Below are 72089 nucleotides of genomic sequence, written 5' to 3' on the forward strand. Positions count from 1 at the left end.
ACCTTGAAGGGCTACTAGAGTAGATAAAAATAGGATAGGTTTCTAAGAATCGGATTTCTACGAATTTTCCATGTTTACTTTATGCATTTTTTAAGTGTCTATAACAACAAGAAACGTTTAATGTATAGAAGCCATAATCTCTCTAAGTTCTCTTCAAATTTTGGTCCTTAATTGATCCAGACGAATATTTTGCAATAAAGATTTTAAGTTAAGCACTTGTCTTGTTTATATAAAAGGAGTCGTGACAGTGGTACAGCCTCAGAACATAAATATCATTATATCGTTTTTGTGACAGAAGCCTTCTGCGTTTAGCGAAATGCGCCGTGTTATATCGTAAAATCAAAAACCTCCAGCAAGTGCGTTGTTCACTCGCTAACCTTGGAGCTATCAATCAAACATGTCATTCTCTACAACTTCACCTCATGAATCATGAAATACCACTTGGATTTTTAGCGGGACTCCTTATCACTTCGAGTATATGCAAAATGACGCAACGCTTAATCGAAATATAAAATATATATATTTCTAAACATGAAAATAACGTGACTAGGTCTAACAAAAAATAAAAGGTTGATTCGAAAAAAACTGGATGTAATTTTTGAGCTATTTCCCTGAATAGCGCCGTCCGAATTTTATTTTTTGTATCTCTACGATACCAAATGATTATTTTTGTATAATTTTTCAAATGTTATCGGCAATAGCCTGTTTTGAAACAAAATAATTCGTTACTGTTGTCGGGTGTCCGGTTGCTGTTCCGCGTTTTTAGTTCCACATCGAGAACTAAATTATTAGTATTATATTAATTATTAATTAATTTTTATTATTTTCAAGGAGACTCAAAAGTTCACGTACCTATCCTAGGGTTATTTTTCATTTTTAAATGAGGAGTGAAACGTTTGCGTACCTATCCTAGGGTAACTTTTTTTCCAAGGGAGGCAAAATTTCACATACCTATCCTAGGGTTATTATTTAATTTTTCAAGGGGAGTCATAAGTTTGCGAACCTATCCTAATGTGATTTATGTTCAGCGATACTTAGAAGACACGGAACTATACCCCGTGTTCCTATCTTGAGCTTATTGATTATATTATTTGTTTATCGGTACTTAGAGGACAGATAACTAAACTAGAGAACTATACTTTTCGGCTATATCGATAACTAATAGGACAGATAAATAAACTTTTAGGCTAATTGGTACTTAGAGGACCGATAAATAAACTTTAAAGTTATATTGATACTTAGAAGTCAGTAAATTGTTCTATATCATATGTACCAAGTGATTTATCTCCGCTATTACAAAATGAAACACGCTCGATTCTCTGATATTACTGTGTATTTTATACCAAACGAAGATCGGGTTTATCATGTTTTACGAAATAAACGTCATTTTGGTATGCTTATTAAATTAAAATTTGAACCATTATTATAATAATAATCAGCTAGGCTAATACCCAAGGCACCACCTTAGGCCTAAGTCATCATGCGACTTTTGAAGCCCTAATTCAGGTGGCCGGGTTACAATGCGTAGGAGGGTGGTGGCAAGCCCTGCATGCCACGAGATCGAGCCAACAGCTCCCTACACTAACTATTACCGTTAACCTAGACAAGTTTTTATTATAAGTCAAATTTTAAACGTTGGGCTGTCTCTTAACGAAACTTTATTGAGCGAACTTCTACAGAGCGAGGGGAGAGTGGATCATTAAGGAAGTGGCCCTTTGCGTATACGAATCGGGGGACTATCAAGCGTGGACATGCAGACCCGCATTTCCATTTTCGGATCATTTGCACGAGGATAAAAAACAGTGCAGATGGCTAAAGTAATTTGTAAACGAGTCGTGGAAAAATACGTGCACCATGAAAAGTATCGTGATTGCTTGCTCAACAGAAAGGTTACCATGGCACGTATGACGCGTATACAAAGTAAAAAACATGGACTCTTTACAGTACAACAATCAAAATTATGCTTAAATCCGTGCCATGACAAGCGCTTTATTTTAGAGGATGGGGTTACTACTTTAGCGCATGAGCATTTTAGAATTCCCAATGAAAGATTAAAATCCGCGTCCGCGCGCGATTTGTCGGACTGATGTTTCCGCGCCGCACCGCGATTGGCCAGTCTAATGTTTCCGCGTTCGCGCTGCTGGGGGCCAGCGGTTCTCCAAAACACTTTTGTAATAAATGTTCTGATGAAAACGAAAATAAAATTATTTGAAAAACTTTATTGAAAATTTTTTGTACATGAATTCTCCAATCATACGATCGTTTACATTTTTATTATTTTTAAACCTCGAAACAATATCATACATTTTAATACCCCTACATCTATTCATAGCGAAATACACGCAATAACCACCACAAGTTTTACTATTATTACTTTGATGTTGTTTGGAATTAAAAGTAACGGTTTTGCTATTTCTCTCAACGAAATCATTAAATTTAAAATAGTCCGGGGATTTCCGTAAGAGTCGTAGAATTCGGTATTACGATTCGACGAGAAATGTAACACCGTCCAGTGTTCACCGTTCGTATTCGATAATCCGGTATTAACAATGTAAAGAGACGGAAATATTTTTACATATTTAGGTACTTCATTGGCTGCAAAAACGCCGCGAAAAAATCTTTTGGTGTAAGGATCTTTTCGGAGGATTCTAGTCAATTGTAACGTGTCCATTAGCTGGTGTAATCAAAGACCACAGTTCTATTTTTATCAATTTCTATGAGATTTTGTTATTCAGCGTAATTGTTTTGGGTAAATCTTCCTCGAACTTTAATTCTAACCTCACGCTTCCGTTCCTGATTAAGTGAAAGTGATCCGATGTGTGAGAGAGATCCGCGATGAGGTCGTATACAAAAAGGCAATTTCCATGCGCGAATTCTTCTCGGTCAATTAGGTTTCCTTCGTCAATATTAAATTGTCCAGTTTGCAGAAATAGGTTAATGTAAGATCTCATACATAAATCGTTCTTGAAGTTGGGAGAAAGGGGTTTATGGGGGATACAGGTGCCGTCAACGTATAAAGCAATATGGTTTAAGCGAAAGTTTTGGAAATTAAAAGAGGATTTTGAATAATCTCCCAAATAAGCGCTTTGTTCTATTAATCCAATTACGACTTTCTTAGGAATTTGAGAATTAAATAAGTTGTCGCGTGTAGACATTTTCGATCCGACCGGAATAGAGTAGGTGTTGCACTCACTCCTAATAACTGGATACTTCATAGAGCCACGTTCCAGAGCTTTTGCGTGTGCCAGAATAATTTCCGGAATAAGTTTCACTATTTTGATATACAACTTTATATTTAACGTTGCCTGACGAATGTATGCAAAACTCGTTCGGATTTTTGATAAACCTGAATCTGAGATTAAGCATATTCGATAGAAAGCGTGATTGTTGACACATATCGATATGAACGGTTCCAATCATATCAATTGTACCCTTCTTCGAAAACGACATCCTTTTCTTAAACCCTTCGTTGCTTGCCAGCACGTCAAATTTTCCAGCCGTATCTTTGTAGAAGAGCGAACTAGTCAAAAAGCTTTCTTTTGCGGGTCCTCCGAACGTTAGTAGAGTTTAAATCATGCTTTTGTAAGCGTGATTTTGGGCAGATGCGGTGACGGATCTCTCATTCATAATTAAATGAACTTCGCTGAATAAACTGTGAAGGAACATGTTTACGGGACCAACGGTTTCTTTATCGTAGTCGGGATCAGCACCACCAGAGTTCACAATTTTTACTTGCACGTGGAGAAGTGTTTTGGACAAATCTAAATAAGTATCGGAGTTTCCGGGAATATCGAAATTAATGTTATAATTTTCATCCGCGTTGGAAACTGGATTGAATTCCACCCATTCTCCACTGACGATCCCCGTTTGCGTGAGAGGAACCTCGAAAAGGTCAAATTCCGAGTTGGTACAACTTCCGGACTGGTGATGAATTAGAGCCATTATTTTGAGAATATATCGGAATGTTAAGCTACGCGTCTCCCTCGCTTCTTAGCCGTGACTGAACTGACGAGTTGAATCTTTCTACGCTTTCTTTTTATACCATTGCCAGTCATTTCCTGTTTCACCATATCCTTTAACTCGGAAAACGTTTCCTTCCCGATAGCAGTGCCGTGATTTTTCAATGAACTTCTTATCGGTACACCACTAGCAACATCGTCAGCGACTTTAGCGCCGGTTTTCAGAAACTTTTTACCCAAGAATATAGCGCACCGTTTTAAAATTGGAACGTCTTTTCGAAAAGCAGACGCCAGTATATTTCCGAGTCCATAGCCGCGTTGCGTCGACGAACCCCGATAGATTTGGAATGAACCATTCCCAACTTGTGATCGGTAATAGTTGTCATAGTCGATGATATTATTCGAACCAAACCTAACTTGATTTAAATAATACTTTTCGTAATCGGACTCGCTTTCTCTGAACGCGGTTTTCATGGTGCGCACCGGTCAATATCTAACTGAGAAATGAGGGTGGGGTACTTGGGCTACCTTTTATAACGGTCGAAAATGTAGAGTAATGTGAACCTTTCCTCTCTCGAACTGAACCGGTACACCCATTTCGGATAAAATGTGTATTTCAATGGTTTGAAATCTATTAGTTGCCACCGGAATGTAATGCGGTTTGACAAAATCTCTATCTACGGTGTCACCGTCTTTACCCTGAACGCTCACAATTTTTAATAGTGGGGCGTTACAGTCGCCAACGGGACGATTTTCGACTATGTCGGAATAAACGAACAAGGAATGAAGATCCATATCGACGGTATAATTCGATAACGTTTCATTTTTGCTAATAGTGAAATCGTCTTCGGTATTTCTTGTAAATCCAAGTATAGTCACTAGGATCCCCGACATTTTTAAATATACCTGATTTTCCAATTTGACGTGAACCTTTCTCAAGTGTTTCATGTATTTAAACGAGACTGGTAACGCTCGCGACTCTGTGGCGCTAATAACAGTAGCGCGTTTATTATCAAATTCAAATTGTATTAGATCTAGAAGATCAGTAACGCATCCGTAATAGCCTTTAGGCACATCGATATGGGTCGGAAACTCACGTTCATTATTCTTCGAAAGAGTTACGATACAATCATCTCTTAGATTGTTCCACGTTCTTGGATAATTAATCTCGGCCAGACCAACCTCGTTAGGACCATCCAGTTGTACACATTCTGAGAGATATGTATGAAATTTGCTCATGGTATTACCCTCGAAGAACTTCGAAGATGAATCCGATGGTAATGTAATCTAGAAACTCATACTACTATAATTTCTTTGACCCAACTGTCGAATGAGGGAGGATATCCTTTCCAACGTACTAATTTCTCAACTTGTCCGTCGGGAGTCCGTCTGCTTCTCAAAATCTTTTCAATTAAAAATGGACAACTTTCTAGGTCTTTACCGACTCGCTGTATTTCCTCCTTGTAGAAAACACCCGAAAGGAGCTCGGAATTGAGATCACTTAGCTTATATACCGGTGGATTTCTTGAAACTCTTTCCACTACACGGAATAGTTCTTCCGTCCAATTTGCCAAATAACCTTTTTCAAATGTTTTTTTTTATTTATACTCATTCTAACAATATCTCCGATATCAAAAGGAAACGAAATTGGCGGGGAAAAATTAATCATCCCATATAAATTTTTCCAAACTTTATCCGAATTTTCCTGGGAAACGTCAACTGGTTTACATTTTATAGAGCTGTGATAATTGTGGTTGTATGATCTGACAAGTTCTTTCAAAACATCTATGTATTTATGCGTATAATTTTTAGTAAAGTAACGATACAATCGTTCTTTCAAAGTCATGTTGAAAGGTTCGACGACGGACGCCTTCACTTCAGAGTGTGTTGCGAAAAATTGAATGCCACTTTGTTTGAAATATTTTTGAACAGCGGAACACACAAATTCACTACCGTGGTCGCTCTGAACTCTTTTCGGTCGACGCCCCGACGATAGAATATTCTTAAAAGCCTCCACCATTGTCTGTCCCTTCTTATTTTTTACCGCCACTAAAATTTCGAACTTGCTGAAGACATCGATACAGCAAAGCAAATACCCTTACCCCCTATTCATACGGGATGAACTTTGCAGATCGGCCAAAATCAACTTGCCATTGGTCGTCTATACTGTATACAATAGTTCGATTCCTCTGAAATGCACGTCTAACTGGTTTGTGTAGCGTGTATGTATCTTGATGTTTCAGGAAGTTTTTAACCCCTTTCAACGTTACCTTTACACCTTTTGATTTAGCCGCTTGATATAGCGCTTTAACTCCTCCAAAGGAACCGGACTCACGAACATCAAAGTATATGTCCTTTAGTCTATTCGTTCCGCGTGCAGTTCGCACTACTATAGTAATGTATCACCAACTCGGATACTTCGAAGATAATAATAATGGCTATGATTAAGAAAGCGGTCAGTAATTTCGGATATTTAAAAAACGAATGAGTAAGACCAGCTATAACAGCAGCTTCCATCGTACTACCGTCCATTGTGGTGGATAAGTGTGAAATGAATATAAAGTACAATTGTTTTTCTTATTAACTCAAATTTTATTCAAAACGTTACAAGACAATCCAATTTTGGAATCCGTTACCATTCATATTACTAACAATAGTATCATTTTTTAAATCTATATACGTTTGTTTTTATTTTTACTAGCTAATATTTCCCTAAATAAGGATTTAGGTACGTTTTCCTTTACTAAACAATAGTAAAACTCATCAACTCCGGGAATGATTTTAATTTTTTTTAGAGTTTACCGCCCAATACGCCAAAACATCTATAATATGTGAACCGGAAATCGCATCTCCTTGATATATTAATTCACCATTTACGTTAAACTTAATATTTGTAGATTTCTCTATCCATTTGTACAACGCCAAACATTGGTCAATATAATATCCTGGAATAACGGAGGTGATTTGCGTTTCCCAGTTTTTAACTGAAGTTTTTTCTTTGCTTTAAACACCTTGTTGCTGTAATTTGTGATTAAAAATGTTTAGTTTTTCAGTTTTGTTCAATTTCCTACGTTCCATAACATTATTAGGGTCGGTGTGTATTTCGAGGAGAGTATCCACTTTCGGTATCTGCTCATGATTTTCCCTCACTTCGGAACTTCCAGTTTGGAGTCTTTTAAAAACGTCTTCCGAAACTAACATCATTTTCCGGCCCATCACTTGATTACCTTGCTTATAGCGGCACCTGCCACGGAGCTAAGAATTGAGAATCTTTTTCTCTTTGATGGTGATAATTTTCGATTTAATTTACGAAGAATACTACGATGTTTCTTCAATCGCTGCTTGCGCTCGTCTGATATTTTAACTGAACCGCGTAAAACATTTATACAACATTCGGCTAAAGCCTTTATCTCTTCATTGGTGGCGTTCTTAATGGCGTCTTTTCTCTGGCGCGCTTTCCCAGATGATAAATATTCCAAAAAGATTAAATTTTCTCGCACCCTATTCGGCGGAACCATGTCGCGATTTTATGAGCTTTAACGATGGCACAGTGATTAGGATCTCGATGGAACTTACAATGGTCCGGTGGATTTAAACAGTATATGGTCGAAAGACGGGGGCAACCCCGTTCAAAAATCGTGTATAGAATATCTATAGAAATATATAGAGGTTTATAGAAAGGCTATGGGACACCATAGGAATATCTTTTTCTATATAATTTTCGAAGAAAATACCACTAACTTTTTTTTGGGAAATGTTTATGGTTTTAAAAACTTCAAATGTCTATAGATATTCCCAAAGTACTCTATAGGTTTTCGAGCTATCCCATCAAGCCCTTACAAAAATATGTCTATTGAAAACCCGAGTTTTATCTTTATAGTTTTCCTTGGTTTTTAATACTTTTCCTAGGTTATTTTAATGGTTTATCTTTGGCTTTTTAGTAGATTTTATTTCGATACTTGAGTTAATTTCTGAACATTTTATTAAAGTTATTTATATAGATTTACCAAATGTTTTGAAAAAACTTCACTGGTAATTTTAGTCAATTTCTATATAATTTATTGTGTTTTTTGTTGTTAAAACACCAGTTTTTCACTGGTATATAGTGGAATTTCCGTAGAATTGGCCGTTTTTTTAAACAGCAATTATTCATTTGTAAATTTAGTGGAATTTCTACACGATTTACCAATTGTTTTTTTTTAGAAAACAGCATAAGTAACCGGGTAGCGGGTTACAGATTTGGCTTGTTGAAATATACATCGCATAAACTGTATGAGCATCATCCTTTAAACACATTATTCGCCTATTTACATGTATCACAACAAACGGAAGAAACGATAATTAATAGCAAAGACCTGGGACTTATTATGTTGCAGACAGTGTGATGCTTTTTAAGAAAATACCCTCAACTTTACGTAATTAAGCAGCTTGTCGTGTATCAGAAATAAGGTGCATTTAATTGACTATGCACAGTGTTACCGGTCATAGCGTATAAATAGCCTTTGAATACAAGTTTTCGGTCTCTACCGAAAGATATGATATCCAAGTCTCAAGGTCTCATTCGGAATATATGGTCTCAAGGTCTCCGTCGGAAAATTGGGTCACTTGGGTCTCCAAATCGCCGCTGGAAGAACTACTCTCCAGGTCTTTGCCGAAAGATCTTATCTCCGGGTATTCAGATCTCCGTCGGAAGGTCTGGCCACTAGGTCTACGTCGGTAGGTCTCGTCTCCAGGTCTCCGATGGAATTTCTGTTCTGCAGGTCTCTGCCGGAAAATCTGGTCGCCAGGAAGATCATCCTCTGACGGTTTCTGATATATATTTTCCACTTTGTTTTGGTAACAAGTCTCCGGTCTTTCGTCTTAACTGAAAGTCTTGGTTTCCGGTTTTTCAATAATTGTTTTTCTAAGTGAAATTTAATTTAATATTTGAAACCGTTCCGATTACTAATAGACTTTGGATCTTCTTAAAAATCAAGCCAGCGAAGGAGATTGTTCAGGCCTAGCATTTCGTATGAAATGTGGATGCTACGCTTCGCCACATCTGTCGTAATTTCTGATTTCTTTTGCATTTTACCGTTTGCATAAATTGAATCATTTGTTATGAATATTTATATTTCGAACTCAACGTTAGCTTCTCGGCCTTTTGGTTAAGACCAAAGTGTAGTATCAATGTTCTAAATACTCTTAATTAGGTTCACTTGGATGTTATATGTTGTGGCATCCTCTGACGGTTTCTGATTTATAATTTCCACTTTGTTTTGGTAACAAGTCTCCGGTCTTTCGTCTTAACTGAAAGTCTTGGTTTCCGGTTTTTCAATAATTGTTTTTCTAAGTGAAATTTAATTTAATATTTGAAACCGTTTCGATTACTAATAGACTTTGGATCTTCTTAAAAATCAAGCCAGCGAAGGAGATTGTTCAGGCCTAGCATTTCGTATGAAATGTGGATGCTACGCTTCGCCACATCTGTCGTAATTTCTGATTTCTTTTGCATTTTACCGTTTGCATAAATTGAATCATTTGTTATGAATCAGAATGATTTTCCTCAAAGATCTCCGTCGCTTTTATAGCAATCTCATATGGGTTAAAGTTCGCGTAAACATCGTAATAAGTAATATACTAGATTAATTACCCTCCATTAATCTAATCGGGTAGATTTTGAAACGGAATTTTTTCTACGCATTATTAAAAAATACGCCTGTGAACAACAGAATGACGTCATTCTGCTTTCAAATCACAGTCCACTGCTCCTCCAATTTTTAACACAAAATCTTTGGTTAATTTTTGCCCACAATGGTATCCATATTTATATTTATTTTCTTCACTACTCATTTAACATTAAAATTTTAAAATTTATTATTATTATTAGTTTATTTTTTGTTGCAGATTACTGCAATAAATAACTAATAAACTAATAATAATAAAGTTTAAAATTTGTGTGCAAAATTTGACCAAAGATTTTGTGTTAAAATTTGGAGGAGCAGTGGACTGTGATTTGAAAGCAGAATGACGTCATTCCGTTGTTCACAGGAATATTTTTTAATACTATTTCAATTAATTTGACAAATTAATCAACAATAAAAATAATATAAATACCTTTAAGGCCGCACCTCTAACTGTTTTATCAGTTTTAAGAACGGTCGTTGTTATTGTTAATATTGTTATAATTTATACAAACGGCGATGCCGTGACACGAACACAGATAGCTGCTGGACGCGTATTCTCTAAAAACCGACGGCCTTACCAACCAAGCTAAGCCGTCCTCTCCAAATTTTAAGCTTGAACTTTTACTATTGAACACTTTTTGTTTCGTGCCCGCCCTATAGGGGGGCGCATTTCTTCCAAAGGGCGGAACGAAATTTTGCGTTTACTCAATAGCGGTACAAGTAGATTGTTAGCTAGTAATGCCCGCAAAGGCGGGAGAGATAGATCCGTTCGACATTGCAACAGAGAGCAATTATATTATACTAGCCGAGAAGCCCGCCTTACAGGCGGGCCCTCAGCTAGTTGTGTGTTTCGAGGCACTCCAACCCAGTACGCCCCCCAACCCCTTTTACCCATGTGAAAATTACCGTGGCAGTCTTTCCCCCATAGTCGAACCACCGCAGTAAGGCCCCCTCCCTTTTTTCCATGCGATAATTTCCATGGTACCCTTAACCCCATAGTCTACCTCCCCCCTTTCACATGCGATAATTTCCATGGTACCCTTTTCCCCAAAGTAGAACCACCCCAGTAAGGCCATACCTCCCCTTTTTTCCCATTTGATAATTACCGTTCATCTCCTTTTTTCTCATGTTATAATTACCGTGGTACCCACCTCCCCCCTTTTCCCATGTGATAATTACCGTGGTACCCTTTTCCCCATAGTAGAAACACCCCAGTAAGGCCCTTCCTCCCCCTTTTTCCCATATGATAATTACCAGGGTACCCCTCCCCCTTTTGCGCATGTGATAATTACCGTGGTACCCCCTCTACGCTTTTCCCATCTGATAATTACCGTGGTACCCTTTTCCCCGCAAAAATAACTCAAACTCGCAGTCGTACCAAACCCACCTGTACCCCTTTAAACCTCCTGTATCCAATGGCTAATGTATAAAGGCCACGGGACTAACGTACGCCGAGAGCGCCACAGGACTTTTAAATCGGAACGACCCCGAAACCCCCCGGCCCTCCCCGTTTCCGAAACAAATAGGCCTTCTGAAACTACTCCATACGATCCCCCACTCCGAAATTCGCCGCGGAAACAGAGAGAAAAATTCGGGTGTATTGCGTGTTGGGACAAACACAGCCCAACTCTCAGGGACGACAGATTTTGAGAAAATAGATAGTCGAACCGCCTCAGTAACGAAGCCAAAGGCAGTCTCGGTTGCTTTATGTTCCGCGGGTTGTTTTTTCCTCGCCGGCCCGCCTTCGCCCTCCTTACTGACTAACCAAAAGCTCAAAATAGATAGTCGAACCACCTCAGTAGCGAAGCCAAAGGCAGTCTGGTTTCACTCTGTTCAGCGGGTCGCTTTTTCCTCGCCGGCCCGCCTGCGCCTTCCTTACTGACTAACCAAAAGCTCGAACGACGACGACGACGAAGTGGTTTTTACACACAATCCTAAGGATTTGTGTGTATTAGTCTCACGTACAGTGTAGCCGATGCCGATGCTGATGCCGATGCCGATGCCGCCGATGGCGCCGTGTCGCGCATACCTCTTCAACGGTTAGGGCTAGAAGAGTCAATGATATCTCGTTCGAATGTACAGACATCGCCATTGATAGCCTTTCATAAAGTTTTCAAATCGGAGCCCAAAAAGTTGGGCATTTGCCCAATTTACTATTTCCGGTGATTTCCTTTATGTGGTTGATATTTTGTTAAAAATTAAGTCCGGTAACGTTAAAATAAATATTATTGGATAGGTTAGGATTCATTTGAACTACAACTTCGGTTATATCAGTAAATATTAAATTTAAGTATAGTTTTCAGGGTTACTTACCGGACCCCAATGTTCATGATTTTATATTTCCGCCTGAAAGTCGCCATAACGTTCCTTAATTTAAGTCCGATTTTCATGAGAGTTATATTTTTGAATAGCTGGTTTACATATAACCTAGAATTGCAATTTCGTTGCTTAATTTTAATTCTTAGTAAGGTTTCTTTGGACAGCGTATAAGTACCCCCATCAACTCCAACATTGGAAATACGGGTGATTATAGAGACTTTACGCGAATTTCCCTCTGGCATTTTCCAAGGCCGTTCTAATATGACCAAAAGTATCAAATAAGTGTGACACTTCTGGGAGGCCGTTATAATATGACCAAAAGTAACAAATAAGTGTGACATTTATCGGAGTATTATGCTTACAATGTATCACCCGAAGTAACAATTAAGTGTGACACTTATAGGAGGCCGTTATAATATGACCAAAAGAAAAAATAAGTGTGACACTTATCGGAGTATTATGCTTACAACGTATCACCCGAAGTAACAATTAAGTGTGACACTTATCGGAGGCCGTTATAATATGACCCGAAGTAACCAATAAGTGTGATCCGAAGTAAAAAATAAGTGTGATCAGAAGTAAAAGAAATCTTCGATGCTTTCAAATTCTGAATAGAAGTAACAAATAAGTAAATAGGTGTTAATACAATTATGTGTGGCCGTGGATATATATTCGTTGTGATATCGGCGTTGCAGGCTGCTCAAACAAAAATAACACATTAGAAGGATTGTGTGTATTCTGACCGTCGTACGTCTTGTTATAATATAGATGCTCTCTGATTGCAGAGAGGTCTACGGGTAACCTCTCTGAAAGAGATGTGGCGGAGAAAACTGGAAATCTGTAACCTCCTAGCGGTCGCAAATGTCAGAAGTAAAAAATAAGTGTGGCACTTTCTTATCGAAACCGTGTATGGTCAGAAGTAACAAATAAGTTTGGCACTTTCTATCGAAACCATGTATAGTCAGAAGTAAAAAATAAGTGTGGCACTTTCTTATCGAAACCGTGTATGGTCAGAAGTAATAAACAAGTGTGGCACTTTCTTATCGAAACCGTGTATGGTCAGAAGTAATAAATAAGTGTGGCACTTTCTTATCGAAACAGTGTATGGTCAGAAATAAAAAAATAAGTGTGGCACTTTCTTATCGAAACCGTGTATGGTCAGAAGTAATAAATAAGTGTGGCACTTTCTTATTAAAGGGAGAATGAACCAAAAAAAATAGTTGGTTTCATTCGATAGAAATCTTTGACGCGCACGCAGTGCCATTAATTTCCGCCCCCTCCGACCACCCCCCTTAAAAGGAGAGTTACCGGAAAAAAGGTTGATCTCATTCTATAGAACAATAAAAGTAAAAGATTGGAATCGTCTACGTGAGAGAGTGAGACCAAAAAATCCATAGCAGTCGAACTTAGGGCCTGTTGCAAAAGTCTGCTTTATTAGAATCGCACATGTTAAATTCAATGGTCTAGCACTTTGGCTAGGGCTTTTGCAACAGGCCCTTAAGCTGCAAAGTATGCGACCATGGGGACAGAATCTCCGTCTGGCCATATTCTTAGTACATAAATACATTCTTGCAATAATATGATTCATGCAGTTGTTAATAATCCATGTTAAATATCAGCTCTAAGAAAATACCAATAGGTGTTTTCGTAAATCCGCCGCTTCACTTTTTACTGTTGGGAGTACTGCCAACCGAGGCATTTTTTAGTTGGCCGTAATAGCCGTTTTTGTTTTCGGTTTCGTCTAAAGTGTCGCCTGCTAAAGTTTATTTTTTTTTACCTAGACCGTTTCGATCGTTTCGCCATATTTTTAGGTAAAATTGTTATTTAATAAACTAGAAAATTATTTGTTAAACATTTGAAACTTATTTTGAAGGGTTCAAGATAAGATAAATTGCTTTTGTTGTATATCTAAAGGTATGTACCATATGCAAACTTTTGATAGTGCCATTATTTCCGACAGGCCTTGTCCTACGTAAAGAAAATCTTAAAACTACACGACCAAAAATATAAAATATATTAAAACATACCTAGGAATATTTTCATTTATGGAGTCCATAACCCACCCAACACTTAGCCAACATATAAAATAAATACTAAAATACTAAATAGGACCACAATTGTTATTTTCTCAAAGGCCGCTGCTGTTTAACTATCACCCAGTGTACCTGAAGCAGACGCCAAATTCGAACAAAACAACGCATAACTCGTTTCTATGACGTTTTTGTGACGTCGACCCCAACAGTAAAACAAGTTCGTCGGTGGGGAAAACAATTTGCTTATTCAGCTATTTAGTCACCGAGATATTATAAAATTCGAGAATGACATATTCTATTAGTTTCTGTTCTGCAAAATTACATTAATGGGTATTTTTTTTTAATAATTTCCGAAATAACATGACTTTTGGTGGTTTAACTACCCAAATGTTGATATAAATTTCCTAAAATAAACACATTTGAATTCCAGTTTAAGAATTTTTTTAAATCATATCCTCCAATTTCAATAATTTAAAAGAATTATGTTTGTCGTGTTTTGCTTACCTATTTCATCTTTGATACTTTCCATCTATCTAACGATAGGAAATCAAATGGCCTCAACAGCTTCTGTATTGGTTTGCCCTCCCGGGTATCCTGAGGGTGGGCGGTGCCCACTCTTTAACATAGGATGGTAAATTGAATATCGGACGATAGGAAATCAAATGGCCTCAACAGCTTTTGTATTGGTTTGCCGACCCGGGTATCCTGAGGTTGGGCGGTGCCCACTCTTTAACATAGGATGTTGAATTTTATATCAAACAATAGGAAATCACATGGGCTCAACAGGTTTTTTCTTAGTTTGCCCACCCGGGTCGGCTGATGGTGGGCGGCATCCACTCTTTAACTTAGGATGGCAATTTATATATCAAACGATAAGAAATCACGTAGCCTCAACAGATTTTGTACTAGTTTGCCTACCTGTGTCTACTGGCCCACAAGGGGTCGGAGTGTGCAATAACTGGTGGCTTTACCGGGGAGTCGGGGTCCGGCTCTTATAACCCATCACGGGCGGTGGCGCACTGGGAGATGTTTAATCCGTCCAAATGGTCCTATCTCCACCTCCGACTTCGGTCCGGTGTGGGCTGGTAACTGGGCTTCGGCCCAGGCTAACGGAGAGGGTCCAAGCAAACGGGCCGCCTCGGCGGATTGAGTAGCCTGCTGTGGGGCTGCGGGCCTCCGTATGAGGGCACGGCAGACCCATCTCCGGGTCTTTTGGAGTTCCACCGGGATCTCCGGTGCTAGCTGTGCCGGGTTATGCGGTGTGCTGTGTGCCCGCCGTTCCCCTTTAGGAGCTCTTTCCAATTGGCTTGGCTCTCTATCTTCTTAGGTAGGGTGTCGGCTGGCGTTGCCAGAGCATCCGCTCTTATTCCCACTGCTGTGTGGGGATTGGTTTACCCATTGCTGCACCTTCTGCTGGGTTGAGTGGCATGCGTCGACGGTGCGACCATCAGTAGTGGGGTACTGCTACCCATGCTGGATTTGTCACCTGTCCGGGCTTGTGGACACCGGCGTAGGGCATAATGATGATAGACCTCCGGTGATGTGGTTTCAATCTTACCGGTACACCGGGCTATAAATCTGATGCATGTACCTGTGTCTACTAAGGGTGTATAGGTTTGTCCACTCTATTACACTGATGTGGAACTAAAATTACGGCCTGGGCCGACGTGTTAGAGTTTCCGTTTCTCTATTTATGATGTCCGTAAGTGGGATTTTTAAATACATCCCCGATCATTATAGATAATGCGTTGGGGCCTTCGCACTATGTACTTTGTTTCCTATATTTGATCTGAGAAGCACGTTTTTAACGGAAAGATAACGGTTTTGTTGTAGTCGCGGGTCCGGCTGCATCGTAATTTTTTTTATTATCGCGATTGTACCGCATCTGGTTCAGAGTTTAAAAAATATAATAAATAACAATTTCTTTGCGGCGAAAAATGCTCGTACCAATAAATTCCTGGCATCGTAAAAATATTTTTTTTTAAATATCAGAACAAAAATTATTCGGACGGCGCTATTCTGGGAAATTGCCTGTCGTAATGTTGTCTTTTCCGTGGTCTGGTTTGCCATTATCCCATGCTTTTCCATGGTCTGGTTTCCCATAATCCCATGCTTTTCCATGGTCTGGTTTCCTATCATCCCATGCTTTTCCGTGGTCTTGTCTCGCATTATCCATCCTTAAGTTATAAAATAGGGGAAGTAGAGGACCAAAATTTTCGCCAACCCACTTTCGGAATCGGTCTATTTTAGACCCGAATATCAAATATTTTATCTTTAAGTCGATTTATGTAGCTTTAGCTATATTTCTTTGCATTTAACTTAGCAAACCATAATGATTTCATAGTTATCTGGAACGTTCGTCACAGAAAGATAGGAAGCGTTTTGACCTGTGGCCCACTTTTATGTATGTGCAATATCGTTTAAAAAACTGTAAACGTATTTTGCCTATACGTTTATAAGAAATGTCTATAAATATAATAGTTAAATATTGGTAACTTTCTAATTGGCGGGTAGGCTGAATAAGTTACCATCTGGAAAAACTATAAAACGATATATTTGGAGCATATGTGAAAGGATTTGGAATCGAAAATATTGTGAAAATATCGCGCGTCGTGTTGAAACAACCGTGGGTGACTGACTACATCAAATTTTGGAACTCTAATCCTCTTTACTGCTGAAAAAGTTGGGTTTTTAATCATTGCGAAAAGTCACCCAAAGTAATTATGGGCCAACTACACAATACTTATCAAAAAGCAGGTTCCTAATTTTCGTGCATTTTTTACGAAAAATTATCAGAAATTTATTCGATTTAATTATTGATGAGCGTCAAATACCCCAAAAATCTATAAAAATCATCAATGTAGTGAAATGTATTTTTCTATGACGCATTCTCCCTAATCTCCCAAATAAAATAAAACTGTACTTTATTGCTGGTCAATTATAGGCTCAAATTCTAGTTAAACAAAATTAAATATTTTTTTCTCTCCGTTGGTCAGTTTCAGTATCTGCACCCTAAAATCACGCGAGTACAATATTTACTTTAACAATAAAAATGCATAAGTTGCGTTGGATGAAACGCGACTTTCAACTAGACCTTCAAGCACTCATGTCGATCATTTTCCCTTTATATTAATCGCATGACACCAGCCACATGTGTAGATATCCAGGTACGTACAATATTGCGATACCACTTGACAGATATTGTTTCCCTGGTGTGATATAATTTAGTTTTAGTTCTAGCTAGTCGAAGAGCCGCGTCTCGTCGAACCTCATTCCTCAGCGATGTCGTCTTCGAGTAACAAGTACCTCGTGCTGCTTCCTTTACTTCTCTTGGCGCTTTTCATATTTAAAGCGGAGAGTCAACCTGAATTAACATTTGCGGATCCCAAATATTGCGATATCAAAGCGTTGGAAATAGGTGCTGCTTTTCTTTTAACTGAGTTAAGTAAGTATTGGAAAATTAAAAATATTAAATATTTCTTCTAACTTCCAATGTTTGGCTTACGCTTCGGCCTACACTTTTGGAAACTGGAAACTTTTTAAAATATTAACCTTAGGTTATAATTTGATTGGTATTATGGGACTCTTGATCTTTTTCGTTTTATAATTTAATATTGTATGGGTGGGGTATTACTGTTTCAGCCAAAGTGTAGTAGATGTAAAAGTTAAGTGTTGTACTACTTTGCGTGAGTGTCTCCGCTAAGTTGCCTTAAGAAAGAGTTCATATTTTGGAGCGCACTTTTTAGGTGGTGGTTTTCTGTACAGTCCCGGTCCATAGTTACTGGCCGTTTTCATTTGGCCAATTTTTTTATTCAGATTAAGGGAGAGGGCTGGTTGGGGCCTTTTGGATTCTTTTTAAGGGAGAGGGCTGGTTTTGCCCTTTTTGGTTCTGTTTAAGGGAGAGAGCTGGTTGGGGCCTTCCACCTATTATTTCCTGTTAAAGACCGTGTGGAAAATCGTACTCCCATAGCTTTTCAATATAAAATTAAATAATAAAAGCAGTATTATCTTCCATTATTTTCACTCTTCTTCTGGCCTTTTTTCAGCTCTCCTATTTGCAATGATCATATTAGTCACTTAACAGATATATCAATGATTAATTTAGCATTTTTTCCCGACTTTTACCAGTTTTTCCCACATGTCCCGGCAAAAACCAGTTTTTACTGGGTTTTTGGCAACCCTAGTTGGTTGGGGCCTTTTTGATTCGGTTTAAACGAAATGGGGGCTGGTTGGAACGTTCTTGATTCTGTTTAAGTGAGGGGGCTGTTTGCGCCCATTTTGATTCGGTTTAAGGGAGAGGGCTGGTTGAGTTTTTTTGACTCTGATTAAGAGAGATGAGGGTTTGTTGGAGCTTTTTTGATTCTGTTAAAGTAAGAGGGCTGTTTGGGGTCTTTTGATTGGTTTTAATGGAGAGGGCTCGAGAAGTGTTTTTGATTCTTTTTAATGGAAAAGGCTGGCTGCTACCTTTTTTATTCTGTTCAAGGGAGAGGGCTGGTTGGGGCCTTTTGATTATGTTTTAAAGAGAGGGCTGGTATGGTACTTTTTAATTCTCTTCAAGGGAAAGGGCTGGTTGGGTCCTTTTGAATTCTGTTAAAGCAAGAGGGCTGGTTGAGTTTTTTTATCGCGATTACGGGAGATGAGGGCTGGTTGGAGCTTTTTTGATTCTTCTTAAGAGAGAGGACTGGTTGGGAACTTTTTGATTCGGTTTAAGGGAGAGAGTTGGTTGGGGCCATATGATTCTCCTAAATGAAAAAGGCTGGTTGGGGCCGTTTTGATTCGGTTTAAGGGAGAGAGTTGGTTGTTTTCATTTTGATTCTGATAAAGAAAGAGGGCTGGTTGGGGCCAAAATTTTTATGCTAAAGAGAGAGGGCTGATTGGGTCCTTTTTGATTCTGTAAAAGCGAGAGGGCTGGTTAGGGCAAATGATTCTGTTTAAGGGAGATGAGGGCTGGTTGGAGCTTTTTTATTCTGCTTAAGATAGGGCTGGTGGGAACTGTTTGATTCGGTTTAAGGGAGAGGGTTAGTTGGGGCCATATGATCCTGCTAAAGGGAAAGGGCTGATTGTTTTTATTTTGATTCTGATATGATTCGGTTTAAGGAAGAGGGCTGGTTGGGTTTTTTTTATTCTATTTAAGGAAGATGGCCCTTACGAAAATGGTGGATCAAAATTAGACCCAAAGTTCATCCAAAATTGGACAGATCAAACGGGGATCCAATTACAGACTTCTCTGGATTAAATTTTTAATCCAACTGTTATCTATTTGGAATCCAAGGGTCTTGATCCAATGAGAATTGTACCCAGTCGGGATCCAATGACATTCGGATCCAGTCGCCATCCAATGAGATTCGGATCCGCTCTTGATCCAATGAGATTCGGATCCGCTCTTGATCCAATGAGATTCGGATCAGCTCTTGATCCAATGAAATTCGGATCCGCTCTTGATCCAATGAGATTCGGGTCCGCTCTTGATCCAATGAGATTCGGATCAGCTCTTGATCCAATGAGATTCGGATCAGCTCTTGATCCAATGAGATTCGGATCAGCTCTTGATCCAATGAGATTTGGATCAGCTCTTGATCCAATGAGATTTGGATCAGCTCTTGATCGAATGAGATTTGGATCAGCTCTTGATCGAATGAGATTTGGATCAGCTCTTGATCGAATGAGATTTGGATCAGCTCTTGATCGAATGAGATTTGGATCAGCTCTTGATCGAATGAGATTTGGATCAGCTCTTGATCCAATAAGATTTGGATCAGCTCTTGATCCAATGAAATTTGGATCAGCTCTTGATCCAATGAGATTTGGATCAGCTCTTGATCCAATGAGATTTGGATCAGCTCTTGATCCAATGACATTTGGATCAGCTCTTGATCCAATAAGATTTGGATCAGCTCTTGATCCAATAAGATTTGGATCAGCTCTTGATCCAATAAGATTTGGATCAGCTCTTGATCCAATAAGATTTGGATCAGCTCTTGATCCAATAAGATTTGGATCAGCTCTTGATCCAATAAGATTTGGATCAGCTCTTGATCCAATAAGATTTGGATCAGCTCTTGATCCAATAAGATTTGGATCAGCTCTTGATCCAATAAGATTTGGATCAGCTCTTGATCCAATAAGATTTGGATCAGCTCTTGATCCAATAAGATTTGGATCAGCTCTTGATCCAATAAGATTTGGATCAGCTCTTGATCCAATAAGATTTGGATCAGCTCTTGATCCAATAAGATTTGGATCAGCTCTTGATCCAATAAGATTTGGATCAGCTCTTGATCCAATAAGATTTGGATCAGCTCTTGATCCAATAATATTTGGATCAGCTCTTGATCCAATAATATTTGGATCAGCTCTTGATCCAATGAGATTCGGATCAGCTCTTGATCCAATGAGATTCGGATCAGCTCTTGATCCAATGAGATTTGGATCAGCTCTTGATCCAATGAGATTTGGATCAGCTCTTGATCGAATGAGATTTGGATCAGCTCTTGATCGAATGAGATTTGGATCAGCTCTTGATCGAATGAGATTTGGATCAGCTCTTGATCGAATGAGATTTGGATCAGCTCTTGATCCAATGAAATTTGGATCAGCTCTTGATCCAATGAGATTTGGATCAGCTCTTGATCCAATGAGATTTGGATCAGCTCTTGATCCAATGAGATTTGGATCAGCTCTTGATCCAATGACATTTGGATCAGCTCTTGATCCAATAAGATTTGGATCAGCTCTTGATCCAATAAGATTTGGATCAGCTCTTGATCCAATAAGATTTGGATCAGCTCTTGATCCAATAAGATTTGGATCAGCTCTTGATCCAATAAGATTTGGATCAGCTCTTGATCCAATAAGATTTGGATCAGCTCTTGATCCAATAAGATTTGGATCAGCTCTTGATCCAATAAGATTTGGATCAGCTCTTGATCCAATAAGATTTGGATCAGCTCTTGATCCAATAAGATTTGGATCAGCTCTTGATCCAATAAGATTTGGATCAGCTCTTGATCCAATAAGATTTGGATCAGCTCTTGATCCAATAAGATTTGGATCAGCTCTTGATCCAATAAGATTTGGATCAGCTCTTGATCCAATAAGATTTGGATCAGCTCTTGATCCAATAAGATTTGGATCAGCTCTTGATCCAATAAGATTTGGATCAGCTCTTGATCCAATAAGATTTGGATCAGCTCTTGATCCAATAAGATTTGGATCAGCTCTTGATCCAATAATATTTGGATCAGCTCTTGATCCAATAAGATTTGGATCAGCTCTTAGTCCAATGGGAATTGGATCCAGTTGGGATCCAATACTATTTGGATCCAGTTGGGATCCAATGAGATTTGGAGTCGTTCCTATTTGAAAGTCCCCTGGCTCCCTCGGCGTACGTTAGTCCCGTGGCCTTTATGCATCAGCCATTGGATACAGGGGGTTTAAAGGGGTACAGGGGGGTTCGGTACGACTGTGGGGAAAAGGGTGCCACGGAAATTCTCGCGTTGGAAAGTGGGAGGGGATTACTTGGGAAATTATCGCATGGAGAAAAGGGGAGAGGGTACCACGGTAATTATCACATGGGAAAAGGGGAGGGGTACCCCGGGAATTATCACATGGGGAAAGGGGGGGTGCGTGGGTGCCACGATAATTATCGAATGGGGAAAAGGGGGACTAACGGTAATTATCACATGGGTAAAATGGGGAGGGGGTTCCGCGGTAATTATCGAATGGGGCAAAGTGGGAGGAAGGGCCTTACTGGGGTACCCCGCTAATTACCACATGGGGAAAAGTGGGAGGAAGGGCCTTACTGGGGTACCCCGGTAATTATCACATGGGGAAAAGGGGGAGGAAGGGCCTTATTGCGGTGGTTCGACTAAGGGGTAAAGGGTGCCACGGAAATTATCGCGTGGGTAAAAGGGGGAGGGTACCTTACTGCGGTGGTTCGACTATGGGGAAAAGGGTTAGACGGAAATTATCCCATGGGAAAAAGGGGTTGGGGGCGTACTGGGGTGGAGTGCCTCGAAACACACAACTAGCTGAGGGCCCGCTTTACAGGCGGGTTTCTCGGCTAATCTCGACTACAAAAATCTGATCAGGCCTAAAATTTATCGAACAGTTCAAGTGACATTCGAATGAACGTACATGGAAATTTATTAACGTAAATTTTTTATTAAATTGATATTTTTCAACAAGGCTTAGCTAAAATAGCTTTCTCTGTCACCAAACCGCTTTTTGACGATAAAATTATTAAAATATCCCGGATCTTCACGTTTTCGAAGAATTTCTCGAATCCAACAGCTTTTCTTATATTTTAGTTTCTTCTTCAAAATATTGGTGGCTAACAAAATAGTAGCTAGATTACAAATTATGAGATTAGCTCAAATTGAGTCATTTCCTCTGGGATTAATTTTTATTTCTACAAACAAAATATCGGCCGTATTTCATCCAAAAATATCGGCCGTTAAATATTTCAGTGAAAATGCCAAATCGTCACGAAACCGAAAACGAAATATTATTGTTACGAAAAACGACAAATTCTGGACGAAACATATGCCCAGTGGAAACTAAGCTTTCAATACGCCAGTTTCAAATCGGCGCGTGGTCCATTGCAAAAATCGTTCTAGCTACATTCTGATTTCTATGCTGTAGAGTTTTATCAAAATGTTGCCAGTTGTTCGTTAAATTTAACCATTGAAATAAAAATATATTTACTGAGATCGTTATTGTTCTGGCGGTCTCGCCAGACATTAAAAGTAGTCATCTAATCTCCTATCGCCTTCTATAATTATGTTTATACCATTGAGTTTGGAATATATACTCTAGATTCTTGAACACTCAATTGATATCCGCTATGGTGTCACGGTTGGGAAAAAGTGTTTTTGATTATTTTTAAGGGAAAAGGCTGGCTGCGACCTTTTTTATTCTGTTTAAGGGAGATGAGGGCTGGTTGGAGCTTTTTAATTATGCTTAAGGGAGAGGGCTGGTTGGGATCTTTTTGATTCGGTTTAAGGGAGAGGGCTGTTTGGGGCCATTTTGATTCTGTTTAACGGAAAAGCTGGTAGGGGCCTTTTTGATTCAGTTTAAGGGAAAGGGCTGGTAAGGACCTTTTTGATTCAGTTTAAGGGAAAGGGCTGGTAAGGACCTTTTTGATTCAGTTTAAGGGAAAGGGCTGGTAAGGACCTTTTTGATTCAGTTTAAGGGAAAGGGCTGGTAAGGACCTTTTTGATTCAGTTTAAGGGAAAGGGCTGGTAAGGACCTTTTTGATTATATTTTGGAAAGAGGGCTGGTTAAGGCCTTTTTGATTCTGTTTAAAGAAGAGGGCTGTTTGGGGTTTTTTTTTATTCTGTTTAAGGCTGTTTGGGGCATTTTTTGTTCTGTCGAAAAAAGAGGGCTTGTTGGGGATTATTTGATTATGTTTAAGGAGGAGAGTTGGTTGGTGCCTTTTTGATAATGTTAAAGTGAAAGGGCTGGTAAGGGCCTTTTTGATTATGAGATGATTTTTTAACGAAAATATAATGATGATTGCCACTCCCATATGGCCATAACAAAATCCGAAATATTAAAACACCACCAAAATGAGATCACTAAAATGTTGTTTCATGCGGAGACCAATTCTGTTTTCCCGTTGAAAATCAATTCAGAATTGCAAAACTTATTTTTAAAATAGTACCATTTTAAAACTTAACAATTAGGACTTATCGAAATATTAATGAAACAAATTAACTTAAATCTGAAGTTGGCGCCAAAGAGGGGAGAACAATATTGTTAAAATTCACATTATTTTCTCAATCGCCTTAAGTTGTTAGCTTTGTGTATGAAATATTCTAACTATTTAATTAATCTAGAAAGCATTTTTCAATCAAGGTTTGGCACAAGTAACATGATTGCGATAAGTGCGGCAGGTCATATTCTCATTCAAGTAGTATTGAAGGCGCACAGCTAGGAACTGGTTTTTTTGGGCGAATCTGTGGCAGGACTAATTCCTTTTAAGATATCACGAGTTTGCTTAATCGGTCCGCTACAAAATAATATGAAAATATATTTTGTCACACAAAAATTATTTTTTGGTCGACTGACAATTCTTAAGGAGTTAAGATTAGCGTTGATTCGTTTTTGACGTTTCAGTGGTGATTTGAGTTTTGCCGCACAAAGTGATATTATTTTCGAGGCACGATCAGAGTCTTTTTATCATTGCGCGGCGCGTGATTTAAGTTCTTCGTTTGACCAGTAAAGGAAGAACAAACGCCGATAGTTCTATTATTTTTATTTTAATAAACTACGTGCAATTCGAGCAATGAGGTAATAAATGATATTTCTGCTGTTAATGTATTATAATGGATTTCAAACAATTTAAGTTAAGGTTCAGGTTGGGTTAGATTTCGATTTATTTGAAAGATCATGATTAAATATACTCAAAAATATCAGCCGTAAAATTATACCTTTTTTTAATGACGATAAATTTATTTTTCAACGAGCCAAATTTACCCGCCAAGCGATCTGCCATTTTGTTTCGCGGTGAACAGCGCGTGATTAAAGTCCTAAAACGGTTTTAGGACTTTAATCACGCGCTGTTCACGCTATAACAGCGCTCTGTTCCCGCGCGCGCTTGCTCCGCGTGCGGTCTGCGGAGATAAGGTGAAAGAAAATGGCAGCTCGTTTAAAAATTAATTTCTCGTCATTAAAAAAAGATACATTTTTACGAATGATATTTTTGAGTATATTTAAACATGATCTCTCAAATAGACACAAGTTTTACCCAACCTGTACATTTCCTTTAAGTAGAAAGAACAGCGGTGGCGATTGAATAAATTATTGTAGGGGCCTAGGCCAATATTTATAATTCAAATATTTATATACTTAAAACTTAAGTAAATATTTATTAATATATTTCTTACAGAAAGTGTCCTTTGTTATACCTCATACGTCAATGAATTAATAGATAATAAAATTTCAGAAAAATATCTGTGTACATGGATCAAGGCAAAGATAATTTAAACTCGTACCCTAGATTCGAATACTGAGAGCTTTCCCATTGACGGTTCTGTTACGAAGCGTTTACCCTTTTCCGGCACGTGACCTCAGAAAAATCTGGCTCCATCGGTTGTGGCACGGCCAACTTCGATCACGCGCTGCCGCGACGTGCTGCCGCGCTATATCGCGGCAGCACGTGATCGAAGTTGGCCGTGGTTGCGGTAAGGCGCAAACCATGGAGCGAATTTTTTCTGAGTTCCGGCGGGAAGTTGGTAAACGCTATCGGCAACGCGCGAGAGAGTGATTTAGAATCTAGGGTACGAGTTTAGATTATATTTGATCAAGGCTAGACTATTTAACCTTTATTGACCACATGCATTACGGTGGCATTAAAGCTACATGTATATAGACAATTGGGTGAAACACGGTACACGACGACGAGCTTCTGTGTTTGGACGAATCTATCGAAATCAATTTTATGCTCAATTCATCTTTATGTTACCTGCATCTTCAATATCAATATAACTTCCATAAAATGACGGAATTCGGACAGTGATTTTATAAATTTTCCCCTGATTTATCTTTATGCTCAATTTTATTTCTGTAGGGCTCTGCCCCCGTATGTTTTTCCCTGTGGGGGCTCGAGGCCCGGAGCCCCACAGGGATCGCCGCCACTGAGGTAGAAAATCAACTTTCTCCGTCATAAATTAAATTTGTGCAAATGAGGGCCCAGGTATTTTGTCATTAAATATATTCTTCTGTCTATTTGCAACTAATATTGGTCAATTGTAGCCCAGCACCCAGGTTTATTTGGCCCTTTCGACTTAAATTTGTTTAATTTGCATATTTTAACAAACATTATTTTCTTTGTATTTAGAGTTTCTTTTAAATGAAGAATGCTACGCTCAATTCGGCGAGTGTATTAATGGGAAAGGTTACGACTTTGTGGTAATTTACCCTATTCAATGATTCCATGAGTACATTTGACTCTTGATTTAATTATCAATAAGTGGAATATATTTTTCTAGAAATCTGTGAATCTGTGTGCTCCCGCGGTGAGTAAAGATAGTTTGACTGCTGAGGAAGCGTTGGAAATAATGAATAATTATCAATCGGATGCATTTGTAAATATGGCGTTCCCATTTCCATCAATTGTGTTATGGTGACGGACTGACGGTGTAAGAGCGCTAATGAATTTATTTCAGGCCGCCCTCAATGTTGCGTGTTGCCTTAAGAAATACGTTGCGGTGGACAACGGTATAACTGTGGAAGAGGTTTACAACGCTAGCCAGGTAATCTAAAGATAGAACAGTCCTAATAATAAGAATGCACGGATCTACCAAATTAGAGGACGTATACAAGATTTCATTTCTTGTGGGGTTGAGGCTCTGCATCCCCTTTTTTGACCTAAAGTCAACTTACATTTTCCACCCCCTTGAGACTTACAAAAATCCCCCAATTTCGCCATTGAAACCAACGTGGTATATCGATCTCGCTTAAAGGGGAAAAGTCACTACCCTAAAATTGGTTAAAAACTAATTATATGGATAGAAGACGTCCGAAAATGGTTATACAAAAAATTGCAGGTTAATATTTCCCGTATTTGATTTATTAATAGCAACCAAATTTCGTGTTTAATCCCCCCCCCGACTCGAGAATCTCAGAACCGCTTGGTTGAACCTACCTGCAGCGCCATCTGGTGAACGAAATATTATTTTCCCCGGTTTTATCGTTCTTCGGTCGGAACTGTCGTCTGCTAAGACATTCTCCTTGGCTTTTTAACCGAGTTATATTCGTAGATTGTAGTTTGTGGTGTTTTTAAAATGTCTTTCTCGAATTATTACCGCTTCATTCTTTTGGCGCTGCACGTAGGTTCAACCGCGATTTCTGAAAATTTTGGAGCCGTTTAAGGTAGGTTGCGGAAAAAGTAGCGTAACTTTTTAAATACTTTTCCAATAACTTTAAAATTTCAGAGACTTAATCCTTAATACATTTTCTATCATTCTGTAAAAATCCTCTTAAAGTTAGGTTTTGGTGACAATTCCCCTTTAAGACACAATATGTATCTAACGAGAGAATCATTCATGTCCCTCTACTGATTTTGTTATTCGCAAGGCCCCATTCCCTAATACACGTTTGATATTATAAATTCGCTTACGGCAAAACCCCCCGAACAACCAAACTCCTCTTTGAAACCTCGAGCCCTCAACTCATTATTCCGTTGACGCTCGCTTTCAATGCATATAACTGCCTTATTTGGATTTTTAAATTGAACGAAATAAAAACCTTAAATAAATTCTTATTGGGACTGTTCAAATAAAAAATAAAATAGTAAGAAATAATTCATTTGTTAAAGTTTTGGACTCAATGTTTATCTTAAGTCGAGTATTTAAAAAATAATGTGAAAAATTCAGTAAAATATTTGTTTATTGCAGGACTGCTATAAAGAACCAAAATGCGCTGCAATAAAATAACCGGCACCAACAATAAAGAAAATTATTGCCATTAGAAATATTTAACGAATTACATAAGGGAATAATTATTGAATTATAAAATTGAAAACTTAACAAATTCAATAAGGGAATAAGTTTGGAATTATATAATTAAATAATTTTCAAATTATTAAACGGAATAATTTTCGAAATGCACAGGGTAATAATTTGCGAATTGTATAAATAAATATTTTACGAACTGGATTAAGTAAAATTTTAAGAGATGTATAAATTTATTAAGAAATTTTTAATAAACCTCCTGCACGGGGAAGTATCAGACTAGCAAAAATAAATAGTTGAAATTTTTTGTTTTCACTATTGACTTACGTGAAGAAGAGAGTGGCTTTGGACTAGCAAATCTCGTCAGGGGTATCGATTGACGTTGTATGTGGAAAAATTCATTTCATTTTCTACACGTATATGGTTGATAGACATTGAAAAAAATTTAATGATTTTATTGTGATTATTTTGTTGTTTAAGAAACTTCGCAGTACAAACACGGCGTATATAATGTTTAAACAAAAAAGGTATTCACGATAACAATGAAAATGCGGCCGCCGCGCCGGCTGCAGCGCAAGGATTGTTTTTCATGATTCTCCTAAGATATTCTCCACCAACACGGAGAGAGAAAGTTGGTATACCAAATGGCGTCAAAGTGCGTTAAAATTGTCTATATCATTGGACATCTGGAGTAGCGGATGCTTTGCACGAGCAGTACCTAGTAAGTACCCGGGTTTTAACTTTATTTATGCACCATACTTTAGATAAATTACAAATTTTTAGAAATGAAAATTATTGTTGATTCTGAAGTATGCATTTAAAAATAACAAAAACGAGATTACAAAAATAATTAGCTAGGCTAATACCGAAGGCACCACCTTAGGCCTAAGTCATCGAGCGATTTTTTTCTAGGGGTACCAACTAGGTGAAACCACTCAACAGAGTGCTCAAAAGACTATATGGAAGGCTTGAAAGCCCTAAACCACCAGTACCTCAAGAGAACAAGAGGAGCCGGGTTCGATCCGAGTTTCAGGTACTGGGTGAAAACTCTAAGTTTATCCTTCTGCATTGAGTTTGCAAGATCTCACCCCACTGGTTTAGGGGTTTTCCTTCAAGTTAGTCGGTTTTCCCTTTCAATAAAAACTTGTAGAGGTTAACGGTACTAGTTAGTGTTTGGAGCTGTTGGTTCGCGTGACATGAAGGGCTTTCCACCAACCTCATACTTATTGTAGCCCGACCACCTGATTTAAAGGCATTAAAAGTCACTAAATGACTTGGGCTTATGGCGGTACCTTATGATTATTATACGTTCAAAATAAAGAATATACAAATATTCAAGTCCGCGCGACACTTTTAACAATCTTAGAAATTAAACCAAGACGGAGCTCAATCCAACACGGTTCCGCACTGTAAGAACGCTTTATTTAAGCCACATTGTTAATTATGATCTTCTTGTTCTTTGTGTTTATTTCCTGGGTTTCTTATTGGCCAATTTACATCGGTTCAGTCACTTGGGTATGAAAGGCGCACGCTTGGTCAAGAATGATCATAATTCGTATTAATAGATTAAAATAGGTAAAATTCTAAATTACAAAAATATATAAATATGATTAAATTTTACACAAAATCTCAAAATAGTTTTATGAAAATTGATAAAATAAAAAGCAGGAGTTTCGATCAAAATTGAAAAATTAATTGAAATTTATAAGTTGTGTAAAATTACTTTAATATAAAGACAATTTGTGTTTTTTGAAAAAAATATTTATTTTGATCAATTTGGTCAAACTTGACCAAAATTGGAAAAAATAAATAAAAAATAGCAATTTTTTTAATTTTTTGCTTATTTTGATCTATTAATCCGAATTTTGATCATTGTTGACCAAATTGACCACAATTATTTTATTTTTTCAAATACACCAATTTATCTATATTATTCCGATATTTCACAAATTCTATTTCCATCAATTATAATCGTTTTTGATAAAATTTACTGCTTTTGATAAAAAAAATTTAAATTTATTATTTTTTTTCAATTTTGAAAAAATAATTTATTTCAAACAATTTCTAAATATATTTTCAATGTTTGTACTATTTTAAATTTTCTTTCACATTTTTCCAATTTAAGCCATTTTGGTTGAATTTCACCCATTTTGTTCAAATTGATCAATTTTGGTTTTTTTCGTATTTTTTTTATTTTGTCTATTTTTGCGATTTTCAAAATTTTGAAATTTGTTAAAATGTTTTCACATGGGTTAATACGGCCCTACTGGTAACGGAACATGGGAGGATTCTGACAGCTTTTAGCTTTGTTATAAATTGAGTCAAACCGTTCAGAACTTCTTACACCTAAGCTAACTACTGAAGTTTTGCAAAAAGCGGTTTCCGTTAATCACCTAATACTTCTTCTAAAGTCCAGTTGCTGAAGCTATTTAATTGGGAAACATACACGCGACACACAGCAGCTTACTCGTGTTATCCGTTTTCAACTATATTCTGAAATGCTTAAATTATGGAATCAAACCTATTTCTATAAAAATTAAGACCTTTTTTCTCGCTCCACCACCTAGTGTCACGGCTTTGTATCATCTTGTATTAATAAACCCAAATAAAATAAGGTAGCGCAACAAGAACAACGTAATTTAAATTAATATTTAGACAAACCGAATTTTTCGAGTTACCTGGTTTTGCAAATAAGGTAGCGCAACAAGAACACCGTAATTTAAATTAATTTTTAGACAAACCGAATTTTTCGAGTTACCTGGTTTTATAAATAAGGTAGCGCAACAAGAAAAACGTAATTTAAATTAATTTTTAGACAAACCGAATTTTTCGAGTTACCTGGTTTTATAAATAAGGTAGCGCAACAAGAACAACGTAATTTAAATTAATTTTTAGACAAACCGAATTTTTCGAGTTACCTGGTTTTGCAAATAAGGTAGCGCAACAAGAACACCGTAATTTAAATTAATTTTTAGACAAACCGAATTTTTCGAGTTACCTGGTTTTATAAATAAGGTAGCGCAACAAGAACAACGTAATTTAAATTAATTTTTAGACAAACCGAATTTTTGGAGTTACCTGGTTTTATAAATAAGGTAGCGCAACAAGAACAACGTAATTTAAATTAATTTTTAGACAAACCGAATTTTCCGAGTTATCTGGTATTGCAAATAAGGTAGCGCAACAAGAACAACGTAATTTAAATTAATTTTTAAGCAAACCGACTTTTTCGAGTTACCTGGTTTGGGAAGAAACACGAACGGGTTAATTTAAATTAATTTTAAGCTGTCATGGTTCTTAAATATGGTTTTATCTTCGTGAGTCGAATCGCTATTCAGATCGCTTCTTAGGAGTGGAGAGTTTGTTTGAATTTTCTCATATTATTTCCGGCACTCTTAAGGATTTCTCTGGCTTCTAGTATGGTTCTCCTCGCTTCATTGTCGTCTCTCGCTCCAGAGGTTTATACAATCGGATATATCTTTCGGCATGCCCCGGTGGGTCGCTATGAGTGACAACGGATCGTCACGGCGAGCAACGTAGTCTCTCTTTCTTCCGGTGCAATTTCGATTTGGAGAAGGCTTGTTGGATGTCCGCCGTTATTGAAAACTTGTATGTCATAAAGTTGATAAGAATTTCGTAAAGGATTCGAAGTACATTCGGTCCTGCTTCGAGGAAGTCGTTCAATGATGGTTGTCATTTACTTCTCGTAGAGCCGTCAAAAACTATACTGATCTTAGATGTCAGGCGATCGACGTTTATAACGCGACGATGAGGCATGTGAAACACGTTTTCAGCCTTTCTTCGTATGTTGGTATTTCTTCTATTATCCCATTTTCAGCGTATTCCATAAGAATCTTATGGTACACTGTTAGAAAAAACCGTTCAAAAGGTGTGGAAATTTGAACACAGCAATATATTTTAGCGTTCAGCCAGGACAAGCGTTCAAACACATTGAAATAGAAAAAAAGTGTGCAATCATGAACAGAAAAAGTAGCAGCATTCGAAAATTTACATCTTTCTTTACTACCCGCCCCCCCCCCCCCCACACTTTCTCCCTCCTCTCTTGGACTCATGTCTAGACGATAGCCACGCCGATCAAAAGGCCCCGCCACCGATAAATTAAATTTTTATTTCGCCGCCGAATTAATTTTTATTATTAAAGTATAATAATTGTGTTTTGAGCTTTAAATTCGAACTACATTGATTTTACGGTAGTGCTATGATTTCTCGGCTCTTGGGTGTACAGTGCTCGCGATTAAAATTGGAATAATTAATTTGTCTAATATTGGGACAGATACATTGGACTAGTAAAAAATAAGAGCAAGGGGGCATTGGTACCAAGGACCACTTAAATACTTGTAAATGTAGGGGTCCGAAGGTCACAAGGACCAATTAAAAAAAATCTGGGCCGCGTTCAGTAACAGCAAACGATTGGATCGTTGACTGCGCATACACTTCTGTACCACTTTTTTTCTACTTCCGGGAGTGACGTCACGTTTGCAAACGGAGAGTGAACGAAATAAGCGGCTGGAAGAGCCAGTTATTTTGTTGATGAACGCACTCGTGACGTCACAGCACGCGGGAAGGTGACACGGCAGACGATATTTTATAAAAATTATAACAATCGTAAAATAGCGTTTAGCAGATGTTGCGTCACGATTGCAAACGGATATCAATGGTTAATAAACAATTTCCACTCCGTTGAGCGTCACTGAACGCAGCCCTTATTTAAAGGCCTAGAGAGAAACGGAAAGAAATACGTAGAGGCCTAATTGAAAGTAAATTTCTTGTAGCATAGGGACAGATACCGTCGCGACGCCTATCATGTTGCATTAGAAACGCAAATGAAAAATTTTAACGGGCCGTTGAAATCCGACACATTTTGAAAATGCATAGAGGCGGCGCCACGTAATTTGGTCCCTATAATACATAGCCCACAGGGGGTGGGGGTGGGAGTCGCAACTCGCAACCAATTTCGCATATTGAATTTGGCTTCTACTTATTTTTGAACTCTATGGAAGCAAGCCTTTTCAATTTACGAGAGCAGCGTCGCATAATTAGTGAATTCTGGCATCGTTGCCGTGGGGCATTACGAACCTTGGCCGTGGGGTAGTCTAGATTATCTTTGCGCGGATTTAGTAAAGTCGAGCCTCGAGGCAGATTTCGAAAATGCTGATTCTACCCCCCCCCCCCCCCCGACTACAGAAACCGGCTTTCGACGATTTTAGCGAAGCGGGAATGCTCCAACCTAATGGTGTATTTTTCTCGACGAACCTTGGTGCAGAGCAGCCACGAGTAATACATTGTAACGGTTCAAATCTTACTGAGCGGCTATTTTGGGGAAATTTTTAAAATTCTTGGTGCAGTGGGTAATACGACTAAAAAGTAAACGTATTTAGACGGTTCAATAGTGATAACTTACGGATAATCGAGAGTTTTGTTTAATTTTTAGAGACGAGTCAGCCCACTTTTTTTCAACCCGACCCGTAAAAATTAAAATTTATTTTTGCCAGACCCGGCCCGAAACGGGCTTGAGTGTAAATAGTCCGTCTCGCCTCTACTAATTTTCTTCGTATATGTCGCTATTTGAGAGCGAAAAAGCGTTTCCTTTTCCACAATCTATCTGGACCAGGGGATTTGGGTGGGGGAGAAAGAAGTCAATTAAAGGGAAAATATTAAATTCATTTTAGGGAAAATCGTTATTTAAGTGTAAAAATGCGTTAACAAGAATTAAATTTAAATGGTAGTTGTTGCTATTTATATTTAATTCCTGACACAAAAATGTCACTTTTTCCAAAATATTGCTATTTACATTTAGTTCCTGCCTAGTGATGTAAAATATCCGGGTATTTATAACGCAGAAAAAAAAATGAATCCTGCCACAAATTGTGTACTTCGGAGCTAATATTGATTAAATAGCACCCTTTTCTAAATACTTTCTACCCACTGCACCAAGAATTAGGCGCTTACGATATTCTACTATTTATGCGATGCTTCGTCGTCCAATAAAAATGATGAACATTACTCCAGTCTCCAGCTATCAGTAAGTCGCCTCGTGTGTACCCAAGGTTAGTAAATTTTAGGCTATAAAAGGTTGCCTCGATACGCTGTGGTTGCTAAGGGCTAAGGTTGGTAACTTCGTTGCTAACGAACATCGTGACGTCACTAAGATGAGATCCTATTGAAAATCTATGGGATCTCATCTGGGTGACGTCAACAACAGACGAATTTTGGAGGCAATCCAAAAATTCTTTCAAACCATTTCTCGATCGAGACCCCGTTGGTCCGTACCAACGGGGGCGCATTCGAAAAAAAAGTTGCTCCTCTGGTGAAAACGCTAGTTTATAGCTTTTTTCTAGGATCCTTGGGTGCGTACCAGCGTCAATCTTCGATTAGAGCTTTTAACAAATTCGTCAACCACTAAATTAGGGTTTTCTTTTAAACAATTCGACAAATCCCGATTAATGGACAACGTAGCCAGCTTTGAAAGTCTAAATTATCCCATAGTTGTTCGAAGACGTGTTTCGATTCTTTTCAGGGAACTGAAACTTCTTTCTGAGATGGTGTTTGCGACAGGAATGTATTGAACAGCCTTGTAGTACTTAACAAGGTCAGGGAAGCCATCTTCCATGGGCATTAAATAGTGGAAGCAGTCGCTTACGCTGTTAAATATTTTGGGGATAATTAGATTTCTCGCAATTTTAATTTGACTTTTTAAGGAATCAAGGTTGAAATGAAACCTATCGTATGTGTTACAATGTGTTAGGATATCGATTTCGTTTAGGAAGTTCTCAGAGTTAGGGTCAGACGCCATGATACCATTACATAGACCAGAGTTTTCTAATAGCCGGATTTTCATTTCAGAACTAAATTTGTCTATTAATTCGAAATAGGTGGACCTCATCTGGTCTATTAGGGTTTTTCTTCAGTTTCCCTGGTCCCCGTTGTAATTGTTACCACACTATGTTTTAATCTCCTGTTAGGGATAATGTTACGTTTACGTAAAGCTAATGGTTCGCTGTTACGGTCAGGTATTGCAATAAAAGCCGATTCCGCGATTTTAGTAGCTTCTTCCCAAATATAATCAAAGCGTTCAGAGTTTCTACAATCTTCTAAGGTCTTGACAGAAGCTTGGCAAATGGCAACGCCTTCCGTAAAAATAACTTTGGAACTTTGTAAATATTCCGACCGGGAATTTGTTACGCCTAATACTTCGTCTAATGCAACGACTAATATTAAGTTGTTAAAGTTATGTAATTGGGATATATACCCACGACACTCGTCGGGTTTTCCGTTCTCAATCAGATTCTCTAAAGTAAAAACTACGGAATCGAGTCTATTTCTAAAATAGTGAATCCTTTTTTTTTTTCACCACCATCGAGTGTCGCAGCTTTGTGGCATTTTCAGTATGTCGTACCCTAGATCTTTTTGAGAGTTTTCAAAATATTCACTTCTAATAACCGAATTGCTTTGAAAGTAAATGGCTTGAACCAAACCAAGTAATTCCCTAACTGTCGATATTTTGGAGCAATAGTCAACTAAAACTAAATTTTTGGCATTATTCGGCATATTATCACACTTGGCTTTTAAATCAGGACATTTTCTTTTTAAAAGATCTAATATTGCAATAAAGTTTCCCCTATTCCCAATATTGTCGGCGGATGTGTAAGTGTTTCCCTGAAGTGCTAAATCTTGTTGGGCACATAAAATAATCACTTCCACGTGTGTAGATAGGACCTCTCTGTTTCTAATAACGTCTAGTCTATGGTGGTCTTTAATCTGGCAAACTATTGATCCACGGGATTTGCATTCCATGTAGTCTAAGTACATTTTGTAGGCTAGTTGGTGAGATGATTTGTTGGAAGTGAAGTGTTCTTCGAATTGTCTCCCCATCTTTTTCCAATCCGAAAATCCCTTTAGAAATGCAGTGTTTCTAATGCCTAAAAAATGACGGCAACAAAAACAATACAGTGCATCCTTTGCAACTGAATATTCAATCATTTGATATTTGTCATACCAAGAAGAATTGAAACCTCGATTTTTACCGCCAATTAATCTTTTAGGAAGGCAATCTTTATCTAGACTAATATCCAAGTTATTCAACGCGTGTAAGCCCATTTCTTTTGAATTGGACACGTTGTTCGATGTATTTTGTACATGGTTAGAGTTGGGGTTTGCAATTACTTCTGCAATTTCTCCTTCATGAGTTAGTTCCATTTCCCTATCAGTACTGACGTTTGGAAGAACTTCAGCAGTATTACTAAAACAGTGACTGCTATCAGTCCCCAAGGATTCTAAACCCTTTCCCAATTCTTTGACTAGGTTTTTCTCTGAACTATAGTTATGGCTTTGCGCTGACGATTTCAAAAAACGTGCCATTGCACCTTTCTGACTACTAACGAAACTATCTTCCCTTTTCCGTTTTTCTCGTTTTTGGGACCCAGATAAAAATTTTCTGGTACTCATATTTCAAAATGCTACTACTATTTACTAATAGCGAAATAACCTTAAAAAGGTTTAAGAAAATAAAGCTTAGTTAAAGCTATGCAGTCTTCAAACAGACTTTTTAATAATACCAGCTATATCAAAGCCCTGAAAAAAGCTGTTTGAATATTTTTTCTAGAATAGCTAATTAGACTTGAAAAAGGCTTTTTGAATAATTTAGCTAGAATAGCTAATTAGCCTTGAAAAAGGCTGTTTAAAAATTAGCTTAAAACAGCTAAATAGCCTTTAAAAAGGCTGTTTGGCAAATTTAGTCTCCGAAGAGACTTTGAAAAAATTTGACTGGGAGAGAATCGAAATTGAGAACTACCTGTTTGTTCAGGAGCAGAAAACGAAATGAAGAAACGCGCGTTATCTGGGACAAGTCCGACCACCGAAGGTCTAGGTCCTTTCTCTACGATCAGTGGTCACTGATATCACGTGATTTCGCAAAAAGGGACAAAGTGTAAAAAAGAAAAAACCCTAATCCCCAGGACGCTCTCTATTCAAAGTAGTGACTGGTACGATGCTTTACGCTTCGACTTTAGCTCCGCGGGGATTTCCCTTCGTTTAAGCGTTGCAACGGTTTAAGTCGTATTAAAGAAATCCAGTTTCTCACTTTATGCCCCCTTTTGTAGAATTCCTAGAAACTAAGCTTATGTTTATTTTGTTGGTTGGAGCTAAGTTAGTACTGAGGCGAACAGGTGGTTTTTTTTTGCTGCTTTCCTTGCATGACGGACTTCCCCATCCCGGGCCAGTCTTTTGTCATATACTCTATATCAATGTAAAAAGAGTACACTACCAAAAGCAGAAACCACAGAGTTCGCTGCCTTTGGTTGTGTACTCAAGTAATATTGATTTCGAGTATAGGTGGTTCAAAAGAAAACGTTTTGTTAGGGCCATTTAGGACTCTTGGAAATTGGAATTGAATGGGAGTTATTTTTTAAGGGGGCTAGATGACCAATTTTTAAAAATAAATTAAATTTAAAAATTACATTTGGAGGTCCCAGAGGCAATTTTTTAAAACTTTTAGAGGCCCCTAAAATAGGCCTAATTTTTTTTAACATAGGCACGTGTCTACTTGTGCCTACTGCTGCCGGGGGCACTGACGACTAGCTTTAATAGCAGAAAGTTACAATAGATGTTTCATACGTATTTCAAGTATATAGATTATTTACAAATGTACATAGCAGTAAAATAAACAAAATAAACAAAAATAACGCGAACACTGGAAGAGTAGAGAAACGTATATATAATATAATTATGTGCACTGAAAAACCGAATCCTAGACGACTATTTTTAATTACATAGTTTTACCACTGGGGCTCTTTTGTGACCTGCCAGAGGTTGTTAAAGGCAACAAGTGTATCGCGCGTTACAGCAACTTGTCGCGTGGCACGGTACCGTGCGATTATTCGGGTTTTAATATTATTTACAGTTCGTTCTACATGCTCGTTGAAACGGGCTGTAGCCAACGAAAAATTCGCTATATCGGCATACATGTCTGCGAACGCGACTTGCGTTATAATGAACGCAAAGTTGCAGAGGTGGTGGCGGTTTGGATACCCACTGACTAGTGAGTGGTGGTGACTGGTACACTGAAAAACGAACTCTAAAATTCGTTCTCCGACGGTTTGAAAAAGTGGGCAATAATAGTAGCAGTGCTCGACCGTTCCTTTACTGGGGCAGAAAGGACACGAGTTAAAATTGAGGCTTTCGACAATGTGGAAGATCCGAGCTGGAGCCGGTAAAGACAAATGTAAGGCACTCCAGTAAATGAAGAGTTCGGAGCGTGAGCTTATCAGGGAGATCCTACGAGCGTTCCAAGAGGTCGGCGAGACCAGCGTGGGATCGGAAAAGGGCAGGGATGGATGCTCACCAGGGAAACTCGAGCTGACGAGGCACTGGTAAATATCTCGGGTTGCAGAATTATCGGTCACCATGCAACGGGAGACACGAGAACCGGCGCGCCACTCAACCGAAATGGACAAGATGTTGTCGCCATTAAATTGGGCGTCTGGTCTAACGCCAGAAGCGTTAAACGTTTCTGCACTGTTAAAAAAATTCGTTCAGAAGACGTTCAACTTAGAACAGTCTGTTCAGAAATGAACGATAGCGTTCTAAAGGTATGTAACAGAGAACGGTGTGTTCAAGATATTTTATTTCGTTCAAATAAGAACGAATGCTCTTTCGCCCTCTGGAGGTAGGCTTGTAAACTACACAATAGAATAGATTCGTTCCAATAGCTAGGAGATCGTTCGCCTTAGAACAGGTTTTACACACAATCCTATATGGATTTCTTTGTATTGGTTTCATGTACATGTACTAACATATAAGCGTGGCCAAAAATAACAAATAAGTGTGACACTATTTTGCGGAAAACTTCGTATGGCCAAAAGTAACAAATAAGTGTGACACTATTTTGCGGAAAACTTCGTATGGCCAAAAGTAACAAACAAGTATAACATCCATAAAGTAATAAATGAGTGGTTTATAGTGCGCTTTGTTATGGGTAGTTTTTTCGTACATTATTATGTTGTTTTAAGTTAGTGTACTGGTTGATTAAACTATTACTCGTAGTAATTTATTTACAGGGTGAGTTACAACATGTTTTAATGAAGTTGTTTTTGTAGTTGTATGTACAGTGTGTTTGGAAATTTACCGAAGATTATATTTCATTGTTGGAGCGTAGCTCCTTCACTAGCGACTCAAATGGCGTTAGGTCTGTATCGATGTTTCTCAGAAACTACCACACCTATTGAAAAGAAACTTCACACAAATAACGATATAAATAACCTCCGTGTCCTAACGAAGTGGAAAACGAAAAAGGGTTGTGAAAGGTCCGAATTTATAGGACACGCACCGTTTCTTTAAGTATATTTTTATTCAATTGGCAAGGTAGACGAAATTCGTTCGGAAATGTTATTGCCCAAGTTCCAAAATTAAAATTTACAGAAAATATTTCGTAATATACTGCAATTTGGTTTGACGTTTTCAGCATAGAAATGAATTATAAAATCATCTGTTACCAGTTCTCGGCCTTTCGGCTGAGAAAAGAATGTAATATCTTTTGCGCTATGAAAAAGCTTTATTTAATTTACGCATATCACTTTCGTGGTAGATATTTTAAGCTTAATAAGATGGTTGTAGTTGAGGTAGGAACTAAATACAAATAATCTAGTCTTAGGCCTGGTTTTCCTTTTCGGTAGGCAACGGGTTATGATAGGTTACTTTTATTAATTTAGCGTGATGAACCGCCGTCAGGAGACATGAGCTATAATTTTGAAAGCAATAACTCTATGTACTCTTTGTATTTGATAACGATAAAGCATTCCAAGTCGAACAATAAAGCGTTCTACCGCGAACGACAAAGTGTTCCGCGGCGAACGAGAAAATGATCCACGGCGAACGACAAAACGTTCTAATTCGAACAAAGAAGGTTTGTTCAATATAGAACATCTAAGTTCAATTTTGAACCATAAACCATCGTTCTTTAGCGAACGAATATTTTTTGTTCATATTAGAACAAAATGGCGTTCTGTTACAGGGACAACCTTCTGAACGGCGATTTGTTCAAATTAGAACAATTTTTTTTACAGTGTGGGACTTTAGAATTGTCAGATACTCGAAATCAAGAGGCTGAAAACTTTAAAGTGGGAAATTTGGTAGCCAGCGTCTACAAAGGCCAACTTTACGTTGGATTAATTGAGGAAGTATCAGAAGAGTTTGGAGACTTCTTTGTAAACTTTTTGCGTCCCCCTGGTATTTCGGACAAATACACATGGCCCAGAAGGATCGATAGCAGTTGGGTGTCAAGTGAAAATGTTCTATGTGCAATTGAAATTCTTGTAGGTTTACCAAATTCGAAAGGCTATCAAATCAAAGAACACGATAAAAATAAAATTACCAAAGCCTTTTCCATGTATAAAGAAGTTTAAGCTGTTTTGTGTAAATAAAAAATTAATTGGTGTGTAAACTATAAAAATAAATGGTTTTGGTATTTCATTTTGTGTGTGGTGGGGTAAATTTCAAAAATTAATATCTCGAAAACTACAAATATTACTTTGAGATTTTGAGTGATTATTATGTATTCGATAGTGGGAATTTTAAAAATGCTAAAATCGTTGACCTACGACTGAGGTGTCTGGGCAAGGTCAAAGGTCAAATTATTTAAAGGCCCAGATTTTAATGACATTTACGTCAAATGACAACTCTGATTAAATATTCATATTAGGGTGCGCATTGTCTTTAAAATGAGGTATTACATGTGATTTTGCGATAATTATGTCATAAGATATACTAGAAAACATTTAGGGGGTCAAGGTGAACTTTTGAAAAAACGCGTATGCTGTATCTCGTAAACGGCTGAACCGATCGTTATGAAACTGTCAAAATCGTTTTCCTAGGCCCAAAAAACCTTGTATACAAAATTTTGGCGAAATCGAAAGGGGTCGGGTGTTAAAATTAAAAAAAACTAGGTCGTTTTGTCATGGAATCACCCCCCTGCAAATGACGTTAATTTCAATAATCACTCCCGCGTCAATTTTTATAAAATTCAAATAGAATACTACCCTACGCCGGTCATGATTCCGAAAACGGGCATTTTAGGGTAAGCTTACGTCATTGATATTTCGCTCAATTATGGAGCTCCCAGAATAAAATTAATTTTAAACGATAACGCATTTAAAGTTGTATAATTAACGTTAATTTCATTATTCTCTCTCGCGTCATTTTGGTGAACTAAGAACCCTAGCAGTATCTCCTCAGTTCGTTTTTCTGTAGCTTAGACGAAACTTCCTTTTCTGCATCGCGTTCCCAACGTTATCGAAAAATGTACCATTCATAATTTTCGTTCTGGCAGATTGACGCTGGTCTCGTGCGTTCGTACCGTAAAGCTTGGTTTCCACCAACGCGCGTAAGAGCGCGTCATAATGTAAATTTTTTGTCGCGCGTAAGAACATTTGCACGTTTCAAAGCTGAGTGTCGCTTTTTGACGCGCGCTGGTGAAAACCAAGCTTAAGTCGTGGTGATAGCATAGAAATAGAAATTAGACTAGAAGCACTGCCCTTTACGCCAATCCCAAAGGAAACAGGCGAGCTAGAAGACTGACCTTAGGGTGGAATCGCGATGTACGCGCCATCTGACAAACGCATTAAACATTGTCACCATGGCTACGACGCGAATTTCGAAGAGGGAAAAAAAGGCGATCCACTGCGCATCACGTCGTGCGCAGCGGTGATCTTTTCGTGTTTAAATTTTTGCGTCTAAAAGAATATCCGCAAAAATGGATAAAAACTGCGCTTTTTCACATTGTAAAGATAGATCTGGGAAAGAAATAAAATTCTCATTTCATAAGTATGTTATATTATAGTAAATATTTTATAATAATTTTGGAATAAGATATTTTTTTCACTAAGATTTCCTCTGAGAAATGCTGAATTACTAGGAAAATGGGTTTTAGCGGTAAATCGCGAAAATTGGACTCCATCTTCAACTACTTCATATGACTTTGTGTGTAGTAAACATTTTCTGCCGGAAGAAATGTACTTTCAAAATGGAAGGCACCATTTAAAAGCAAATGCTGTACCTACACAATTAAAAATCACCCTATACATTCTGAAATAAAAAACTAACTGAAATATGAATAATTTCTTTATTAAAACAAGAATTTGAAAGAGCTCCCAAAATATCTATTCCAGAGCAAAGCATATTCACATCTTCTAGAGTATGCCAATTTATTGATTTTAGTAATTGTTATTTAGTTTCTCTATTTATCAGAGGTTATTTCAGAAAACTTACGGAAAAAGTGAACTACCGGAAACCACTCAATTTGACTTGAATAATACTGATGATAGTTTAAAAGACACTGAAACCAAGATTTTGGAATCTCATGTAGGCACATTTTAAACCACACTGAAATAATTAAAATTTAGTTAAACTGTGATGATTTGTGGTATTTCAGACTTACAATGATTGCGCAAAGTTAACGTGTGACTTTAAGGGTGACACGGTAGATATAGTAGATTCTTGAGATTTTTATGACTTTCCTAAAGCTGTTTAAATAATTTCTAATTTCTATTTCTATGGGTGATAGCATTGAGTTTGGAATAAATAGAGGTACAACTTAATCTGGCTGGCGCGGGACCAATTTCGTTCAATAAGGAGACTTATTCAACTTTATCGTTCTACCGTGGCGGCATCTGTCTCTAGTGGTGGAAACTATATTGCAATTGAATTTTTTCGCGAATCTGATGCGAAATTGAAATGTTTGATTTCTCGTAACAAACAAACCTCTGAAGTTGTTTAAAAATAATTTTATTCTGTCAACACGATCCTTTTTAACTCAAGTTACGGTGAGTTAGCTAATAATTATTTATTTTTAGTCATATAACTTTACAAAATATAGATGGCGCTACCGCCCAATTATAAAGATGAATTTCGTACAGTCTTATCAGAACAGGTCCCGCGTAACCATGGCAACCGAAATCATAATTGTAATTCTAGCAGTATTATTCACAATTCAATGGGTGATAGTTGTGTTTTTAGGCCTTGTCATATAACTGCAGGCACGGCCCCTGCACTCTATAAAATTAATTTATTCAAAGATTGTTATTACTAAATTATTGTATTTTTAATACTGGTTCGTTGGGCACGAATCCCGAAATATTCTACATGGTCTAAAGGTTAAATCAGAATGTTCGGAAACTTCCGCAAAGACACCATAGATATAAGAAATGTATATAAAGCTCTAGATAAATTTCGGGGCGTCTAAGCCTAACATAAAATACGGAATTGACACCTAGCAGACACCGAGGAAAGCACGTGACCAAGAGCGCGAGCTCTCTTAGCATTTTAGTACTAAGTGCTTGACCTTTCCGCAGGCCGTAGTCTTTAGACACCATCTGTTGGTGACTTTTAGTATAATTTTTAAGCAGGTCTGGAGACAATGAAGCTCGATACGATAGCACGAGCTTTCTTACCGATAGATAGCGCCTTACAAGGATAGCCTGCAGAAATTACGCGTTTCTGCTTGCTGTCACCTCCGTATTCACTCCCTTTGAAATATTTTATCTAGACCTTTATATACGTTGCCTATATCTATGGAAGAGACGGTAAACGGCAATTTCGGCAAAGCCACGCAAGGGATTTAAAGAAAAAGTTACGGTCCAAGAAACAACTCGATTCAACTTTAGGAGACCCAGTTTAAATCGAAGGTAATTTATTGAATTTGTTTTTTGTTAAAAGTAAAACGTATTTAATAGTAAGGTCGACTATAATTAACAAAGTTAAATTTATTAAAGGGATCGGCAACCTGTATTGCAGAAATTTTGTTTAAAGTTGGGTATAGTGGGAATACGAAGTAGGCGCGAAGCTACGCAGAGGGAATCATTAGCTAATAATTTAAGGACCTCGAAATTAAAATATGCAACGTAGGTTGCCAGCCCTTTTTAATTAAAAGCTTTCGCCAACACCCAATCAGAGCTTAAGATTATTTGTTTGATTGTCTATTTTTTTATTTAAAACTTTAGATTAGTTCTAGATGTTATTTGAAAAGATATGTAATTAAACAACACGAGTTTCGAGCTTAAGGTTAATGATTAAGAACTAGAAACCCACAATTCGTCAGTGTTTGAAGTTTTGGGGGCCTTCTGTTTTACGCACGACAAAATTACTTATTACTATCTTTTTTATAACTGTCAGGTGACTGGGAAATTACTTTACTATCAGAAATATATTACAAAACGGAGAGAGTGGTCACATTTTACATGGTTTATTCTTGTACTATTTGCACTGAAGTGGTAAAACGTCACACGGTCTCAAAATGGCTAAAACATACACGTATTTGTCACGCGCATGAAGCCAATGTGAGGTTTTCAATGTTGTTATGAATCATGTTTAAGCCCTTTCACTAAATATGTTTATCTTAGAAGCCATATATATATATATAAAACATTTTTCTAGGGGGGTATTTGTAGAAATTTTAACCCTACCCTTGGAAGTAAACTTAGTAGTATTAATTTGGCTTTAGCGGTTAAATATGCAGTTTTAAAGCAATACGGCTATTCTAAAGTTTTAAAACCACTTTTAAATGACCTTGAAGAACAAAAAAATGGCTTGGAAATTAGAAATCAAAAAATTAAAGGAGCATTAGCCACCATATCTGCTGATAATCTTTCTAGCCACAGTGTAGAAGGTTTTTGAACATGTTTCAATTCGGGTAGAATTTGCCGGAAATGTATGATTAAAAGAGAAAATATATCTTCAATTTTCGTTGAAAACGAATTAATAATTAGAACCCCAGAAATACACAATTATCATTTAGAGGCAGTGTTAGAAAACCCAGATAACTCATCAATATATGGCGTTAAAAGCCCATCTCCGTTTTCAGTACTTGAAAATGTTGATGTTACTGAAAGCCTACCACCTGATTTAATGCGTGACTTTTACGAAGGAGTTGTTCCACTAATTCTAAAATTAGTTTTCAATCACATGATTAACTCGCATTTCATTACTCTCGATGAAATTAATAGAAAGATTGAAAATTTTACTTACGGTGAATTACATATCAAAAACAAGAGTGTACCAATTACGAAAGAAAGACTGGCAGGTTCAGCTACTTTGACTGGTACAGCTGTTCAAAAAAAACTTTGCTTTACCTTTTCCCATTACTTTTTGGTTCAAGTGTACCAATAGATGATGAAGTTTGGAAATTATTACTACTCTTAATTTCGATTGGAGAAAAAATAACAGCACCGATAATAGACTGCAGATGGCTAGCCTATCTTTACGAAATGATCAAGGATTTTATGTGTTTACTTAAAGAAACTCCAAATTCACGCTTTATACCAAAAATGCATTACATAATACACTATCCTAATTAAAAAAATAAGGCCCTCTTATTCGCTTATGGTGTATGAGGTTTGAGGCCAAACACCAGTACTTTAAGACAGTAGCGTCTATAGAAATGTGTGTACAACTTTATCTAAAAGGCACCAGATGCTACAGTGCTGGGAGCAAAGTGCTGTTAAAAGATTTGAAAATGGTTACCTAGTAAAATCAAGAAAAGTGAAATTTAGTCAGCTTCCTGAACTCTTAAGAAGAACACTAGGACAATTCATCAAATTAAACTGATGTACAACTAATTGCTTCAGAAATTAATTACGTGGGTGTTCACTATAAAGCGGAATATATATTTCCGGTAAATGCAGTGCCTGAAGAACTTCCCCTCTTTTTAAAAATATATTTCATTGTGAAATTTCATGACAATTGGCGCTTGTGCGGTAGATTATTATACAGCTCCAAATATATAAATCATTACAACGCTTATGTTGTTCGAGAAATAAGTGATTTCGAGATAATACAACCTGGTGAACAACTAGATTACCTTGCACTTAGAAGTTTTAGATTGGATGAAAATGATGTTATATTACTGAACCACAAAATAGCTCACAAGTAATAAATTGCATTGATTTTAGATGACCACTCTTAAGTTTCAAGTCATTTGTAAAGGAAACAAAAACTTTTTTCAACAAACAAATCAAGGCTATTCAAGTATTCAATGAAGATTTTCCAGATTGGTTGGACCACGACTTAAATGAAGGACGTCTGCCTTCTATGACCAAACTATTATTAATCTCCATGGAACAAGAAATCTCAAAACAAACTGATCTGTAAGTAATTTACTTTTTTCAATAATTTTCATGTTGGTTATATTTCATAGGCTTGTTCCTAGTACGTCTTCTCATCAAAGGGAAACTGTAGAAACAACCGAATCTGCCATGTCTGATGTTTCAAGTTCTAGTTCAAATAGTTGAAGAATGCCGCTAGTTTACCAAGTACGGTGAAGTACCTGAATTTCCACCGTCTATAATGCGGCTGATTGATGCGAAAGATACTGCCGTCTTTGGTAATAAATACAAATCCAAGATTGTAAGCATCCTCCACGAAGATGTGCAGCAATATGGCACGTATTTTGAAAGAGGTGAACTGGACCGAGTTGGTGTGGCGCTAATTCAAAAACACAAGTTGCTGAAAGATCGCATGCCAAATCAACGAGGATATTTAAGTATTTTATGGTTTTCCAATTTTTCTGTAGGGCACGTAATTTATATATATATTCCTTGGAATTCGTAGGACACGTGGATTACAGCGCTTCAAACAAAAATAAGACATGACAGACAGAAATTACCAGCAGACGATGAAAAAGTGGTTAAAATGACAAATATTTTTAAAGGTAAAAGGAAACCAATAGAAGATGTAGAACCACAGAATTCGGAACCAAAAAGTAAGAAAAGATCGTCTTTGGTAATATTAATATTACCTTTTTTTCGAAATTACTTCCTGATTTATTTATTTTATTTATTTATTTATTTATATATTTCTATGTGTTAAGGCACTCGCATGCATTTCTGAGGATGATTAGAGCGTTCAAGCTCATCTTAAGGCGTTATCCAAAGAATTGGAGAAATCTTACCCAAATGCTACCATTTTAGAAGAAAGAATGTTTCGTACTGCTCAATGGCGACAAAAAATTGCATATAGTGACAGAAAGGTTTTCACTTTTGATACAGAAAAAAAAGGTAAACAGCTGAATTATTTTAATTTTGGTAAATGATTAATATAAATTCTTTGTATTTGTTTTTTTTTAGTTGGTGAAGGAACTCCGTTCTCTTCTAAATATCAGACCATCTGCTGATAAACTGATTTATAATGACTTCAAACCCCTAACTAAAAAGATCCTAAATTATACTCCGCGGCAGCGGAGTATATTTAGAGCTTACTTTCCCTCCGCCTTAAAAACCTGCTGAATTGTATAGGATGCTTTTTAAGGCAGCCCAAAACGGGGGAATCCGCGTCACGTCAACTTAACGTGTACACGATCGGGACGGATCCGCGAATCGAAACTTTAAAGTCATCCATTATTTTTTGCGCGTGATTATAAAATCAACCACTCGCCCGATTTTAATGCTTAGACCAGATGTGTATTCCTTGCATTTCGGAGCTCTAGATTCGATATCCACATTTTACTATTTAATTAGTTAACACCGTCAAAAAATTAAGTATTTAAAACAGAAAATTACGAAGAAAGCGGGAGCCGCGTTCTCCGTATTTTACTTTTTAAACAAGTTACATATCGGAGAGGCCGGTGTAATGGTTAAGGACGCGCACGTTAAAGCAAACGGGTGAAAGATCCAATCTCGCATCCGTTAATAATTTTTTGATTTAAATTTTGCTTTCAGTTTGAACATTTTATCTTCTTTTTATATCAAATAAATTATATTACTTAAATTCCTTGAATAATATTACTTATATTCCTAGAATTCATTCTCTTGTCATTTTCATTCATTTTAGGCTCCCAACGCCATCTCGTATAAAAAAATAACAAAGAATTTTGGAATTGTTGTATTTTTCACTTAATATAACTAATAATTTCGGAATTGCTGTATTTTCACTTCATATAAATTGATTATTCATAATGGTGTTTAAATTTACTAGTATTTAAAATTTTAGTTTAAAAATTTAATCCAATTTTTATACCGCCATCTAGTAACAAAAAATTTTATTTTTCACTTATAATTATTTATAATAGTATTTAATTTCAGTAGTATTTCCAAAAATATTGTTAAAAATATTAAATTACACTCTTGAAATCTGAGCAAACCAGCACCTACACACTGGCACCCGATTCATATTACAAAAATTTATTTTTGTTTCCTTGTTTTTTGAAAAACTGGCTCAATTATCGACAAACTTTTATTGATACAAACATTTAATTTTTAATATTTTTAAAAAATTACAAGAGTGACTCAACCAAATTTTCTAAACCACCACTTATCATAAATGGGCATATACTAGAACAAAAACAGTTCTTCGAACTGAAAAAACAGTTGAGAGCTCGTTAGAGGTGCGGCCTTAAAGGGACTTATATTATTTTTAATTGTTGATTAATTTGTCAAATTAATTGAAATAGTATTAAAAAATACTCATGTGAACAACAGAATGACGTCATTCTGCTTTCAAATCACAGTCCACTGCTCCTCCAATTTTTAACACAAAATCTTTGGTCAAATTTTGCCCACAAAGGTATCCATATTTATATTTATTTTCTTCACTACTCATTTAACATTATAGTTTTAAAATTTATTATTATTAGTTTATTAGTTATTTATTGCAGTAATCTGCAACAAAAAATAAACTAATAATAATAAATTTTAAAACTATAATGTTAAATGAGTAGTGAGGAAAATAAATATAAATATGGATACCTTTGTGGGCAAAATTTGACCAAAGATTTTGTGTTAAAAATTGGAGGAGCAGTGGACTGTGATTTGAAAGCAGAATGACGTCATTCTGTTGTTCACATGAGTATTTTTTAATACTATTTCAATTAATTTGACAAATTAATCAACAATTAAAAATAATATAAGTCCCTTTAAGGCCGCACCTCTAACGAGCTCTAAACTGTTTTTTCAGTCCGAAGAACTGTTTTTGTTATAATATTATAAAGAGCCGAAAATCCTGTGTAAATATCTTACAGGCATTGAAAACTAAGAAGGAAATATTGTCTGAAGTGGATTTCGAGGGTATGAAACGGATGGATCTCATTAAAACTACGTTTTTCATTATCATTTTTATTTTATTTTATTTTTATATTTCAATAGACCCATAACAAAAGAGGGGCCGCAGACGAGGCTTAAGTGTGACCTCTGGACGGAACATCCTGTTTGTGACGTTTTGAACCACGTGACCGCCATTGAAATATACAGGCGGAAGTAAGGAAACGGGTGTTCCGTCCAAATGCTGAGTTGCCAGGTAAAAATTTTAATTTTCGGCCCCCCAATTTTCATCATGGGTCTATTTCCTTTTAGAGCATGAACTAAAATCTTGCCTAATAATGTTACTAGGCCTGTGCGAGTCCTCTATGGTTTCGAGTCGAGTCTCGAGTCCTTTAGAATTGTACTCACGAGTCTCGAGTCCAATTCCCGAGTATTCGTTCGAGTCCTCGAGTCCTTAAGAATTAGTTCGAGTCTTTTCGAGTCTTAATTTTCTGGTCGAGTCTTTTCGAGTCTTACTTTTCTGGTCGAGTCCAGATCGAGTCTTAATTTTCTGGTCGAGCCCAGTTACAGTTAAAAATATTTTAAGTCTCCAAAATTTGTCAAAGCCTTTAAAACTTAGAAAACAAAATTGCTTCTATTTGTTGTTAATCATTTTATTAAAAAATTTATATATTCCAAAAAACTTAAATCTTAAAAGTTTATTTTTTTATCACTTGTGATTTTAACCAAAAAAAACAATTACAAAAATAGGAACTTGAAGTTAACTTAAATCTTTTAAGTTTTCTACTTTTTATCACTTGGGGTTTTGGCAAAAAATAGCAAATATGACATTCACAATTTATAAGATTCACAACCACATTAGCATTACCCATCTACTTGATGAAAAATTTTTAAAGTTCTAGTTTTAAAAATTAAGTTGTATTTTTTTAAAGCTCAACCGTAAATTTAAAGTTCTAAAAACTTCTAACTTCTAAGATCTTTGAAAAAAAATTAAACCTGACGTTTTAAATTTTCATGAAGAATGTTTAACATTTCCACGTGTTCTGGGAGGATTGAAGCCCTTTTAGTAGTAACTACATTGCCGGATGCAGAAAACATTCTTTCGCTGGACGCTGATGAAGCTGGTATAGATAAATACTTCCTGGCTTGCTTGGCAAGGGCTGGATATTTGTCAGCCTTTTTCAACCAAAATTCAAAAATATTACAGTCTCCTTCTTCAGTTGGTTCTTCCAAGTATAAGTTCACTTGATCACTTAAATTGTTGGTTCGATTTCGCACCAGTCTGCCTTTTTTCTCAATCGTCTTTCATATACCCACTCTGTTTTTAGTTTTCTTAGCGATGCTAGATTCTTGGTCCTCCGGAATTTTATTGGTATTTGCAGCTTCATTAGTTTTATTACTAGGTTCCAGTTCACCTAATAAAAATATTAATTAATGTGAATAATTAATTAATTATAAATAACTTGGTTCTTATTAATAACTGATAATAGAAAATATTTATTAATTTGGTTTCAACTTTAGTACCATCACTGCAATGCGCTGTTCCTCAGATCTCAATAGTAAAGCTTTATTTCGAGGATCCAAAAACATGGATATTAGATAAATCTTCTCGTTCTTATACCCAGGAAATCTGGTTCTTAAGGTGGTCAAAAAGGTGTTAGCCATGTTGACGTCAAACATCTGGGGCACAGAACTTTGTTTGATAAGTTCGTTTTCAATGTAATGTAGGGCTGGATAAATTAAGGTCATCGTTGAATAGAGCTCCGCTGACAAATCTCGTGTAGCAACTTCGAAGGGCTGTAACACTTCTATTAAGGCTTCAATTAAAGCCCAATCAAAGGAGGTCAATCGTTGATTGGATTTTGATTGAGACAAAGCTTGATTTATTTGCTTTTTCAGTTCCTGCATCCGATCCAACATGAAAAACTGGCAATTCCACCTTGTAAATGGAAATTTAAAATTAATTTTTTTTATGGTCCATGCCCAATGGTTGTACTGAACTACTGATAAGTCATAAATTCATAACAGATAAAAAAAACTTAAAAAGGCTCACCTTGTCTTGCAATCCTGGATAAGAGATTTGGTTTGGGATTCTTTAATGGCCAAAATTTCCACTTGTACTTTTACCAGAAGGTCATGAGAAATAACACTGTGTTTGAAGTGGCCCACAATGGCCCGACATTTAGCTAATACATCTTTTATATTTGTGCCTTCAGTACAAATCATTTCTATGCCTCCTTCAACAGCCAGTTGTAAAGTGTGACTAAAGCAAGATCTATGAGTGAAGTCTGATTGAAATATTGCCTTCCTCATATTCGCAGCGTTGACCGTTACCACATAGATTGGAATGAGTTTCAAATTATCAATTGATATAATTGTTTGAAGAAATTCATAAATGGCAAACTGAATATTTTCTGCAGTATGAACATGGTTGAATGGTAAACACGCCAAGGTAATAACTTTTGGCTTGTAACTACTGGTTGTATAGTGGCACGTAAGACTAAGGTAGAAATCATTGGTTCTAGATGACCAAAAATCACTAGTGAACGAAAGAGACTCGACTCCCTCTTCAATTGAGCTGGTTATGTCAGTCTTGATATTGTCCATCATTTTAAAGTAGAGTTCCGGGATTATTGTTCTGGAAAATGTAGTCCTAGATGGAATTTTATACCTTGGTTCACAAGTGAACATGACATTATACAAAGCCTGGGTCTTCTACCACGGAAGGTTGAAAATCCAGGGGGATCATTTTCCCGATGCTTTGCGTTATAGCTACAGCTTTCGGATGCTTCTCTGAGTATAATGTTAGTTTTGTATATTCGTCAATTTTTTTTGTCTAAGTTTTTATCAGGATTAATTTCAATTTCAAGATCCTTGAGTGCTGAATATTCTCCAGAGTGCTTAAATTGCAAATGCTTCCTCATGCTTGAAGTATTTCCGCATTTCACATTAATGACTATGTGACAAACTTTGCACTGCCCACATCCATCAGTTTTTAAATCGAAATAGTTCCAAATCATAGACTTAGTTTTCTTAGGGGTATCCGCGGGGGTATCCTCGTTTCCTGAAAGTCCTGCAAAGGCTTCATAATCATTAGTTTCTTCAATAATTTCGTTCGAGTTTTCATCAAAAGATTCACGAGGAGGCAATATTTCTTCTTGAAACATCTTTCTTTTACTCATAGTAATTTAAGCCGTGTTATAAATACTAAAAGTCTCAACATTAACTTATACTTATTTGTAAACGTAAAACAGTAAACTAAACTTACTAAAGCCGCTTCACCAGCACAAAGGAAAGACTACTCTCTACTTCAGAGTGCAGAAATCAAAACTAAAACTAAAATCGGAAAACATGCCGGCTTGGTGAGTCACGCGATCTCCGTTGGGAATTCAAAGTCCGTAGGAAAACGAACCATATGAAATAAAAACCACTACCATAGCGTTATTACGGGATTTCCCCTGGTGGTGAGCCGTTGAATGCAACTACGCGTTAAAAAAATAGATAAAAAACCTTGAAATCCTTGGACTCGTAAGACTCGTCAAAAATAAAGGACTCGTTGTTATATTTATTAACTCGAGTCCACTTCGAGTAATTTTTAAGCCTTAACAAAGGACTCGGGTACTCGTACGAGTAATATATTAAGACGTCGCGAGTCCGAGTACTCGGATTCGAACTCGAGACGAGTACTCGCATTTTTGAGTACTCGCACAGGCCAAAACGTTACCTACGTTATTTAACGAGTGCGTAAATCATTGGTACACACAAAATGTAAGGATAATATTTTTTACTCGATTTGTTGAAATATAGTTTTTAACACTTATTTTATAGGACCCTGTCACTGACACTCCGGTCATTAAATTTGAAAGTGACGATTAATTTACATCATCATTTGAAATTTTAATAGAGAAGGTCAACTTCGAAGTTACTACTATAGAAAGCACAGTTGCCTCCATTTTTTCTGGAATATTTGCAAAAAGTTGTATTTAAAATTGATTGTAAAAATGCGTCAACGCCTATACGATAAACAAACTTTCGTAAAATTTAATAAGTAAATATTGTTTAATTTGTAAATCGATATCAAACAATATCAATAATTATGTATTTATAATATTTTAGGTTCAAAATATATTATCCACCTAATGTTCAATCTTACTTAAAGGGACTCTCAAGAGAGGCCTAGTCGATTTGAAATACGTCATTCAGTCGTAGCTTTGGCTACACAACTAACGGCGTCTGAATGACATATTTCAAATTGACAAGAGTGGTCTCTTGAAAGTCCCTTTAACCTTAGACTTACAATTTTACAATCTAAGGGCATGTTCCCGAGAGAGGGGGTTACATACAGAGGAAAAGAAAAAAAGTGGGGGAGATTCGAATTCAGAATGGAAACCCTTTTTCTTTAATTAATCACAAAATCTTTATTTAACAGTACAAAAAATGAAGAAAATGCGGGGGAACTGAGGGGAGAATTCTTTTCATTAATAGGACGGTTAGGGCATATCTATTACTGTTTATTACTTTTAAGTGGGGAATACCATGCACAACAAAAACAAGGAAAACGCTCTGACAAATTAAAAGATTATCTTACGATTCTCGATTGGATCAGTCCCAACCTCTTTACGTTCTGACATTCTGACTTAATCAGCGGAGGGGGAACGAAATAAACAATATATACACTAAACTATGATAACTACAATTAAAACAAAATACTACAATTACGACTGGCTACAATTAATTCTAAAACTCCAAAACTTTACAAAAAATACTACAGCGTGGAGAAGAATACGAACAGCAAAATTCATTCCTATAGCAGTATAACGATACGAAACGGATATGAGCTCTCGACCTCTAGGGGGCTTATTTTAACCTTTCCTCGGACAATAGCGAGGGGTTGCACCTTTCTTAGAAATGTTTTTCTCTACGTTTAAACAGTTATTTCAGATTTGACCCGGGATATTCTACGGAAGGGGGGGGGACGAAATTTGGTACTTATCACTAGATTTTCTTCGTGGCTGCTCTTCGATTTACGGGATTCCGGGTTACGGGAGCTTCCGGGTTACGGGGTTACGGATTACGCAAGACACAGGCACACGCCTTTCCTTGGAGGGGCTCGACGGCGGACTTCTTGTTTCGCGATGACCGTTCCAAACTGTCCGTTCGTCTCGCTTATACGGCACGGATGCCCGGATTATGGTAACTAACGAGCCGGATTACGGTACGGAGGTCCGGATGACGAAGACGAACTTCTTACAAGCGGCGTAGGTTCTTCGGGTTTCGGTCTAAAACATCTGGCTACACGAGGGGTCAGATCTCATGTTGTCGGATGCTTATTCTCGGGATCATCGGAGAATCGGCAGTCAGCTGCGAGTTGACTCGTTCGAGGGGGCTCATGAAACGGCTCGGGATGATTGTCTGTAGATTCAGTTTCATCAGAACTAACTTTTGGGTATAGCGCGGGTTTGACGGACCCGCTGCGAATGGACTTGGGTTCCGAAAGTTCATCCAGGATTTTGGAGCGGCCGAACTTCCTTAGACCTTTGTTTAGGTTATCTCTCTGCTACACTGAGAGAAAAATATTCGGTCGATTTTACAGGAAAATCAAGGACCCAAGAGTGTCCATGTCTTTACGTAGATTGTACCTGGCCTTTCGTGAAATCTATGTACGTCGAAAAATATGTAAATATTACAGTAAAAAGTTTACGGTAGATGATATTATTTTCACAGGAAAATATAAAAAAATTACAGTAGGTAACTCTGTACATTTTACATAAACTCAAGAAAAGTTTCGAGTTAAAAACGTGTAAACTACAGATCAGCCCCCAGTATATTGGACCGTAAGTTATGTTTATTGTATTGAAGAGTATGTGAAATATACAGTCTGTAGTATTGTGGATTTTACGGGTAGTTATGTTTATTATATTGAAGAATATGTTAAATATACAGTTAAGAGTAGTGTTGATTGTACAGTAAGTTAGGTTTATTCTCGTGAAGAATATGTAAAATATACAGCTCAATTCACTGTATATTTTATAGTAACTTATGTGTATTATATTGAAGATTGTGTAATATATACAATTGGTAGTATTGTAGATTGTACAGTAAGTTAAGTTTATTCTCATTAAGAATATCTAAAATATACCGTTATAAGTACTGTAGATTGTACAGTAGGTTATGTTTATTTTAGTGATGATTATGTTAAATATACAGCTCAAATTACTGTAAATTTTACAGTAAGTTATGTTTATTGTATCGAAGAATGTGTACGGGTAGTTTTGTTTATTTTATGCATGTAAAATATACATTCGGAGTACTGTACATTGTACATTAAGTTGTGTTTATTATCGTAATAAATATGAAAAATAAACAGCTCGAAGTACAGTAAATTTTATAGTAAATTATGTTTATTTTATAGAAGAATAAGTAAAATATACAGTTCGGAGTTGTGTGTTTTACATGAACTTCACTAATTAAAAAATATAGATTTCTTTCATTTATGGTAATGTTTTCATATTTTATTTCAGAAACTACCGTTGCAATTACTTAACAACTTGAATGAAATTCACAAAAAATAAGGTTAAATGCCAGTAATTTTAGGCTGGGTCCACTCAAAAGCGGACACTTTATTAATCAATCCAAATTATCCAATATCTTTGGTATTAACGAAATCCTTGGGGTTTTCCGGATTTATAGCGGCTACGAAACTTAAAAAAACAATATATTAAAAAAATCGATGTAAAAATTGTATGATATCCGTGGAATACTGTCATCCAATCAGCGACGAGGAAAGAAAGAGGGTGGCGGGCTCGGTTGCGGCACGGCCGTCTCGAGATCTGCTTCGCGCTCATAGTTCCGGGAATATTGTTCCAAATTACCCAAATTTATCTACAACCCTAAAAACGACAAACACAAACAAGGTGATTTTATACAATTTTAAACAAAATGAAATACAACTTAAATCAAAATTATATTTCGCTTAAAAATCTAATTAAAATAAATTAAATTTTTCAAGGTAGTAAATAGCTTATGTTCATACAACTTACCCTAATTACTTTTTGACTTGGAACGTCCTTCAGTCCAGTTACAGATTATAGACGTTACAGAGACTCTAGTAGACTAGTAGCTATACACAAAATAAAGGTTTTTCATTTTAAATATTGAATTATCCTCTAAAATATACTAATACGGAAAAGTAAAATATTTACCTTTAAGTTATGTTCGCTCGACTCTGTAAAATTGAAAAAAGAGCTGTTCGGTTGTAAGTGTATATGCAAAGGGTAGCCTTATTTAGGGCAAGTGAACTTCCAGAATGCATGCGGAAGAAATCAAAGCCCGCGATTGAAATTCAGAGGCGCTAATGATGTGATTTAAAATTGCAATAATGTAATGTTTAGTATTGGCTTAGGGGTATCCCCTCACACCCCCCAATTTTTCCCAGAACATTAAAAGCGCGAAAAGGTTAAAAAGTTCACCATAAAATGGATAAAAAAGCTAAAACCTTACAAAGGCCTACAAGTGTCATACTAGTGTTATCAAAGTAACATAATAAACATAAGTATGACGCAGATCGATTTCGGTTAATGATAGTCTGTCGTAAAAAGATTACTAAATTGTAATTTTCAGAACATCAGGAAATCTCAGAAATCTATTCCTTCCCTTTTCGTTGAAAAAATAAATTCCAGTCTATATATTTTGATGACGATAAGTAAGAGTGAAAACGCTTTTAGATCTCAATTTAAAAAATACAACCTTTAGTGATCGTTTATAATAATAAACGTACCGTTCTGATTCAATAATTTATTATTATTTTGTAAGAGTTACTTTTACTTCTGAAAGCGTTACGATCCCATGCAAAATCTAGTAGCAAAACGCGGAGACTTACGCAATGAATTATATTTTCATTCGAAAAACATACTGTCATAAAAAATAACTTTTGCGAAAATTTAAATGATCATACTTATAGTGGTTATGAACTTGCGAATTTATCCCTTCAAACACGAATATTTTACGCATATATGTAAAACATACAGTTTTAAATAATGTAAAACCTTTTTACGGCATTGAACTGTACTTTTAACATAAGCTAACTTACTTAGCGAATGCACTATATTTATGTAAATTTTCCATTTTGAACTGAAGAGTTTACAGACATTTTACCTGTAATATTTACAGATTCAAAGTATGATAATGGTTTTAAAAACCTCTCTGGTACTTGTTACGGTAAATACCTGTTTTTACTGAATATACGTTATTCCTGTACATTTTCCCTTTGAAAACTACAAAAACGTGGTAATATTAACTGAACTATTCTGTAAACGTGTTGTGCTGGATCTCCATGTAAAAATGTCCTGTAGTAACTACAGTTTTTTCTCTCAGTGTAGTTCTCTCTTGAGAATCTCAATTCTGTCTTTTTGGGGCTCTGTCTCTTGGTTTTGTTCCGGCGATTTGTGGGGCGGGGCGGAAAAACGAAAGTAATTGGTGACCTCCCATTTTATTTGGATCATCGGTGCATCTCATACTTGGTCCTTTCATGGTACGGATGATGTCATCCCGTTTGGAAGGGTCACTTGTGGTTGGTTCCACGTGATTGCGGGGGTCTCAGGGGTTGCGGTGTGGGGGTGCCAGGGAGTCTCGAGGTTACTTTCATTTTGTTTCCAAGCGGAAATGTCCAGGTGCCTTTTCGACTTGATGGCGACAGCCTTGAAAAACGTGCACTTTTTCTTGGGTAATCGCTACCTAGTAGTGTATTAGAGGTCCCTGAACATGATAACAGTTGTGAGCTGAGGGGATATTGTTGGTCTAGTTTGGAATGTTTTTGGGAAAACCTGGGTCGGGCCGGCTCGGAATGTATATAACCATGGGCTCGTGACAGAGATAAAATACGCCAATTAGCTCTATAATGCGAGGGCTCTAATCTTAGTATTGCTGAAGGCAGGGATTTAGTTTATAATTTATTTTAAGAGAATGGTTTAATTGATTAACTTAATTTTTATTTTTAAGGGTAGGTTAGACCAGATCCTATGAGCTATGTAAATTATACGGGATTCTTATGTATCAGTCATAAATTATTTAAGTTCTTAAGTTTAAGTTAATTTTTAATTATTTCTAATTTGCGGGGATTATTATTATGTATTAGATCTTAAATTAATAAGACGTTTGGTATATGGTACGTTACGAGGGGTTAAGAATACACATCAAAATTGATTAAATTAATATAAAAAGAATGTGTTCAAAACCAGATGGGTCCGAAGCGGGGGGCTAGGATAATCGGTGGTCAGAGTGCGGGGGAAAATGTAATGGCAGAAGTAAATAACACAAAAATAAAAAAATGTAAGTATGTGGGAGAAAGTGAACCTGAAGGGCTACAAATTTAATTTTTTTTTCGCTAGGTGGTAGATGAAAACTGTCAAGGAACAAGTTATAGAGCACATTTGATAACCTTAATTGTAATTGGTTTGGTAAATTTTTCACTGACAAATTAGGTCATGAAAAGTTACAAGTTGTTAGTAAATGACCTCAACCTTTTCTCAACTAATTTAAAAAGAAACCTTTCTAAATTGTAATGTTTGTATTACTGCGAAAAATGAACATTTGAGAGTAAAAACAATTTCCGAAAGTGTTACTAAATTTTCAAATGTACCAGACTAATACTTAATGAGGTTCAATAATTCCACCATCCGCTGTGATACACGTTCGTGCGCGATACGGCATATTTTGAAATTAATCACGGACTATAGCTGGATTAACTTATCGAAACGCTGCAGAGGTAGAAGAGGTGGTTTAGGAGAGTGTCGAAGCTACACTCGCTAGGGAATTCCTCGCCCTGGATAGAGTCCTTTGCAGCAAGGATAACAAAGTGCAGATGGCAGTTGCACAGAAGATCAGGACGATCTTCAAAGCGGTGGAAACTATGGTATACGCAAGTCACTTAGAACTTGCAAGGTTGCAGGGTGCTTTTGAGCAACTAAATGAGACCGTGAAAGATCTCAAAAAGCAGAAAATGAGCTTCGCTACTATTGCAGCCAGTAGCGTAAGCTCGAAGGTTCCTGAAATTTCCAAGGTCAGGAAAAAGCCTACCGTTAAGAAAGGGGGACCAAGGGTCCCACCAAGAGGGCAAAATGTGGTGTTGCTCTATCCGACAGAGCAAGGTGAGACTTCTAGTACTCTCAAGAAGAGACTAGAGAAGGAGGTGGATCCCTCCAAACTGCAAATAAGTGTTTAGAATGTCCGATCCTGTAGGAACGAGGGTCTGGTGGTACAGGTCAAAACCGCTGAAGATATAGAGAAGCTGAAGAAGGGAATCAGCGACTGTGCTGCTTTGGCAGACAAAGTCAATGTGAAAGCTCAAAAGCTCAATAACCCTAGGGTTATCCTTTACGGTGTTGACGAGGATATCGTAAAGGAAGAAAATGTTGCAAAGCTCATAAGCAACAATAAGCTCTCCTGCAAGGAGACAGATATTGTCCCAAAGTTCTCCCTGAGGAACAGAAAGGGTGGTGTTAACTGGGTGATGGAGGGGCCTCCAGCCCTGCTTAATTCGTGGAAGGCGAAGAAAAAGCTCAATTTGGGCTACTCTGTGGTTGGTGTCAGAGTATGTGTATCTTCCAAGAAGCTTTACGTGCATGAAGATTGGGCGCATAGAAGGTGGGTACATTGAAAATAGAAGGTATTGTTCCCTATGCTCAGAGTATCACAGCTACAAGGATTGTAAGAGTGACCTTAAAAGGGTAGGACTTAAACAAGGAAAACGAGGAAAACCCGGAAAGCGCGGAAAAGGACAAACGACGGAAAAATTAAATTACGAGAATTTTCGAGTAATTAAGGGTGTTTATGTAGCAGCTAAATGCTAATTTTACGATACTTTAAATATAAAATCTGAAATTTGAAATTATAACATTTGGTTGCTAAATCGAGGAATAAAGTAAAACGAGGAATTTTTGCAATCGACTAAAAACGAGGATTTTAGATAGATGCCGCTAGTCATCCGACGGCTGAATATTTCATTCCAAGTGTTTTCCTTCAAAAGTGCAAACCACGGAAAAATTAAATAACGATAATATTCCAGTAATTAAGGGTGTTTATGAAGCACCTAAATGCTAATTTTACGATACTTTAAATATAAAATCTGCAATTCGTAATTATAACATTTTGTTTCGAAATCACGGATATAGTAAAACGAAGAGAAAAAACGTTATACCAAATTATTTATTTATTTATTGAACATTTTAATTTTAAATTGTCTCTCTCAAGCCTTCACTACAATAATTTAAACGCTTATTACGAACAATTCCTTTAAAAATCGAGGAATTGACTAAAACCTGAACTTTTCCGTTTCATACAATCGAAAACCTGGTTTTCTTAACGCTACCACGTAGCCTTTTAACAGTTCCGTATAATCGACAAGTTTGGTCAACATCGACGTCTAAAGCCTGGTTTTCACTGGGCTGAAAAACAGCGGAATTGGCTTTCCGCGCCGTTTGCGGAAAAATATTTTCCGCAAAATTTTACGGAAAGCTTCCGATATTCCGCGAACAAGCGCGGCATGGAAATTTTTAAAACGCAACGCAATGTGCTAACCAATCAGTGTAGATCGTGCGTTGACGTCACTAGCTAACTACTCTCGGTTTGATTCAATTTATTAGGCCTAAAAAGCGACGCGTTTAGTTTATAAACATTGTTATAGTAATTTAGTCAGTTTGTCACGATGACTTCTAAACAAAAAATGAATGGTAGTCAACAGGAGTTATTCGTAGAAGAGGTTCGCGCTTCTCCTTTTTTATATGACAAAGCAAATTGATGTTTTAAAAAAAATGAAATGAAAGAAAATCGGTGGAGCTATCTATGGCGTCCATTTTAATACTGTGAGTCAGTAAAGATACAATCCTCAGCGCATGCACTATCGAAACCGCCAAGTTACAAACCGCTTGAAAAAATCCCCAGTGAAAACCAGTTGCGGAAAAGTCTTGGAAAATCCGCCGGAAATATTTTTGCGTAAAACAATTTTCGCCGTTTTTTAGCCCAGTGAAAACCCGGCTTTAGATCATAAGTTATGGCGCTTCGGAATCCGCGACCAACCAATATTTCGGTATTAATCACCGCTTTTACCCATGATTCCTTTCGAAAACCTGGATTTTCTTAACGCTACCACGTAGCCTTTTAACTGTTCCGTATCCTCGACAAGTTTGGTCAACATCAACGTCTTACATCAAAAGTTGTATCAAAAGTATCGAGGAAAAACTAAAACTAGAATAAATGAAATTGTACTAATTAATCACGGCAAATAGTAAAACGAGGAAAAATGAAATTATTCGAATTTGACAGTAATTAAAGCTATTTATTAACCATTTAAATGTTAATTCGAGTTTCTCATATTTACGATGTATTAATATCAATCAGGAATACGTTGCTAAAAACCTATTTCTTTGAAAACCTGGAAAATCTAAAACGAGGATTTTTTAAATCATATACAATCGCCGTCACGTCGTGCGATAGATGCCGCTAGTTGTCCGGCGGCTGAGTATTTCATTTATAGTGGCCTAATAGAGGAAGATGTAGCTGTAGATTTTTCCTTCAAATGGGCAAATCACGGAAAAATTAAATTACGAGAATATACAAATAATTAAGGGTGGTTATGAAATGTTATCTTAACGTTAAAATTTACGTTGTAGTATTTCCTATCGATTGATAGATCATTTGTCTAAGGATTGTTCTTTAAAACTGTGTAATTAGAAGGCTTACAAAGTGTAAATTAACCTACAAAATGGCGTAGCTAGGAAAATTGGGCCCCAATGAGAGAATGGGCCCCGGTGACATGTCAATGTTTGTGCCTTCCAATGTACGCGATTAGATAAAGAGATAGCAATTGGTGAAAACTTTAACCTCTAATTATTTATTTAGTTTTCAATTTAATCGGGTTGAAGTAATTTAAGGTAAAAACGAAGCTACCGTACGTGAATGTTACAATTTGTCAATTTCTTGAGTTAAATTTTAGAGCATTCAATGTCTCAAAAAAGTAGAATCTTCCATGTACTACCGGTTGTTCAATTTTGGTACATACATATTTATATCTCGATTTATGTACTTACCCAATTCGAACAATTAGACTGAAATTCCAACTGTAGACCGGTTTCACTCTTTGGAACAGATCATGGTAGTGTAGGAATTCTGGCTTTATACGACGTTTTTTAAATATAGTAAGTTAAAAACAATTTAGCCAAAATTTTCATTTACAGACCGGTTTCGCCCTTTTGGGGCTCATCAGTACAGTGTAGGAATATATTGTCGTATCGTTAATATTTGGATAAGTTTTTAAAAAGGTTAGATTTACACCTAAATAGATATTAATTTTTTGGCGCGTTTAAACGTATTTGTTAGTTATATGTAAGTGTTTTCCTTGTTAATTACAATCTTTTAAAACACGAATAAGAAAAAAGTTGGTCCTTTAAAAACTATAGAAATTGAAATTGCACGATATTTGGACAACCAAAGACAAATTCTCTAAAAAACCCTTTCTTTTGATATAAGAATAAACAGTTTATAAAACTCAGAATGGCAGGGACTCATTGGAAATTTAATTCCTTTGCAAAAACTATGTACTCTGTCGGTTTCAGACTAAAAAATTCTTTATTTTCAAGAAGATCTCGTTGACATTCTGGAGAACAATCCCAAGGATCGTGAAAGATCAACTCTCCAAAATTGTCGAGGCTTGGTCCAGCGGTTCCTCTTTTCGTAATCTTTGGGCTTAAGGTTGCACCATAGTAGTTAGGTACCGTCTTCCTAGCCAAGCGGGGGCGTGGCTACCGCGTCCCCAGCTGCGTGACGGGGGCTTGTGAAGCGGGGAATCGCGTTGTCGACCCCCCTCGGGCGCGTGTCACGCGCGCGTGATCTGAATAATTAATGAGATTAACAGGTGTTAATTAATTAGTCTAGTTAGTCGACCTGTCAATCAACCTGTTCAAGGTCAAAAGGGTGAATATTAATGAGCGTGGTATTGTTTAACTAGGTGGATTACCGTTAGGGGTCATTGACCTGTTGGATAGTATAGTAACATGTGTTTAGGATCAACAAGTAGTTACACTTGTTTTTTTTATGTTTGAATATTAATTTTTGGCGGGAAAGTGTATGCGTCGCGTGTATAAAAATCAGCAAGTGGTTAAACTCTTTAGGTTTATTAATATACACTTATGTTTGACATGATTTTGGCGGGGAAACGGGTATAGTTTGTACTCTATAGGTCTATTACATGTTTGTACCTTTATAATTAACCGTTAGGGGTATTTGACCTGGTAGCTATATGGTTGAACTGTTAAAGTTTTGGCGCGAATTTAACATGTGTTTCGGTTAGAAAAGCGCGGGAAATTGTAAGCGTCGATTAACAAGTGGTTAAACTCTTTAGGTTTATTAATGTCTGACATGAATATAAATTTTTGTTCTCAACTTCAGAAATATAAAGAGAAACCATAGACCATTTTTTTATGTCTAGTCACCACAAACTCTATAATCAGTTATGAATGCCTATTGAGCTTAATATACCAGATGACCATTATTCCAAAGCGCCGCGTGGTTAAACTCTTTGAAAAGGTGTATTAATGTACAATTATTGAACATTTTCGGTTTGACCAACACCGAACCATATATCTCTAAATATAAGACTTCTTCAGATGTCCAGAGTCCAGGATCAGCAGTGTCCAAATATTTAGTTGCTGAAACTTCTTTTGACCTTCATCCTCTAATTCGAAATTTAAGACTTCTTCAGATGTCCAGAGTCCAGGATCAGCAGTGTCCAAATATTTAGTTGCTGAAACTCTTTTTGACCTTCATCCTCTAATTCGAAATTTAAGACTTCTTCAGATGTCCAGAGTCCAGGATCAGCAGTGTCCAAATATTTAGTTGCTGAAACTCTTTTTGACCTTCATCCTCTAATTCGAAATTTAAGACTTCTTCAGATGTCCATAGTCCAGGATTATCAGTGTCCAAATATTTAGTTGCTGAAACTCTTTTGACTCCCATAGAACTCGTATTGAATTCATTATACCAGATGGCCATTATTCCTATTATACAAAGCATAACAATAAAGTTTACGATAAATAACTTAACATTTTTATATTGACATTTCGAATTTACCGCGCCTCCACGAAAATCCCTACTTTCCAAGTGCACTAGCGCCATCTATTGTACTAAATCACTACCATAAAAATATATTTTTGGGCTGTTAAAAATATATAAAATAAATATCAGTCTAATTTGTTAAATATATACCAATATTAATAACACTTTATAATTAATATAATATAACATTTAACCTAACCGATAATTTTAAGCAACTCACCTCCCGAAAAATTGCCAAAATATCTCCTTTCCAAGCGCACTAGCGCCATCTATGTATTACGTTGCAAGATTAGCATAAAAATATATTTTCGAACAAAAACTTTTTAAAATATATAGCATAAATATCAGTCTAATTTGTTTATTATATACCGATATTAATAACACTTTATAAATTACTATATTTTTATATATAATATTTAAGTTAGATGGCGCCACTTTCTTCACCCAGCATCTTAAGCAACGCGGTCGAAATAGCCATTCTCCAAAAGAAAGTTAAGCTAGGAGTATTGTTAAGTCGGGTATAGTTTGTACTCTATAGGGGGGGTAAAGTTTTTATTTAATAGTATAAAAGTTTGGATGGTTTAATTACCTGACAACGTTTAGGAAGCGTCTTTGGGATTATGGACCTGAACAAGTGATCTCTTTTAGTGGATGTTATATGGTTGAACTCTTAGCCATTTGGCGGGTAAATCAGTATATTTGTTTATAACAGTTAGGTAACGTCTTGGGGGTTAATCAACAAGTGGTCTTAAGTAGTAAATATTAAAGAGGTTTATAAGATGTGTTTTAACGTTAGGAAGCGCGGTAAAAAAGACTTAACAGAACGGGGTAAAGTTTGGAGGCTGGTCTCTCTTTTAACGGTTGTTATATGAACTCTTAGTAATTTTGGTTGGAAATTCACGTGTTTTGGCAGCCATCTTTAAAGATTCATATTTAAACGGGTTCTGTAGGGCGTATTGAAAAGGGTGTCCATGTCTGTTATTTTTAGGAAATTTCCCATATATCCTTTAGATCAAGTTTGTGTTTAACAAGTTGTTGCTAACAATTTTTTATATATATTAACCTAAAACGTCGAATTTAAAGTCGCTAGGCCTAAGGTAGTGCCTTGGAAATGACAGTAAAGATAGTATATCATGTCGTTCGGTAGGAAGCGTGTTTGGGGTCATCTCACGTAAACATTTGTTCAAGGTCAGTTGAATATCAAGCGTGACCAAAAGACATTTCAATAACTCACGTGTCGGCGTGTGTAACAAGTTTTTCCTATATGGTTCGATCAAAAAGTCGCGTCACGTGATAATCTGATTTACGGTTATTGAAAGGGGTCTTCCATAAATAAAATTATTAGTTTGTCAATCATGCATTGCATTTTTTAGGTATATACGTCGCTATCAAGTTTCAATATTTGGTTAAGTTGCCCCAAACAGGGGAATCATTATTCGTGTAAAGTTAATCTAACAATGCCTCACGTACATAAATCGTTTACGTATACATTGTTTTATATTACCGTACCATCGGTCTGGTCTAATAAGAAATCGAACATGTTTTGTTCGCGAAAGATAAGGAGAATGAGATTAAGAAACTATCATTTTTAATATTACCACTTCTATAATGAACTAAGGTAGTGCTTTGGGGTCCATACCGTTACTTAAACAAGTCGCCCCTATATGAACTTTTAAACGGTTATTCGTGTTAAACGTGTAGATTGCATAAAACATTTACGGTAAATTTCGCTCGTTTAAAAATTAATTTCTCGTCATTGAAAAAAGATACAATTTTACGACTGATATTTTTGAGTATATTTAAACATGATCTTTCAAATAGACCCAAGTTTTACCCAACCTGGACTTTTCCTTTAAGAAAAAACGTTCTTATGACTTTTTTATTTGTCTGTAGCAGACGCTAGATCATAGGCACTACCTCGGAGAAGCTAGCGCCGTTACGCCTATAGACTAAAGTATAGTTGACCCTTTCAGACCTTATTATTTTGAACTGCGCGTGAAACTAGTAAACACCAATCCCATAGGGATTTTTGTGTGAAATGTTGCTTCAAATGGATAATATCTCGCGTAAACGATTAATCGATATTCATTCCTGACTGGATCAAAACTGTACCGTTAAGCGATTTAATGTAAACCGGATCTTAATTTATTTCATTTCATTCGGTATCGTTCCATGCAATAAATATTTCCGCTTATGCCAAATAAACCACCACCAACAAACCCGTGGCGGCTTAAGAAGGCTGGGTCCCCGGGGCGGCGGCAGTGTTTTGTGACACCCCCCAGGACCGTGCAGAAGTTTTCACGGGTCAAGTTTAATCGTTCTGATTTGCACCCCCCCCTCGAGCTTCTCCGATGGCACCCCCTGCTGCCCTGGTACCCGGGGCGGACCGCCCCCCCCGCCCCCCTTAGGCCGCCACTGCAACAAACCTAGCCTACAAAAAAAAGACGTGTAATAAAACTTTCCCTGGGTGGAAGAGTTTATAATTCCAAATATTTCGCAAAAATAGGGGATGAAGTAGCTGGGAACTCACGGTCGGTAAACGAAAGCGTACATTAGCGCGACAACCAAAGGTTATAGAAAATGCAAACTGAAAGTGAAATCGAAGACGCTTTATTAAACCTAAATATAAAAGAAAAAATGGTTCTTAACGGGTGTCTTTTAAAACCCAAGGGTTCTTTGTAGAACCGTTAGGGGGTATTTCTTGAGATAAATGGTTCTTTGTAGAACAGTTAGGGTATTTCTTACCAGAAATGGTTCTACTTAGAATCTCTGGGCTACTCTTGGAACCATCGGGGTTTTTCTGGAACTTTAGGGTTCTTTATAAAACCATTTTTTTATGGAACCTTATGGGGGTTCGCGTTGGAACATATAGGGTTATCACGAAACCTTGGGGTTTCGACGTGAACACGAATAGGTTCTTCTTGGAACCTAGGGGTTCCACTTGCAGTCCCGGGCTTTTTATTGAAGCCAAGAGTTTTAAATAGAACTCCAAAAGGTTCTTTAAAATATGGATTTATTGAAAATTTCAATGGTTTTATTTTCGGTTGTTAGAGTTTATTACGTTTCCCGAACGGTTTATCTTTATACTCTTCACTAACGGTTTGTTTCACCACGAACCAGTAAAAAGGTGGACTACGTTAGATTTTAACCTTTTTATTCATCCTAGTAATTTTGGGAGTCACACTATTGGCTAGTAACTATTTTATTTAAGCCAATGGAAAACCTCTAAATTGAGAAGGATTTTTTTGCTTCGGAATTTTAGTCAGCCCAATGTAGCTTTATTGAAATTTATAAACTCGCTCGAATTGTGCGTATGAAGTTAAATAATGAGTAATTTAGAAAAATAAAAGGTTGGGGAAAATGACCAATAAGTGATCGCTTTCCGAAAATGGAACAAGTCTTCGAAGTGGGATCATCCACCAGCGTTATTAAAACCCATATCGAGCCTAGAAGAGTTAGGCCTAGGCTCAAAAGAATCTGCACAGACTCCAACCTTGTAGATTCGCCAGAACAGCTCACCTTCATTTTTTTGCAAATTAATTGCATTAACAGAACTTGACACTATATTGTAGTTAATCTTAGCTCCTAAGCTTTGGTTGTTCAAACCGGTTGGTTTACTAAAATAATGGCCGTCGGTTTATCAGACGTAGAGCTAATTATACGACGGCATTATTGGCATTTGAGATTCGATGACGTCAAATATGACGTCAAATATTACGAAATAATAACGAAATAAACCGTTAGTGAAGAAATAGAGCTAGTGGCATACTTATGAGTAATTATGTTACATACGCTAAAGGTTTAATGAATGCTCGACTCGAGATCGACCACAAAAAAAACTATTTATTGTTGCTCTTTCTGGCTGTTTTTCAGTTTATTTTATAATATCGTAGGTAGATCGCGATAGCATCTCCACATAACGACGATAAATCATAAAATACACTAGCTTTGATCAGTGCTACTTAGTTCCTCCGTTCCTCACTACATGGCGTTAATTCTTTGTTTTAACTTCTTTCCTCCCCAAGGCATACTTTCTCTTCTCCCCTCCCAACTTGTGCTTCGCTCGTAACTTTCATTAAGAAATAGGTCCGATAGACACACTTTTGGTAATTATGTCGCTTTTGATTATATTAAATACACTGTATACTACTTTAAAAATATCTAATATAAAGGGTGTTAACTAAAAAATGGACCAGGGCGAATACCTCAAAATGTGTTTTAGCTACGATTTTGAAATTTTAGGTTGTTATAGAGCGCTCAGGGGGTCACCCAACTATGAAAATTTAAATGACCTTGAACCATGTCTTCAAGGTCATTCGAAAATTTACTTGAGAACCGTAAGAGCTACGAAGTTGGTTCCAATTAAAAGTTGTTCCCCGTCACATTTTATGGTTAACTAGCTTTGACTCGATCTGATTTGCGAAATAGGAAGTCAAGAAATGTTAGACCAAAAACAAGACGGTCGTTAATAGAAGACGAGTTATGGGAGCTGAAATTTTCAAACTAAAGACCCTCAACCACGATGAGGTTGTCTAACAAATTTCAGTACTCTAACAAGAGTACTTTTAAAGTTATTAATTGAACATCGTCTTTAACACGTTATCAACTTAGTGGCCTTCTTGATTTTGGCCTAACATTTTCGACTTCCTATTTCGCAAATCAGATCGAGTCAAAGCTAGTTAACCATAAAGTGTGACGGGGAACAACTTTCTAATTGGAACGAACTTCGTAGCTCTTACGGTTCTCAAGTTAATTTTAGAATGACCTTGAAGACATGGTTCAAGGTAATTGACATTTTCATAATTGGTTGACCCCCTGAGCACTCTATAACGAACTAAAATTTGAAAATCGTAACTAAAACACATTTTGAGATATTCGCCTTGGTCCATTTTTTAGTTAACACCCTGTATAAGTTTCTATAAAACGCCTGGCAATTTTCATATGCTACGAGAGTTACATTTACTCTGTTCACTTCGGTGAGTTCAGCTTACAGACGACAATGGCACACGATATGAGACGAAAATTCCGTGAAGTCGGAGTGTGGTGCACTCTCGAAATCCAAAGCGTCTGGGAGGGAGATAATGAGAATGACCGCTAGAGGACGACCACAAATTACCCAACTGGTAGTTGTTAAACTTATACTTCCACCAACGGTATCCCTTCCCTATCCCGACATATAACCCCGTTGGCGAGGCCCTGACATATATCTTGAACCTGATTAATCACATAGCGGTTAGTGGACTATATAATTGTCCTATCTACTCTAAAAACGTTTCTTTAGACACCGTGCTCTTCGCTTTTGACTAATGGATCTTTAACATGGAAATTTACAGTCACTGTTGAGCGATTTTTAACGTTCAATATAACTTTAAAAAGATTTTGGTAATAAATGGGAGCGGAAAATATTTAATTGACCGCACCTGACGAGAAGATCTGCGTACGCCTATGAGATAGAGACCCTGGGAGGGCAAAGAGCGGTTAAAATGTCTTGAAGCTGACCGTTGTTTCCCTTTCGTTACAAAACGAAATCCTTTTTTTGTAAATTTTTCTCATGTCGAAATTCCCGTCTACGGCCTACCATTTTTGTTTCGCAGTTTTTGTGTATATTTAGATCGGCTCAGCGGCGTTTAAAGTTGGTGAAAGAATAGGTGTTTTTACAAAAGATCGGTGGTCACGTGTTTTCAGTAAGTTTGCGTCACTACGGTCAAATGAAATCTCGAAGTTGGCCGATAATTTAGTGTCGTCCACTATTTAAGACAAGGCTTACCTGTCGTTTAGTTTAAGAGTAAAGTGAAAGTTCTAACTGCTATAGAAGATTATTTATTTTTGCTGAGAATTTTATATCTTTCAAGGTTAGTAAATAAAAAATAACTAAAACCAGACTACCTTAAAATATACATAACACATAAAAAGATATTTTTAATACAACCCTAGCCTTTATTTATCTATTTGTAACGCTGTTAATATTTAAAACTAAAATTGTCTATACGCGGGCCTTAGTATCAGCAGCCGGATCTTAGCAGACGATGCCTTGCTCAGACATACTGAATTCCCATGAGCCTCTATAGCAAAAATCTTTTGTAGAACCACCTATTGAGCGGACGAAGATGCATTTTGTTCTACGAAGTGGGTAATTTACGAGTAATTTCCTACAAATCAATTTTTTTTTAAATCAACGGCACTAGGCCTAAACAAGCAGAAACTACAGTCGGTCTTTTAACTGATTTTAATACTGTGCAGTGTGCGCAATAAAATACCATCGATTTTCAAATTTTCAATAGGGACTTGGCAATTTGGCAGCATGACGTCACACCTTTTGCTATGGCCGCCATGCTGGTATCTGTTTTTTCTTCAATTTAAAAAAGCATAGGTGACGTATTACCTACGTCATGCTGCCAAGTCCTTATTAGTAATTTATGCACAAATAGACGCAATCAATTTTATTGAGTAATTTCTTATTTATCGTGTTAGTATTAGATTATACGTAATAAGCATATTTAAAATTTTCCTAAATAATTGTGTAATAAAAGACGCTCTCTTTATTTCGGAGGGAATTGGTTATCAATGATGGATGACTCAACATCATTGATAAAAAACTCTTAGTTATCATAACAAACATCTGATCTTTTTCTTTTAGGCTGAACGGAAGCACGTCACGCAACGCTATTGTGTCGGATGAAGATATCTCAAATTTTAAAAAAGGAATTGTTTGTCTTTTTCATTCGTACTTTGTTTTCCAGCTACAATACCCCAAAATATTTTGTAAAAAGTTGAAGTACTTCCAAAAGGTAATTTTTGGAATATATCCCAAAAAATGGCAATTGCTCTCTGCAACGTTGTTGGCAAATTAGGTATATAAAAGAAAAATAAATACTATTATTTTGACTTATAAGAAATGATTTAATCCTGCTAATGGGAATAGAACTCATGAAGAACACTAGGCTTATAAACCTAAGGTATATAATTTAAAGCAAACCCAATACAATCTTAAAGGATTTGAAGTAGTATTCTCTGTGGTGAAGGGCGGAACCGTACTTCTGAAGGTGCTAAATAGAACTATAGAGTGTGGAAATAGAATCCCAGGAGATTCTGCGTTTTCAATATTTGAAGGTTGAGGTGGTACTAAGAACTGTGAAGGGCTTAAAAATGAAACTCACCTCTTAAGCGGAAAAATGGAACCGTTACGGGTTTAAACATTAACCCCCAGAGGTGCTTTCTAGAACTGTATATGGTTAATAAAGGACCTATGGGGTGCTGGGTTGAACTGTGGTGTGTTTGTAGAAGAGCCCTTGGACGTAATAGGTAAAACAGTAAGCTGGAACCCCCTTCGGCGCTAGATGAAACCGTGATGGCGGTCAAATCGTATCCGAGGCGGCGTCAGGTAGAACCGTAGGGGTGTTAAGAGGGACCCCTGACGGCCCTTGATGAAACCATGAAGGGCTTAAAATTGAACTCCTGATGGTGTTAGGTGGAACCGTAAGCGGTTTAAGCTGGAACTCCCTTCAGCGCTGGTTGAAACCGTGATGGCGGTCAAATCGAACCAAAGGCAGCGTCAGGTAGGACCGTAGGGGTGTTAAGAGGGACCCCTGACGGCCCTTGATGGAACTATGAAGGGCTTAAAATTGAACCACTGATGGTGTTAGGTGGAACCGTAAGCGGTTTAAGCTGGAACCCCCTTCAGCGCTGGATGAAACCGTGATGGTGGTCAAATTGAACGCGAGGCGGCGCCAGGTAGGACCGTAGGGGTGTTAAGAGGGACCCCTGACTGCCCTTGGTGGAACCATAAAGGGCTTAAAATTGAACCCCTGATGGTGTTAGGTGGAACCGTAAGCGGTTTAAGCTGGAACCCCCTTCAGCGCTGGATGAAACCGTGATGGCGGTCAAATCGAACCCGAGGCGGCGTCAGGTAGGACCGTAGGGATGTTTAGAGGAACCCCTGATGGTGTTAGGTGGAACCGTAAGCGGTTTAAGCTGGAAACCCCTTCAGCGCTAGATGAAACCGTGATAGCGGTCAATTCGAACCCGAGGCGGCGTCAGGTAGAACCGTAGGGGTGTTAAGAGGGACCCCTGACGACCCTTGATGAAACCATGAAGGGCTTAAAATTGAACCCCTGATGGTGTTAGGTGGAACAGTAAGCGGTTTAAGCTGGAACCCCCTTCAGCGCTGGATGAAACCGTGATGGCGGTCAAATCGAACCGGAAGCGGCGTCAGGTTGAACCGTAGGGGTGTTAAGAGGGAAACCTGACGACCCTTGATGAAACCATGAAGGGCTTAAAATTGAACCCCTGATGGTGTTAGGTGGAACAGTAAGCGGTTTAAGCTGGAACCCCCTTCAGCGCTGGATGAAACCGTAATGGAGGTCAAATCGAACCCGAGGCGGTGTCAGGTAGAACCGTAGGGGTGTTAAGAAGGACCCCTGACGGCCCTTGATGAAACCATGAAGGGCTTAAAATTGAACCCCTGATGGTGTTAGGTGGAACAGTAAGCGGTTTAAGCTGGAACCCCCTTCAG

At 37.1% G+C, this 72089-nt stretch overlaps 2 protein-coding genes across 2 annotated transcripts; one reads left to right on the forward strand and one right to left on the reverse strand.

Moving 5' to 3' along the window:
* The first annotated feature begins 17259 nt into the window (after positions 1–17259).
* Positions 17260–27470, forward strand: LOC149945802 (uncharacterized). The gene is made up of 5 exons (XM_090176708.1): positions 17260–17422; positions 25820–25890; positions 25971–26066; positions 26148–26234; positions 27378–27470. The coding sequence occupies exons 1-5, from the start codon at positions 17260–17262 to the stop codon at positions 27414–27416; spliced, it is 456 nt and encodes a 151-aa protein (XP_090032834.1). The 3' UTR covers positions 27417–27470.
* A 21992-nt stretch (positions 27471–49462) lies between these two features.
* On the reverse strand, positions 49463–51163 carry LOC149945803 (zinc finger BED domain-containing protein 4-like). The gene is made up of 4 exons (XM_090176709.1): positions 50526–51163; positions 50167–50411; positions 49786–49887; positions 49463–49698 (listed from the first exon to the last, which is right to left on the reverse strand). Exons 1-4 carry the CDS (start codon positions 51161–51163, stop codon positions 49463–49465), a joined length of 1221 nt encoding a protein of 406 aa, XP_090032835.1.
* Positions 51164–72089: the final 20926 nt, after the last annotated feature.

The sequence above is a fragment of the Leiobunum rupestre genome, chromosome 5 (genome assembly GCF_980474605.1).
Source record: "Leiobunum rupestre chromosome 5, qqLeiRupe1.1.hap1, whole genome shotgun sequence".
In the NCBI taxonomy this organism is placed as follows: domain Eukaryota; kingdom Metazoa; phylum Arthropoda; class Arachnida; order Opiliones; family Sclerosomatidae; genus Leiobunum; species Leiobunum rupestre.

Coding starts and splice junctions, on each gene's coding strand:
- LOC149945802 (XM_090176708.1), top strand. CDS start 17,260: ATGTCGTCTTCGAGTAACAAGTACCTCGTGCTGCTTCCTTTACTTCTC. Junction 25,891..25,970: donor GGAAAGGTTACGACTTTGTG/GTAATTTACCCT, acceptor ATATTTTTCTAG/AAATCTGTGAATCTGTGTGC. Junction 26,067..26,147: donor ATTATCAATCGGATGCATTT/GTAAATATGGCG, acceptor AATTTATTTCAG/GCCGCCCTCAATGTTGCGTG.
- LOC149945803 (XM_090176709.1), bottom strand. CDS start 51,163: ATGTTCACTTGTGAACCAAGGTATAAAATTCCATCTAGGACTACATTT. Junction 50,412..50,525: donor ATCCAGGATTGCAAGACAAG/GTGAGCCTTTTT, acceptor TCCATTTACAAG/GTGGAATTGCCAGTTTTTCA. Junction 49,699..49,785: donor GAAAACTAAAAACAGAGTGG/GTATATGAAAGA, acceptor TATACTTGGAAG/AACCAACTGAAGAAGGAGAC.